The 65,659-nt window shown below is 39.0% G+C and overlaps 1 long non-coding RNA gene across 1 annotated transcript; it reads right to left on the bottom strand.

The window, feature by feature from the left end:
- Positions 1-28,688: 28,688 nt before the first annotated feature.
- LOC122991068 lies at positions 28,689-65,093 on the bottom strand. The gene is made up of 3 exons (XR_006405522.1): positions 64,005-65,093; positions 57,187-57,282; positions 28,689-28,783 (listed from the first exon to the last, which is right to left on the bottom strand). It is a non-coding gene; the product is annotated as an uncharacterized LOC122991068 (long non-coding RNA).
- Between the last annotated feature and the right edge of the window lie 566 nt (positions 65,094-65,659).

The raw sequence follows: 65,659 nt of genomic DNA, 5'->3' as shown, positions 1-65,659 counted from the left end.
AAACAAGTCTTTCAAAGTCCAAAAAAGAAATCTCAAAATGGTGGGCTATGCCTGAATGGTTGATTCCCACTAATCCCTTGACTGAACTCCCCCCTCCCATGGAGTCAATGTATGGTTCTGCATGCACAGATTCTGCACCGTAAGGTCACATTTGTTTAGCTGGCTGGATCACCACCACAGCGGACTAATCCTGCAGAATTAGTCCATTCAGCGACCACCTCTTGACCAGGAGGCATTGGCCATTAAAATGGTTACAAAAGGAATGCCTGAGTCCTTTACAAAGGATTTTTTTTTCTCCATAAGGTAAAGGTAACCCACAGAGTGAGTTACAGTTTCTACAACTCAGTTTGAAGCCCCGTGTGGCAGATTTCATTCTGCACATTGATTGTGCTTATTAAACATTTAGAGAGCCTAATTGGAGCATGTGAAGGCTACATTCAGTCCTGTGATAATGAGTTTTTCCCAAAACGTTGTAACGAGCTTTGATTTTATTTTGTAAATCAGAATTTTCAGTGGCTACTGGCAACCTTGCTCGGTGTGATCAAGAGTAGTGAGACTACAAAGGGTAGTTCCACAGCTTTAAACACATTTAGTGCATTAAGGTCAGTCTCTGTCTCTATTCAGGACAAGGAAATACAAAATCCAAAGTCCTCTGGCACCATGACATACCCTTCTTTTCTTTTCCATGATAAATGTTATTGAGATGCCACATTAGATTACTCCTCTTTTTCAAACTGAGACCTAATTCAAGCAAGAGCCATCCTCCCCTGTTGAGTGGTCTTGACAGAAGCAATTGCCTAGTTCTAATCGAAAAATTTCTTCATTAGTACAAACCATTAAATACCAGACCAGGCACACAGTAGCACCAGATGTGTCCCAGCATTCCCAGAAACACTTGAGTTTATTTGTTTTTGGAGATTTAAAAAGAAGCATGAGGAATATGTGCTGAATTTCAATTCTAGGTTACCGAATGTGTAGATACATCCATTCATGTTGAAAATCATTCTGTTCCCTTGTGTTGGATTTCTTGAAGACTTTCTTGAAAAAAATTACATCACAAAAAAACTGACACTTATACAAAATGATTGCAGGAAAAAAAGTAGTTGGACTAACACTAACAGTGCATCCCAAGTCCATACTACCTGCAAGTACTATCAAAGAGGGATTTGATAAGATAACTTGAGTAGTTAGTACAAGACATTAATGTAATGTACTGTTTTGTAATAGAAACTGAATCGAGGTGCATCAGTCAAGCTCATTTAAGAACACTATGGACAAATTTGAAATTTTAATTCATATATTCACAAGTTGTTGCAATAGTACATCACTGTCTTCAGCTTTTTCAAACTGTAAGTAGCCCTTTAGTCTTTGCTGCATGCAGCAACAGTATCTATCAACAACATTTTGATAAATTAAGCATTTTTTGTGGGGCATACCTGGAGGGTTAAGGCGACAAACACGAACCGCAACATTCCCTGTGTTGGACGCCCCTGTTGCATCATTCCCAACCTCTCTCCCCTCATTTCCTGTCATCTCCTTTCTTTCAATAACTGCCAAAAAAAATAATTCAGAAAAATTAAGCAATTTATTACACGTTAAAACAGATCTAGGTCAGTTTAAATTGCCTTCCAAAATGATCTAGGCTATATGAGAATTTTCTCTTCTGACGCCCCTTTTGGAAGGATCATACTTTGTTAGTGATTTCCAAAAATAGTTTTTACCATTACCAAAATTATTCATATGATTTATTTTTTTTTAATTTGCCACTGCTATTGTTATTGCTTTGTTAGGCTTACCTCTCCTTGGAAAAGGTTAGGGTAGGATTGTGGTCTGAGTTAAAACAACTACTTAGTTAGGTTTGGGAATCTTTGTGGTTATGGTTTAAAGGAACAAAGATTGTCTTTCAGTAGGAAAACTGGAAGTGAACACTAGTGTTCTGTGTCAGAGTCATATGCTTTACTGACCCATCCATCCTCATCAAACTCTTCCCTATTAGGGTTTTGTGGCACTAACAAGATTGCTCAGAACTTTTTTTATTTTTTTTATGGCTTTATTTGATAGTGTAGAGTAGAGGAATGACAGGAAACGAGGCGAGACAGATGAGGAAGGACATGCAACAAAGGTCTCTGGCCAGATGCTCACCTGTGACATTCATAGTCAGCATCCTAACTCTGTACTCCACAGGGTGCCTTTTGTTTTTTTGTCAGTCTCACATCTTGGCATTTTTAAGTGCACTTAAGTGAACCATTACCATATGACTCCTTACCCCAAACCAGAAGCTAGTGTGCTGAGGTCAGTATCCGGCCAATCAACTGATATTGCACTAGAAATTATTGAGAGCGCACATCTTAGGTGAGTGATCATATTTTAAATTATGAATAGTGAACATTTTAATATTATGACATTTTTCTGCAAAAACATTCATGTTGCAGTGATGTATAGCTGTGAAATATTACACATAGCTGTAACAAAACAAGAACATTTCTTTTCCCCCAGTGAATGTCAGACCGCACAGTGTTTTGCAGTATAGTAAAGAACATCCTCCCTTAATGAAACATTCAACTATCTGCATCCCTACTTTATATTGCAGTAACAGTGTGCTGCAGTTTGTTTGGCCCATCTGTTATTTCTACTTGGTATGAAAGGCAGGTGGTCAGCTGCTAATGTGCCCCAGCTTTGGACCACTATTCATCTCAGCCCACTCATTCTCCACACAGTGATCAAAAGCAACTTGGCTGCTAAATATACAAGCTCATACATATGCATGACATGGCTAAACAGTCTCCGCTGACACCCATTAGTTGTACAGTCACACTGAGGAGGCCTATTTGGAGAATTTGCATGTGGACATTAGCAGATTAATCACGAGTGACAGTCGAGGGAAAGCTGCGGTCAGAAACCACACGGGAGCCAAGATGGACTCTGACCTACATGTACCTGGTAGATTGGTGGCCTGGTTACTTTATGAGATTCAAATGATGAAATTGACCCAGTTTCCTCCTGGCTGTGTCACATGAACCAAAAAAAAAAAAATTTAAAGAACATGTAAAAAGTCTATTCTCAAAAACTTACATTTTTAGATAATGAATTGTGAAAAAGACTCAGTAAGGTACTACTTTGTGTCCCTGTGATTTGAGGTCATCTCTCTCTGCGGGCAATTTTTTTTACAGATATAAATATTTTACGTGTTACAAGAAGGCATTTTTTTCTTTCTTTTTTTTTTTTTTTTTTCTTTTGGCACAATGCTTTCTTTGCCCTTGGGATATCAAAAACTAACCCAACTCCCTCCTGGTTTTATTTTCTACCATCTCTTTAGTGAAAACATAACTGCAGCCAATAAGGAAAGAAACCCTTGATATTGATTGTTTACTTTAACTCAAAGCACTGCATTGATTGTGTTATTTCAAGTACGATTCGCCATTAGGAGTGATGATTTTATTCATCAAATAATGGAAAAATAAGAACTGAACCTCTTGTTGCTGTGCACAAACATCTGAGAAGGTCTGGAGCAGAAAATAGTCCCACTGATTGAGTTAAACCGACTTGAGCAGAGCAAAATAACCACATATTAATTCTGAAATATGACTAATAATATATGTGGCATTAACGTTTTTCATTTATTAATGATCTTGACAGGTCAGCATATTTGCTAATTAGCTCACCTTTCAACTGTCAAATTTGTCTCACAGCCAGGTAAACCAGGATCACAGACTTGAACATAAAACATAATAAATACATTAAACATATGACAAAACATTTAAAGACATATGCTAAAAACCGCCCAGTGAGTTCACATGTAACATGTCACAAAAACAATGTACATCGACATAAAACGAGCCATACATAAATACATACATATATATCCAGCCATCATCATCAAACCCAATCATCTATGGTTAGTAGATCACCATCATAACCCACCAATATTATGGATACCCATGCTAGTATGATTTGAACATTCAGCACCATTCAACTTAACAACAAGAGCTCCAGACTCTGTAATATCAGCTTCCTCTTGTTTTATTTCTTCCTGTTTCCACTAAGCATCAGGCTAATCTCATGTATCTCATTCTGATATTTCATCCTCTGCTAATTGCTGCTGGAAATTGTATCTGTAAATGGATCCACTTTCAATACACAAAAATATCTTAATGCCACAGGGGGAAAATCCTTAAATAGTGATTTACAAATTTTTAAATACAGGCCTACACATGAATGGTGACAAATATGCTGCAAGTGTGCATACAAATACAAACACTTACTGTAGCTACATAAATGCATTGGTCCTATAGATTGTGTGTGCAACTGTGTGCAGAACATTGTACATCATTCATATCTATGGCTGTCATGGAAAATAATTTATCAGTGCCTATTTACAGTACAGATGGACTCTGGCTTCAGCGTCCAATTTACCTGTTGCTGTGAGAGTCCCCAAGAGAACGAGGCTAAAATTAGACACAGCATATCACCCAGCACCATAGGTATCAATCACGCAGCTGTCTCGGTGAGAGAGCGAGAGGGAAATACAGAGTGAGATAGAAGGAGAGAGTGAGGGTGACTGAGCGACGAGGGCTGTAGCTCCTCTTAATGTCGAGCCCTGCGGCCAGATACTGGATACTGATACTGCTCTGTATAAGGCTGTAGGAGGTACTGCTAGAGTAGAAGCAAGTCTGTATCATAATTTTAAGCTTAAACCAATTATGGCTTTAATTAAAAAATGTAGTATTGCTCTCCTGATCTTGTGGATTGGATCAGTTCTGCTCCTTAAACAGATTTTTGTTTGAATATTATGTTGGATTTCCACACATATCACCCCGGATTTCAATTTTGCAAGGTACAATTGTCATTCAATCTACAAAAGGATGAAATTTACTGTATGAAGCTAGAACTAATTTCCTGTAATGGTGTGTACAGACCGAGCAAGTTTTCACCTCGCTATAGTTGTATACATTTGCCTCAAACAGCCAATTTACCATATTTACAGATGTTATCAGGCAACAGACGCACCAATGGCTGTGTGGCGTGTGCCTGTGTGTGTTTGAATAACAGCTCAGACTCACTGTGACCTCAAAAACTGCAGAGAACTGCAGGTCTATCCTCTAATTTCTCTCTCTTTTCCTTTTGTCTCTGTAGGTTCATGAAGTGGTGTCATGCAGATTTGAATAAGGGTGATTTTTTTGGTAAAGTTGAAATAATTTTTGTGATATGATATAATATGATTTATTTATGGATTACAGACACAAAAACAAATGCTGAACTGAAAGCAATTGGTCCAACATGGTCCAGAGATGTTAAAAGACAGAAGATACATAAAGAAGCACAAGACACGCAATATAAAACTAAATAAAATGCTGAAATACAAAAACACATCACCACAATTTAAATAAAATAATAACAAAACAATGACAATTTGATAGTTTAAGTAAAAATGTAATTGAAGGTTTCATTATAAATCTGTGATCCTATTCCATAAATAATACTACTACATGGCCACGTTATATACTAGAACACTGGCCTTGGTATTATAGCCATGCTGAGTATTGACCATTGTTATCTGTGAACACAAGCACTGAGGAGCTTACCCATTGATAATATTGTACAATATATATGATTTATTGTACATTTGTGTTCTGTCTGAACGTCTTCAGATTTGTGGCATGACAAGGGTCAAAGTTCAAGATATTAAAATTGGCACAAACTATAAAGATGGGCAAACAATGGCCTCAGTCCCAGCCCAGTATCCCTAGAAATTATGCCCATAATGGATGATGCTGCACCTTACAGCCAACACCAACATTCAGTGCCAATGCAGAAAGTTCAATAGTGTGCCCTTTATGTAGTTTGGCAGAAATCATGGGTTTGAAGGCCAGGGCGGTGGATGGGCGTGTAGCATGTTTGACTTTCATGCAGGAGACTGGAATTTAATATAAAATGATTGTTTTCCTTTTTATTAACCACAATCTTTCTCCAACCTTAACAATACCACAATCATAGTGTATTTGCCCAAACCATGGCTTTTGCTCAGTCCAAAATCATCTGTATAAGTATTGTTCCAAATTCAAAAGCAGTTTCTCTACATTCAACTGACTTGTTCATGTAACCGATGGCAACAAAGAGAAATGATGCTGATGAAGGCATGGGAACAAATGCAGCTTTCATACAACATTGTTATTTGTAGCAGTAATAGTTTCTTCATGTGCAGGGAATACCAGAAGTGCAGGATAAAAACCACAGAGTGCTGACTTCTGGGCTGAGAAGTCAGATTCAAAGATTGTGTCAAACAAAAGGCCTTTATTCCGCCTTTGAACCGCACAGGCATAAACACTGGAAAATGCATACTAGACAAGTAAAAACATGTGAAAAATAGTCTAAAAAGAAGTTGTTTTGAGTCGAATTTCTCTTGGAAAAGAGGCAGCTTGCCTGGAGTTAGTGATTAGGAAAAGACCCTGACATTGTATGAAATGCAGGTGTGTTTCTTTGACACAAGTAATCCTGGGTTTTATTGGTTCTGCACTCCCCCTCAAAGGCCCATGGCCACTTGAAATTCTTTACTGCAAAAACTCTGAAGCTTCTGAAGCCTCTTTAGCAGGCAGAAGGAGGAGCCGGGCCTCCATTTAGCCTTATTTCCTGTCTTTAAAAAGGATGAATGACCAGCTTTAGGCCATTGAGAGTGCCCTCACCTATAGCACTCCGTTTGATCTCAGCATCATGGTCACAAACAGGTTGAAAGAGAGAGGGCCCTTAATGTCAAGGCCATTCTTAATGAGTCTCAGTGGACAGGACCAACCACAGGCCCCTAACAAAATGTAATCCACTGCTTTAGCACAATGACTTCCTGTATGTCCCCATGTCTGCTTTTATTTCTCATTAGTTAGCATTACGGTCCACTGGTTTAGAAAATATTTATTGATCTGAATGACATGCTACATATTTAAAACTCCCATCTTAGCATTATTAATGGGTTTTATAAGATTCTAGGGTTCTGGAGTTTAATTTGCTATAATCGGGTTACTGTTTATTAACAATGAGTAATCTTAATAACCTTATTGTTTTGTTGTTATTGTTATGGCTGATGTGAATTCATCTGGTGGTGCTAATGCTGCTTGCTACTGATGCTTCAATGGGAATTAAAGCCTTATCGGTTTATAGTCCCTCACTGCAGTTTGATTGACAAAATGCACTGCGATAAGCAGAGGATGAATTGAAATGACTTTGGACTGACTCCATTTATGCACTGCATGGAAAATCACAGAAGATTTGTGCAATTTAACTAATCGTGTCTCCAACGTTGTCATTTGCATATGTTAATAAAGCAAATTCCAAAGCGGGGAAGAGAGAAAGACAGGGAATTAGTTTGAAATCTCAAGGCTTGTGCACATTAAATCTGCAAACTGCAGATTTCAGCGATGCAGCTTTGTTAGGGGAAGAAGCACAACAAGCGACATCTACTCCGGGTTCGCTGTTCAGCGGCGGCTCTGCTTTGTATGAGTCTCTCCTGAAATCTTCCTCTGTGTGAGGTAGCCCCTTTGTGTCACCGTATTCCCTCGGCTCCGTTCCACCCCTTTGTTTGCTTTGGTGCAGTTTCCGTGGCGACTGAGCCCAGGGCCCCCAATCAGAGGCCCATACCACTGACAGGCAGGGGTGGGGGTGGTGAGGTGGGTGTTAGTGCTGAGGGAGGGTGTTGAGGCAGAGGCAGACTACACTCACACTGACACACACTTAATATACATGCATGAACATGCACGCACACACACACACACACACATTCGCCATCACATTTGCGCCCACATGCACCCACACACACCTACAGGCCATCAATTATCAATGGTAATAGCTGGCTCTCGACTCATCCACCATAAATCTACCAGTAGTGGATACGTCAATGACAAAATGCCCTTGTGATAACACAGCGAGTTGTTTTTGCACCCTAACGTAGCATGTGACAACTCAGAAATTCTTCTTCCCCCGAGCTCCTTCTTCCCTTCCTCCACAACACCACAACACTATACAATACCCATTCAGGTGAGGCCTTTGTCTACCTGTAGTCTTCGCTTTGTTTGTTTTTCCCTCCTATCCCATTCTCCAAAAAAAATAAAAGTTTTATCATAGAAATTCAGAGGGCTAACTCTTTAAATGTTAACTACCACCTGCCATTGCTGCAGGCCCTCCAGACCTCAGGAGTTTTTACCCAGGCAGGTTTACTCATTTCAAATGCTTGAGTTGACCTGTTGTTATTCAAGCACCTGAGGGGGAAAACCCTCTAATACCATTTAATCACCAGTGTTGTCCAGCGAAATGCCCTCATTCTTTTTTTCTGGGGGAGTAAATTTTGACTCTGGACTTCAAAGGGATCTTGAAAGTTGATCGTGTTGTGCAACATCACTCCATTATCCCTCCCGCCCCCCCCCCCCCCCACCCCCTGTCTCTTCCTCCCCTCTCCTCTTCTCCATTACCTGGAATCTGGGCAAGGTGCTCATATTGCGCCCTGCTGATTGACTTGCAGCCATGTTGTCACGTCTCCTAACCTTTTGTCAAGGTTTAATCATCTGTTGCTGGTTCTCTGCTCCCCCCCCTTCCTCCTCCCCGCCGTCTGTCGAAGCCAAGAAACTGCTGTAGGTGCAGCTTGCTGGAGAGGCTGCAATTTATTTCAATGAAGCTTTTTGAAAGCATGTGTGGGGCTGATTGTGTTTATGTGTGTGTGTGTGTGTGTGGGGTGGGGGGGGGGGGGTTGTATGTGTGTGTATGGCTCCATATGCATTGGTGGGCTGTGTGTTGGTGTGTCTTTGTCCACAGCTTGCTAGCATGCTCTTTATGTTGTGCAGCAGGTGACTGGAATACTGATTGCCTTAGGGTCTCCCTGCAGCAACAACACTTCTCTTTCTCTCTCTGCAGCTCAGATGGATGAAATCTCTAAATTCTCTAAATGAAAAACCTGTGAATCTGTTTGAAAATATCTGCTTTTGCAGAATAACATCTTAAAAGCCAACATCAGTGGAATGCCCCCTTAAGAGAATATTTTGGCTGTGTCCCTCTCAGCATGAAGACAAAGCTCAGATTGATCTCAGTGAGGTTCCAGCCATTTTCATCACACTCTGATTGGTGACTCAAATTTTATAAAAGAGCTAGATGTGAAAATAATATATGAGCGCATGGGAAGAATCATGAGTGATGAATCAGGGCAGAATTTATAAGCCCATGAGATCATGCTTATGAGTGAAAAGTTTTATCGGACAAAATTGTCATCTGGTATGATGACCGTTAGTTTTTACCTCATTTTTTTCAGAGATGATTACTTTAAATGACCAATTTGGATTGGGCAAAGCTTACAGATAGTCAGAGAGACAGGACTAAGGGAGAGATTAACAACTGCAATATGAGCTTTCAAATGGAGACCTCAATTAGGACTATCTGACTTTAAATCACATATTCGAAAAACAGTATTACAAATGATTTGACTTTCAGTTGAAACATTATGATGAGAGCATGATTACAAGGGTGGAAATACTTCAATATTCTGCTGTATTTCAAAAGATTTTCTTCACACCAAACTCTATGACCTGCAGAATACCTTCCTATACTAATAGTTTTCTTTGCCAAATATGTTTTGTTGGAAATGTAATTGTGCTTGGGATTACATTCACTGACAGTCACTTTCACTGACTTGAATCATGTGACAGGTTATGCTGATCTTTTTCAGTATTTAGCGAAAACCATAGTCTTTGCCTAACATTACAGGAATAGTTTGACAATATGGGGAACATGCTCATTTTTTTGCTTTTTTGCCAAGAGTTAGATGAGAAGATAAACAACCAACAGCCAGTTAGCTTAGCTAGCTTTTGTACAAATTAAACAAGATATAGCAGGTTAATTAATCAGCTTTAGAGGTGCGAGTACCATAGAATAATCACCTCTTGGCAGCTTAATTTTTTAATATACAGACATCAGAATGACATTATTCTTCTCATCTAACTCTTGTCAAGAAAGGGAATACGCATTTTTCCCCAAATGGCGAACTATTACCTGTGAGTTGACTAAAAATAACCACAAAAATGTTAATCAAGGAAAGTGGAAAAACAAAGGAAATACAGTGTAGTGTGAAGGTTTTAAAAAAATGTATAAAACATTTGCTTATGCTATAGGTGTAATTAAAAAATTACTTTAGGAGACAGACATGTTTTTATAATGACAAAGCTTTCATAACTTTTATAATAGTGATGACAGAGGAAGGTTGCACTCAGTGACAAGGACTCACTTTATTTACAGATTACAAAGAGACAAAATATTTTTGGCCATCCAGCACTCATAACGTTTTGTCTTTTTGTCCTCTATAATAATATAAATTAAGGATAGTGCAGTGAGTGTGGTGGGAACTCTACATGTAAGTTTATCTTTACTATAATAATGATTATTTTACTTATATGTAGCACTTTGGATATCATATCTGTCAAAAGTAGGATATATGACCTGTGTATACAAATCATCTCTGGTTTGATTAGAATGAAAGTGAACTCACTGCATCAGTCATTCGAGCATCAGCTCTGGCCACAGCCATCATATATATGATATCCTCTGTATTATCAGTTTTGTTTTGTGTCTCCAGTTTGCAAGGAGAACACCATGTGAGCAAAACAAACAGATGTCTCAGTTGTTATTGGTCTTTTTTTTTTCTTATTTTAAAGGATAAAAGACAAACTTATGTTAATTCAAAATGTAACTTCTGATTATTCATGGTATTTATTCGGTTCCTGTTTTCAATTCCCTCTCGTCCTATATTCAGAGGGGTTATCTAAATGCTAATGTCTCAATGCATCAAACTGAAGGCACAGTCGGCTCCACAAACAGAGAACCCCTTTTGTTATCACAGAGGTGGCACTGGGGGAGGAGGGGGGGATAAAAGAAGTGAGAGTTTTATTGAAGGGTTTAGAACATAAAATAGATGTCACCCACAATCCCATGTTCCATTTCCTGAACGTACACTGGAAATGGCACAAAGGACATGTCATTTAGATTTCCGATAGGGTAAGTCTGGTCCTTGCACTCCTGCACACCATGTTGAAATGTTCAATTTGTGTCATGAGCCTTCCAGTATCCCCATGCCGCTGTGGATTAGGCATCAGAGATAGCATTGTATCCTCTGTCACAAGGACGGCAAAGATGTGTAATATAGAGTGTGTGTGTGAGTGTGTGTGTTTGTGAGCGTGTGTGCTGGGGCTGATTGAGTTAAAAGCCATTTTTATTTTTTTATTTTTTTTATTTTAATTTTTTAATGTATTGCACATACATTACATGTTCATTTTCTTTCCTTTGCATCCCTTTCCTTCTTGGTAAAATCTGAGGTTGGACACACCTGTGGAACTCTTTTTTTACAGTTAAATACTAACATTTACTTTTTCTTTCCATCCTTCTCTTCCTCACCTTTACTGTCATTTCCTTTCTTTTCCTCCACATATCTTTATTTGTGAATGGAAAAAAACCTGTAAATCATCTGGATACAAGAAAACACACTTCTTTCCTTTCATCTTCTGTTCAACCTTAGCTAAATTTCAGTTTAAGCACACCTGTAAATCACCTGGATACATATGGACACCAAAATGTCCTTTCCTTTTCTATATCCTTGTCTTTCATCCTCCCTCCCAGTCTTTTTCTTTCCTGCAGTCCAGTTCCTCTAGATTTCCTATATCCCATATCCTGGGTTGCAATGTCCTTTTATATCCCTCATACTATATCAGGGTTGGAAACACTGTCCCCTAGAGATTAAGTTGACATACAAGTAAACTGTTTTCCCGATCGACGTAATCGCTGCTGGAATATGTTCTCAGGCAATGTTATTTGTCCTGCATGTGGTTACTTTCAGGCAACAAAAGCACTTTGGTTAAGGTTAGTGAAGGATCATTGTTTCGTTTAAATGTTAATAAACATGTTGTGCTTCAAATCATCGTGTACTTTTTTTCTGTATTAAACTAAGACCACAATCTCTCCCTAACTTTAAGCAGGTGCTCCCAGTGCTTAAACATAACTAGAAAAAGTTTAATGATGCTGAAGTTTCTACTCGCAGATATTGAACTGCAAGAAATTTGCAAGATATTTTGGTGGAGAGAAAAAACAGAACTATGTTGTTTCTGAACATTGACTCATACAATCAGTATCAACATTTTTGCAACTTGCCAAATACGTTAGTTAACAACATTTTCTCATTATGTTGAGAGAAAACATAATTCAGCCAGCATTATGTTTCTTGCAAAACGTATTTGCTGTTGCAATTTAGTTGTATGAACGTGATTTATAGGAGACAGGGTTGTCCTTTCCTTTCATTCTCATCATTGCTCAAACCGAAGATCATCTGAGAGCTGATAAACACCTTCCTTTCCTTTCCAACATCCCTCTCTTCCTTTCCTTTCCCTCCTTTCCCTTTCCTTCCCTTCCCTTCCCTTCCTTTTTCCTTTTCCTTTCCTTTCTAAATCTGAGGTGGGACACAACTGAAAGTCACCTGGTTACACATAAAGATTAACCTTCCCTTTCTGTCTTAGCTCAGTCTGCTAAAAGGCAAAACCTGAAAATCACCTGGATACAAAGAAACGTCAACCTATCCTTTCCTTTTCCTTCTTTACCTTGTTCAAACTAAGAGTGCAAATAAACACTTTCCTTTCCTTCCTCTCATGGCTCAATCCGAGGATGGCCAAGCCTGGAAATCACCTGGCTACAGATAAATACCCCTGAGGAATTTGTGCAGCCTCTGAAGTCAGCAAGGCAAGCGAGTGAAAGCCCTCCTCTGTGCCCTCCCACCCACCCTGGGGAGTTATAACACTTCTCTAATGGAATCTGACCTTCACTGCATTCCAGTTTTTGTTGAGTATTAGCAACAGCGGCGATAGACCTGACTTACTTTTCCAGTCTTGTTATAGATTCAGCCTCATATAAAGAGAAAGAAAAGAAAGATTATTCATTTTTGTTTTCAAACTAACTTGTCGAGATGTCTTGTTGGTGTCTTATGACAGGTGAGGAAGGTCGTGAGTGTTTGCTGAACCTGACGTTATGATGGTATCAATTTATATGCATGTATGTGTTTGCATGTTTGATTTAAGATGCCCTTTGGTTTGTTGTATCCTTCACTTAAATTACACCATGTGCAATATTTGGATAATATTTGCCTGTTTGGACAAATTGGACTGTAGTGACAAGAAGCACAAACAGAGTCTGTTAGTGGTGCTGGCCATGTAGCTGGACCCTCCAAGTACCCCGGTGTTTGGTGTATATTCAGCAAAGCAGGCAGTCTTTGGCAACTATATGATAGGTCCTCAGCTCTTTGGCAACAACAGATAACAGCTGATGGCATTTCCAAACATACCGTTTTGACATCTCACTAGCATTCATTAGATATGGATGATGATGTGTGCTCATTATTTGCTGCAGGGTTGGGGCATTGAAAGTTATCCTTGACCTGTAATTTATTTATTTTTTCTTCTTCAAAGGTAATTTGGAATTGCTGTAAATTCTCATTTTAGCTTGTGCAGTGGGCGCAGTTTACCAGAACCCTGAAATCTACAAACAGGTCATAAGTTTAAGGAAAAACCTGAAAAGAATAGTGGAGAAACATGATAAATGCAAAAGCCTCCATACAGGACACAAAAGACTAAAAGATAATGTGAATCATTTTGCTAAGGCCTTCACAGTTAGCACATCTCAATCCAGCTGAACATCTATGGAAGACTTTGGAGCGACATGTTAGACAGCGTTCTTCACCTCCATTGTCAAAACACCAAATAGAGGAATATCTTTGTGAAGGATGGTGTTCATTCCTCCTGTAGAGGTCAGAGACCATGGATGATCAAGGTCAGGGAGCATTGAAGTTGTTCTTGAGGAGCGTGGTCAAACAACATCTAACAAAACTAAATGTCAGCTTTTCATGAGCTTAGAAAAACAGCCCTGTTTTCTTCTTTGTGGCAGTGCGTAGTTCAGATAATCCACTGGGTTAATAAATTGTTTATTTAGTTCATGAAGTAGGATGAATTTTCTCCTTAATCCTTCAATCTGCCTGAAAAATTCAAAATCACTTAATTTGGAGATTTCACTGCACAGCAACTTCAAGGTGTAAGAGGATGTTGGGAAGAAATTCATTTTTTTACCAAGAGAAGAGCTAATGATAAAAGCAAAACCTCTAAAGGAGAACTATTCGTGTATTTTGGAAGAGTAGGTATATCTGGCGTAATTTTCTCTGGGAGGTAAACAATAATCTAGTTTGTGTCATCATGATATTTGCAAATTTCCTATGAGGTTGCATGCTCCATACAGAAAACAAGAGCAGTATGGTGCATGCAAGTGTATAAGTCACAGGATTAATATCATAATGAATACTAATAATAAGAGCAGCCTCTTTCTGTAAAAGAAGTCACCAGCTGAGGTTTTTCATGGCAGATTATAGTGGTTTATGGCGTGCAGTGGTTCATTATACTCCATTACTATGCTGTTTCTAAGGTGTCATTAAGGTATTGTTTTGCCATTTTTACCCATAATGCCAGTGTGATCACTGCAGCTCCAACAGCCATGAGACAGCACACAATATGATCACAACACACTGATACAATACTCCATTGATGCATGCCTCTCACACTGCTGAAGCTGCACATTTTACTAGGAAAAGAATCCCTGCAGTGTGGGCATATTTTATCCCCCTGAATGTTTAAGTCATGAGACAGAATTCAGTTCAGACAAGTTGTGCAGGCGTCTTTTTTCTCTTTGTGTCCTTCTCCCTTGCCTCTTCCCTTTTTCTCACACTACATTCTTTCTCTGCCTCTTTCTCTCTCTCTCTTGTGTCTCTCCCTCCTCCACATATCAACTGAAGGAATCAAAACATTCCATAAACAATTCAATTTAAATGCATGACAAAACACTAACAGAAATATAACTCTAGTTATATAAGCACTTCAGTGACTGTGACAGATTCATGGGAATAGGCAGCAGTTAGTAGGTTCTATCTTTGCCAAATGCATATTCGGTGAGTTTTAGAAGTCAGGAACATTTCTCAGCTGCTCAAGCAGAAATAATGTCATTGGTTGATTTACTTCAGAACTATATTTAATTGGGTGAGTTTAAGATTGAAGCTCTGTGGAAAAGGCAAGAGAAAAAATGTAGTGGAGGTACAGTTTTAGATAGAGGCTATTCCCAGTTCTCAGTTCCCTTTTCAAAAATACAAAAAAAAAAGTAAGCATCTAAACACAAAATCCTATACGAGTTCTCCAGATATTTAGTGTTACACTCCCACAGAGTTGGGAGATGTGTGAGAGACAGATAAAGAAAAAAAGAAAAGTCAAAATCAATACCGCAGATGCATCTTGGCTTTTAGTGCCTCTTATGGCTCAAGCTCTAAAATCACTTAAATCCTACACATCCATAATGCTACTTGATAGCGGTGTTTGTGAGAACCTTCCACCAACAGTTTGTAATGTAGGTTTTTTTTATAAATTTGTAATCTCTGAGGCCAAACTGAGATACCAGGGTCATGTCACTTAATGTTATGTAATATCATTTTCTCAAACTTATACTCACTTCTTATTGGTTGCCACTAAATTTCACAATTTTTCAAGTCTGTCTTAAAACAATAGTCAGGTACCCATATGAACATTGAAAGATGTTTTGCTCACTGGAGATTAAAAGATCCCTTCTAAATGGGCTTATGAAACTTGCTTACAAAATCCACAGTGAAAAAATGTCTATAAACGTTAATCTGAAGCTAATATGAGGCTTCAGAAGTTAGTTAAATCAAATGGATGTCTACCAAAGTTCCCTCTTTGTGTTAACCTGTTGAGCTGCAGTGGAAGGATCGTGACAAAAAGAGGGAATTTTTTACTAAAAAGTAGGGGAGGAGCCGAACCTGAATACGATATTTGGAAAAGCACAAATAGTAGGTTTTTACGAATATTTATTTCCTTCAAATATTACAAAAATTTGTTTTGGGGAAGAAAACAGTGCACAGGTTGGGACTCGGTTACATCGCTGTCTCCATCTCTCTCCTCTGCTCCGCTCTGCTGTCTGTCTCTGCGTCAAAGATGTATAAATAGCTGCAGGTCTGTGGGTCTGATGGAGCTGAGCTTTGGTTGAGTGGTCAGTGCAGTTGTCTGTGGTCTGGGAGACGGAGGTTTGAGACCTGGTGTGGGAATCCTCAAAATAGTTTATTGAAGAACACTTATTTTAACACTTTAATACCTTAAAATTAAAAGTGTAATAAAAACAAAAATGGACTGTTTCGCCCATTTCCACTTTTATTCGAATACAAATACAAATAATTTTGCTGCCTCAACAAATACAGATACAAATACAAATAATGGGCTCAATAATGCACATCCCTACTAAAAAGACTGAAACTGTGGAAGATATCCACTTTATTTGACTAACTCAGATGACTGAGGCCTCATATTATCTTCAGATAAACTTTTAAATACATTTTTGCTCAAAATGAGGACTGTGGCTTTTGTCCTCCACCACTTACATTGTAAGCACATTAGAAGGGAATCTTTTAATGGTTCAGTATGAACAGGAGGAATGATTACAGCAAGCAAAGCCTGTTTCAATGTTCATATGAACACTTGAATATTGTTTTAAGGTGGACTTGAAAAAATGTGAACCTGCCCTTTAAGGATTAGTTGTAAGGCTACCTAGTCAGCCTTACGTCCATACTAATCTAATCTAAGGTAAGCTTGGCAGTTACCTTCCAGGTTCATGAATGCAGTGGTCATGCATGACTGAAAAAGAGTGGTAATTGCAGGTTTTCATTGCCATCTTGCCATTAAAGTTTGCCTGTTAGTCAAGCTGGTCCTTGTTGAGATTAGCTGATGATATTATGTCTGCCTGTGAACTCTTCTTCTGAAAAACTGACTTAAATGCTGTATCTTCATGTTTTTTTTAGTGATTTTTAGCTTTGACATCTGTTCCACTACAAGAACTCTGGTTGTCTATGATCTTAATTTTGTCAGAAACAAAAAGTGGAATACATATCTTGTAAATGATAATATACTGTGAACTCTACTGTGAACTCAACAATAGTATCATAACCCATAAATAATTCAGCTCTTCCAGCAGTTTGAAATATATTGCTTCATACTACACATAGTACCTGATCACCTCCTTGGTAATTGTACCACAAGCTACGCATCCTCCCAGAGCAGAGGTACCTCTGCTGCTTAATGGAGCATAGAGAGGCACCCATGAATAAAACACAGTCAGGCGGAAGGAATCGCACTTGCTGGAAGGTGTTCACACGGATTGTGCACAGGAATGTGACACAAAATGATGAATCGGAAGCTCCAGAGCTTGTTCATGGCCTTCACTTCACTGTAATGCTGAAACCCCTTCCTCCCTACAATATGCAGTGGGAGGAAGAATTTCTGCATTACAAAGAAAGATGAGAAAAAGATACTACAGCTGGCTTTTGTTTTCCAGTTGTTCTGCGAGTTCATGGCAGACATCTTGAACCATCCCAGGTTTCTGTGGAAGATTAGACAAGGGGAAACACACACACACACACACACACACACACACACACACACACACACGCTAGTTTCCAATTTCACGCTTTTATTTATATAAGTGCTAACATTAAACTAAATTAAGTCTGAAAAGTGACAGTACGTCACCAGCTATGTTTATTAACCTTTTCACATGCACAAACAGCTTTTTTTCCTTGGTGGTTTAACACAATTCAGCCTAAATTACAGTGAACCTTTATAATATTTATTTACAGTTTACATCTTAGAGAATAGCAGTGGTATAAAACAAATGGTAGATGTTTTATACCACTGATACTGCAGGCTGAACACCTGCCTTTGCTTGAGTCTCATTTCTAAAGTGAATAACAAACTCTAAGGACTTATTTGTTTGAATGTGGCATGCACTTCCAATTATTAATGACATCTAGCTCTTGTTCCTATGGAGTTTGAAAGCTAATTGTGAGTCCCTGTGGACAAAAGGTTCTGCCAAATGAATGTGATGTTATGTTTAAGAATGTAGTATTTTAAGGACCTAATCAACATACATTAAGGTTTTTATCTATTTGTGTATGATATTTAAAGTTTTTTTGGCTTTTACTGATCATAGAATGGAGGACATTGTACAAAGATTTTGCCATGACACCACTGCTTATAACATATAAATGAAAGACAAGGCAGCTGCAGCAGGTTATCCCCCTGAGAATTCATCTGTCCCATTTCTTGTTATTCTGGTTTTCGGTGGCCAGTGATCCACCACTTAGCCCTGGACAATTGCTGAGCCCGTAGATATTTAATTAGAGCTCATTAAAAGGCCGTCATGAAAGAAATGTGGCTCCTTGCCACTGCCTCTTAGATACAGGGAGTCTATTTGGCTGAAGTCTACGGCAGGTCTTCATTTCTCTGCTTAATCCACCACGTCTAGCAGACCACTGACTGCTCCTCTTTGTTTGGGCCACATTCAGGTTTGGATTGAAACTCGGGGAAGGAGTGCAGGAGGAGGGGAGGGTCCTTATGAGAAACGTGGGGACACAACAATACCGCTGCTATTCCTGGACCCGATTGTTTGCTTTTCTGAAGTGTCTGCTGGATAAGGGGGCGGTCAGCTTTTTTGACATAAAAGGGATGATTCTCGAGTTCAGCAGACATACACAACAATTAAGCCTCCAGGTTCGACTGGTCTTCATCCCCCGTCTGCAGAAGGAGGTAGACAATGGAGCAATCACAAGGCAATGAGGCACACAAATCGGTGTCAAGATCTGCAAAGTGATGACAAATATCGAACCCCTTTATGGCTGTTTTGATTAGTGTTATTGTTGCTTATTGCATATAGAACAGTGGTTCATTTTGGAGTGTCAGAAAGACAGTCAACAGACTGCCGAGTATATTTACCTCCCACCCCCCCCCCCGCCCCCCGTTTTTTCACAGCCCTTGCCACCCAAAACCCCTCTTCGTGCTCAACAGGCCATGACAGTGCTCACAGAGTCAATCCGAGCGTGACACTATTGTAGCTGAATGTGTCCTCATGAGTTTTTCCTGGGATGTGTGCTGAGCTCAAATGGTTTGTGTGTCAGTGGCCCAGGAGTCAAGCTCATCCTGGAAACAGGATCACAACAGGGCCCAAAGGTCGATGTTGGAGCGATAGATAGGATTATTCCCACACCTCTGGTAATCGATCAGATGGATCGACACAAAAGGCAAATACCCATGTTCCTGCTGGTTGGGAGAAAATCTCTCTATATATATATATTTTAAATTCTGTCAAGTTTTATGTGCTCCTTGAGAGATGGATCAGTTTTGAATACTGATTAAGTTGATGCTGGAAATGAAAATTAAATTATGCGTTGTTATTACTCTGAAAAATTGATTATTTAGACTCTCAGACAACTAGTAAAGATATATTAGATTTTGTCAAAGAAAGCTTGTTTTTCATGGCTATTTTTAGGTTTTACTCAAATTGCTTTCGATATTTATCCTTAAACAGTTTTGCAATTACCTGCATCAAATTACATACAGTAACAGTAACCAGTAATGGCCTAATCCCTAAATGACTGTTCATAATTAAATTGGCTGGTCGGTCACAAACCATTTAACCCCAAATGAATGTTTGCATGTTTGTCTCAGGGCACAAACAATGTACTTCCCTAATTAATTTGAAAGGACAAAAAATATTTATATGCAGTATAGATTTTTTTTTTCCTTAACATATATGGGTAGATAGCAAATTCCATTTTGAAGGTCAATCCATAGTTTTTACATTTTTCTGTCCATTAGGGCTGCATGATTAATTGGATTTTTAATTATGTTGCCATTTCAATTAATGCTGTCAGTGTGATGATTGGCAAAAGCCCAGCACGCCCATGGTTTTATTAGCAGTGATGGAATTGTCAAACACGACACGTTATGTTTTATTCATAATTTGCGACTTCCACACCACTTGCTGTTAATATTTCTGCTGTCAGAAGCAATGACTTCTTTTGACATTTGTTACTGAGAACGAAGAGAACCAAGGGCGGCAAATGAATATGATAATTCACATAAAAGCTCACTCACAGAACTCCCACTCAACATGACATAGTTTACGTTTTTTTTTTCACATAATATTAAGAGCAAAAAATGGTGACAGATTTTTTTTAGTGTGGGTTGTTCACATTTGTGATGTTTGATATATTTCTGCCCATCTGGGTAAGTATTATACATAAACTATATACACAACAAACATCCTCTTCAACAGAAATGGATTTAACAGGCAGTATAAGTTCCTCTCCTCCCTTCTTAACTGATGGTAAAGAAAGGCAAAGACAATTATGTTTTGCATGATGACAATGTTTGCATGAAAAAACCCCAAAAACCAGATGTTATGTATTTCACCATGTATCTATAATGTGCAAGGTAGGCTGGAAATATGTATATATTTGCAAGTCTCAAATGGTTTAGAGACAAAATTATCTACAGAGGGATACAAACTATGAATTCAACCTTTTCCCCAATGATCCCTGACTGATTCTCAATTGTTTCAAGAATGTGATACATCAATTGTCATTATATATCAAGAAACACTTCATGTCAGTCCTGCTGAAATGATTCCCCAAATATCCAAGTTTATTCTTCAGTATTCCTAAAATATTTCTAACCTAGCTACTGTTACAAAAAAAAAACACCAATAAATTATATTTGCACCCCACAAATAAAGCTCCAAATGAAGAATATAGAGTTCTTCAGAGGTCTTCCTCCTGCTTGGTGACCGAGGTGTGACTGAGCACTCTGCCCTCTATTTATGTCACTCGGCCAACTTTGGAAGGCGCCTGTTGCTTGTGGCGCGGCGGCCAAAACTGAATGTCAGCGGCTTGTTTACTTTAGTCCTCTTTTATTGCTGACTCTCTCGACTTAGTGCCAAACGGTGGCCCTTTGCTACATCACTCGCCTGCTTCCTTTGCATAACATATTTCACACATTGGTGTTCCCATTATGACCCGCCAAAGCCCCAGTGTCATCCCATTGGAGAGTTTAAACACACAGACCATTAGGCTTGTCTGTATTGACACAAGCACATTTTGCACATCTACTCTGAGTGGCCTCGTGGTGTGAGAGTCTGTCCGGTGACAGAAAGATCACAGGTTTGATCCCTGTCGCAGTTGTGTTACAAGAAACATTTTGGCAAAACCAAAACTGTACTGCACATGGAAGGGTAGCAGAGATGTGGGGTTATTACGAGTGTTTTTTTTTCCTTCATGAAAACATTTTGCTCATTGTGACTGACCTGAATTCAAGCCTACAGGAGGTGAGCTTATATTCAGATGGATAGATTTTGGGTGGAGTAACACTAAGATAACTGAGAGTATGGTGCAGTTTGGTCATTGTGTGTTACATCAGCTAAAATGTCTAAACTGTTTTAAGCACCCAGGTAGAGACTAACTATCTCTTCCCTTTAGTCTGACTTTGTGCTCATGCTGATCCAAACTAACTACAGTCTATTGTCCAGTCTCAAAAACAAAACTGTAATACAAGAAGAAAAGCCACTTGGATTATTTACACACCAAATGTAATTTAGAGATTTCGATCACACTACTTGCTGTAAGACAAATGGTTGTCACATCTCAAGAAAAAAAAAAAAAAAAGCATACTTACACTCCATAAAAGACACACTGCGAGCTTGACGCCGCTATCATTGAAGAGCGCTGCAAGTGATGCAGCGTTATCATAACCTGCTCACAGCTGCTTTACAAGGAAGACAAATGAGGTATGCTAAAGCTTATATTGCAGTCTGCCAAGTGAACAGATGACTAATGTTAATGTTCACTGTCTGTGACAACGACGTATCACTGTGAATTCCCTCGACTCATGAGCTCTCTCTGAGCACCGCAGTCAGGTAGACGGCGGACAGGGTTAGGGCTTTATGCACGGCTTTACGGCTTTATAGCGAGTATCTGCTCATTGTTCAGCTGTCCATCTGCAACTTCCCTGTTCTGGTTCACTCTCAGCGCTCTCATAGTGTGGTTTTCGGCCACAGCAGTAGCTGTTTTTCAGAGAAAAAGCTGTGAAAACCCAAAGCACACTACCTGCTCAGCATCGAACGGCAAACACTGCTGGGTGTGTAAATAAGTAACTGTTTGCTAAAAAGTTCAACAACAACAAAAGTTATGCCTTCAGTGTTGTGTTCAAACTTTTTTCGGCTGCCCCCAAATGGCCAAAAAAAATCAGTTGAGGCAGTAAAGTGTTACTAATGGCAGTAATGGCCTCTAGAAGCTGGATCCAAATAAATTCAGACTATGAAGTGGCAAAAGGAAAAACATGTCTTCATCCATAGGTCGAGTGTGGCATTTAATAGATACATTTCCAGGCACTCAAGAAGATTGTAAAAATGAAAAGCCTTTATTTAATACACGTTGATACATCATGAAAATACACCAACATGTTTTGGTCCACTCATGTTCATCATAGTGTCTAGAGGACAGAAGAAGAGCTCCTGATCTTTTTCTATTTATATAGTTTTCCCCAATAGCCACATTCACGACCTGGTAAATGTGTATTAGTGGCACTTGTAAAAGTATTGTGTCATGTAATAATATACCAGGACAAACACTTGAAACAGCACAATAGTATCATAATATGAAGTATAGCAGCTTCTTTCTCCAGTGAAGTGGTCCAGTTTTTATTGACTATCATCAAAGTGTGAATCTGTGTAACCTTGTAAGTGTAGAGCAGAGCTGCTGGAAAGAAGTGCGTCTGCTTAGTAGACGGAAATGAAGGCTAAAACTGAAACAAACATTAATTAAATTTTTCTCTACATGCAGGTGGAGAGAGAGTGGACTAGAGGGAAGCAACCAAAAGGGATTTCATCTTTTAATCATTGAAGACGCCAGGCCTGCAAGGATATAGGCTATTCGATGAGTTTTTAAAGGCCACGTTATCTAAGTATAATGAGCGAGTTAAAACTGGACACAGGTTTGTTTGGGAAAAGTTTTTTTACTGTATTGTAGGCTTGTTCTTGGAAATGGCTGTTCATTAACTTATAATCACTGTAAAGCTATTCTACTGAGACAAATGATCAGGAGTTCAAACTTTTATTGCCACACAAGCGAAATAAATTGCTTTGACATTTAGGGTAATAATCTGACACATTTTCATGTAAAAATGTTGGTTTTTCTTCTCACTGTGACTGATTGGTCTAACACAACAGTAAATTGAATCTGCAGCAAGCTCACTAAAGCCTTTAGTGTCAGACTACAATCACTGCATCATTTAAGGTTGGAGGAAATTGCACGCTGTATCAACAGAATGACCAAATACCAATCTGCTTACTGTGTGCGTTGAGCTGAAAGTTGCCTAAAGCTCTGGTTAGACAAATAAAACCTTTGCACCAATCAAGATCCAATCTGAGTAAATTACAAGTAAATCTTATGTTGCTAAGTCTACATAAAGACTTTCCTTAAACAGTTCGTCTTTTCAGAATAACTGCTATTAGCCCTGCAGCACACAGGAAAATAAGGCAGTAAGGAGGATATAGATCAGAAAATGCACTAAATATGATCCGTTATTTAACTTTAATTAGGCTCTATATTAAATTTGTGAACCACAAATTTATTTTTCATTCAATAATATCTTATCGGTCATTAATAAATGGGTGATTAATCCTTAAATAAGCTTTAAAACAGCAGAGAGAGTGTATTAGGCGTAGTAGATATTACATTGTTTGTTTATAGAGAAAAAACGACATTCACAATCATATTATATTACAGTCCAATGTTACCTAAAACAGGAGAACACAACAGCCATCATGGTTTCAAAGAACATTGTTGAATGTGAAGAATGCAACAATATTTTTTAATGATTATTTTTGAATTTTTCAATAAATACAGGTCAAATTTAACCCAGAACACCCTCTCTGCGCAAAAATATCTGCTGCACAAAAGTTTAAAATATTTCTATTTTTGTATTTTCTGGGTCACTTTTGGAAAAGTCATAAAATTTCAGGTTTAAAAATAGTGTTAAGGGTATTTTTACTGCTCTCAACTGTAAAAATTGGTCAAATTTGTAAAGTTAAAGGAATAGCTCGGCATTTTGGGAAATATGTTTATTCGCTTTCTTACTGAGATTTAGACAAGAAGATTGATAATAATTTCATATCTTCAATTCAATATGAAACAGTCGATTATCTTGGCTTAGAATACACATTGAGTCTCCGTTGGTTACCTGGCAGTCACTGGAAGTCACTGCTCCCCTGTAAAACCGCAACTTGTCATTTTTACACTATTAGTGAGTTTTAGAGTTGCTGGTAGCTTCGTAGCTAATGTACAGAAATGACACTGGTATCAATCTTCTCATCTAACTCTCAGCAAGAAAACAAATATTTCTTTAATGGTGAACAGTTACCAGGCTTGGTGGAGTTGTGCAGACTGGTTTCTCAATATAATAAAGGATGAATCTGCTGGTGCACAAGATTTTTTATTTATATTCCAGCAAGAGCAATGTTTGTTTGAAACACACAGCAGATAAATCGAAGAATAATTGGAGACTTTCATGTCTCAAAAGACAAACAAAAGTTCTATTTACAAAAAAAAACTAAACATCTATTTTTGTAAAGAGCAGATTTGAGGAGAAAGACATCCTAGAGTTGGACACATTCTTTGACTGACACAGGGTTTCTGGGAGGTGCAGTGCAAAAAGACCACAACATGTCAGCTGAGTAAGACGTCGCCAGAATGAAAAGAGACTTTCTAGAGTGCTGTTTTAAAACTTCAGACTAGAAATGAAAGTCAAAGAGAACATTTCTGACTGCTGTAATGCACAGCTACGGAACGATGACTTCCAGGTAAAGACATTTACTACAGAGAAAAAAAAGAGTCTTTAGGAGTGCTGCTTGTAAAATTCAGCATTTTAAATTGCCTCCTGTTGATTTGATCCAAAATCCCTCTCTGCCCCTCTGCTGTTGTCTCCCCCCTTCACTGAATAACTTGCATTCCCCAGTCGCTGCATTGCCGCGTATTATGTAGCATGAGCACAGGCAAAGGCCTGGCAGTGCATGAATAGGGTCAGTTAGATTTCAAACCTCTCCCGATGAAAAGAGCCCTGGCTGCGGTTGGAGACACTGGAGCTGCTCCCGGCAGCTCCACAAAGGCTAGCTTTCAAAAAAGAAAGGAGATGAGGGAAGGGTTCGAAGGGTTTTTTTTTTTTTTCTTCTTCTTCTTTCTTTTACTTCATCTTCCATACAACCAAGGATAGAGGAGTTGTTGGAGAGTGGGAGAAAGAGAGAGAGTAGTGCGAAGAAAGAGGATGTGAGTGCCAGAGAGAACCACAAAGAGAAAGAGAGGATCAGCATATTGCTAGAGAGGGACAGAAAAGATTTGAAGGTGATGTTAGAATTAACGTACATAAAGGGAGTAGTAATTAGAGAAAAGGGGTAAAGGTTTAAGAGATACAGAGGAACATTATATGGCCAAAAGTATGTGGACATGTGTGTCTTTGTGGCAACGGTTTGAGGAAGGTCTTTTTCTTGTTTCAACATGACAAAACCCCCATGCAAAAAGAGATGAACTTGACAGGTCTGTACAGAGCTCTGCCCCATCTAACACCTTGGGGGGGAGAAACAGAATGTGATCTGCGAACTAGTTCCTGTTGTCCAACGAGACCGTCCTCACAAGAAAGATGAAAGTGTTCGTCGTTTGTTCAAATGCCTAAAATAATGCGTAGGTTTACATTTGCGTGACCTCTAGCAGCCGTGTGAATTGTGACTCCTGCCAGTCAGAAAACAAAGGCAGAAGTAGTCTTGTTATTAGCACCCCAATGTTTTGTGGTGAGGATGTCGGGGTGGATGGATAGGTCAACAAATCGTGTGTGGCTTGGACGCAGGAGGCTGTCGCTCATCTCCAGTCAACGCTGTTTTCTTTCAATAATCATCTCTAACCTTAAAGATATATAAGATCTTATAAGATAAGTCTGTCTTAACACCATATTCAGACCGCTGAAGCCTCATATTACCTTCAAATAAACATTTACATACATTTTTGCACAAAATGAGGACTGCATTTTGTCCCCCATCACTTACATTGTAAGTACATTTGGAGGGGATCTTTTAATGGCCAGTATTAGCTAAAGGAATTATTACAGAAAGCAAAAACTCTTTTAGTGTTCATTTGGGCACCTGAATGTTGTTTTACGACAGACTTAACAAAATTGTGAACCTATCCTTTAACCAAGTAGTTTTGCCTGATCCTAACCAGGCTTAATAAAAGCTGTAGAAGATCACAAAACAGTATTATGAATAGTTTTGTAAGAGTAATTTATAAGGATTTTGGAGGGCAGTTACAAACAATTACGTCCTCTCAAAAAGGGACATCAGATCAAAAAAAGCTAACGTGTCATTTTCAAAGGCAACGACAAACTGTATATTTTATTTAACTTAATGATCCAACAGCAAACTGCCCGACCTCACTAATGGTCTTGTGGCTGAATTGGAGGTTTTTATAGCAACAGATTAACATCCATGGCTTTGGAATGAGATGTTCAGCTATTATATATGGGCGTCATGTTTGTGTCTGTCCACACACTTTCGCCCATGAAGAGTAAATTAAAACCACAAAGAGAGGATTCATTAGGGAGCAGGAATACCAAAGACAGGAGGGCGAAAAAGAGGAAGCGACTAACAAAAAGAGGAGATACTGTAAATGAGGAGATCTGAGTGGCAGAGAGAGAGGCACAAAGAGGGCTTTTGCAAGACAGCGGGAGATATGCAAGGAAGGAAATGAGGATTCAAAGAGAAAGAGTAATGAGTATTGAGTCAGGTATTGTTGTGAGAGTGGGAGTACTAAAAAGAAAAGAGAGAAACTAAAAGAGACGAAGAGATGTGAAGGGAAGATGGGAGATGTGGTAAATTGAGCTGGAGAGAAGGGGAAGAGAGAGAGAGAGACAGTGAGATGACAATAGCGAGTAAAAAGGAAAAGGGCCAGCGTAAGAGAAGGAGGGAGCAGGGGTGACGACATGTAAAAGGGAAGACGAGGGAGAGAGAGAGAGAGGGAGAGAGAGAGAGAGAGAGGGAACCAAATGAGAGGGTTGAGAGAGTGAGAGCGAGGGGAGAGGCTCCACTGCATGTCTGAGAAACCCTGCTGTAAAATGCCAGCTCACACAAAAGAACAGGTGTTTGGCGGTTTAAGGTTTCAGGCAGAGGGAACTGATGGGATAACAGGGATGTTGACATTCACGGATGACAAAGGAGGGCCTGTTCATGGACGTTATGTTGTTTTAAGGGAAAATATGCATAAAAGATTAAGGCATTATGAGCCATATGACGATGACAACTATGAAATGTTATTCACTGGATATCTCGGGCTAGATCTTTATTACAGTCTGACAAATCCTGACATATAAGGGCCTTATATAAGCATACAGAAAGTACAAAAAAGGCTGATGCGTGTCTCATTCAGTAACTGTGTTATTTGCATCCATCAGCTCGAGCCCAAAAGTGCTGCAGAAACAATGCAAGTGGGTTTTCTGGCTTCACATTGAACTGCCTTTTAGAGGTATTGCTTTCTGTCTAGGTGATAGTTGAATAATCTTGGGTCCAGAGGGAAATTCAATACCTTGAATAGTACAGCCCCCGAGGGGAACAAATTACTGTTTTAAGTGTCACATGCTGACAGGTGAGAGGCCCGGCCTTCACAGCTCATTTATTGCAGCTCTTTGTCAAATGTTATTGTCCGTTTTGCGAGCCCAGGGCACCGTGTGTTCTTGCTTTTGCTGCTGATGTGTGCAATAATGTTTGTTTGTGTATTCCTTGCATAACGATGATACTGTTACAGTATAACCATATAGTACATAAGGATAATAATCATAAATAAGAATAACATAAACACATCAGGGGTGGGATTAAGTGCTTCACTTGGGATGGGACAATGCATCCAACACTCTTAGTTGCAAGTTTACTCTCTGTTTTTAACTTTTGCAAACTCACCGCAGGTTCCATTACCGAGGTGAATGTCAACCTCAATAACAAAATACATCCATCTGTCGAAGAAATGAAGAGAACGAACCGCCGGATGATTTTTCTCATTAAAAACATCTTCAAGTTGTGTCTTTTTCATTGACGCCTTTATGTTTGTTGTCTCCATCTGCTCGCAGTGACCTGAAACGGAGCTTAATGTCAGCGAGCTGAGAAAGGCTAAGCTGAGAAATATGAACTTTGAAATATGATTCTTGTCATTTCTGGTAATGATATATGCCAGAGTGTATCATTGTCTATGTTAAGGTAAGGCATTAGCCTGAAGTCGCTTGATGCATCAGAATCAGAATCAATTTAATTGCCCTTTACAAAATGGGAAGAGATTTGCTCCAAATGTTAGTCCATAACTATCCACGAGATAATCAAGAATGTGAAAAATTAGTGACACACACTCCTTCCATCCCACTGACATCTATATGTATAAAGATAGATGACATAATATAGAGGTAAATTACTGTGTAGTGATATTGAATTTGATAGCAATCCGACTTTCTTACATATCGATCGTACTTATGAGACAAGATGTGGAATAATGACTGTAAGCTTCTGATTTTTTGTTGTTGTTTTGCTCGTTTCTGAAATATAATGTTTTGGAAAAGAACTGACAGCGCACACAATGTCATAAAATGCAATAAAGCCAAACAAACAGCGTAAATATACAATAAAAGACACCCAATGGATACTAGATTCAATTTAATAAACATACCATATATCAACCAATATCAAGCAAAGACAAATCCGGTTACTTCACTGACGTCGTCATCGTCTGACATCGTGTGCTTGTCTTTGTGTCAGTTCGCCTGGTTCCTGCCTAGTTGAAAACATTAAAAAATGAGTGGTTTTATTACCGTATACTTAATTTTCTACAATATACTACAATTAATTCTAAAGCTGAAAGAATTCCTGAATCAAAAAAAGAAAGAAAAACTAGGAACAACTCTGACAGTTGATTAATCATTTAAAAGATTTATTACAGATTATCTAATATCAATTTAGTAAGGAAATTGCTAATCTTTGAGTTTTGGAGTTTTGACAAAACACATTATTTAAAGACATTATCTTCATCTCAAAGAATTTCAACGGGCTTTTGTTCACTATTGTCTGACATTTCATAGATTAAATTAATCATATTCTGTTGAAAAAGTTTTCTGAGACCAAGAAGACGATAGACAGTACTGATTCTATTCATCATACAAAAGTTACGTCTAGTCCTTGAATATGCATAGTACAAGTTCTACTTTTTCAAACATAACATCCAGAAAAACATCTCACAGTAATAAGGCACATGGTTAATGGTTATTTTAGTCTTGAGCATGACTTGGTTCAGTCTGGTCTCTGGCTGACCTTGGATCCAACCCACTTTGGGCCTGATCTGGCCTGGATCAGGTAGTTCTACTTCTAACTTCAACTCAACTAAGGTGGCTGTAGTCCCAGCTACCTGAGCAGGAGGCACAGCCAGTTTACCCCATGGACTTCAGCCCTGCAGTCTAAATTTCTACCAAATCATGTGGCCTGGCCTAGATACACATGAAATGTAACGGCCTGAGGCTCCTATTTTGTACCATTCTCTTGCCTAACCATATTTCAGGCTTATTCTCACAAGGGCAAGATATGTCCCTCCCAGGCACAAAGCAAAGTGGTGTAGACGGAGGGTACCCAGCAGAGTCGGCTGTCAGGTGCGACAAATTAATGGCAAATCTAACTCGGCGCTGCTGCCAGGCAGGCAGGGGTGGCAGCTGTTCGACGAGAGACTCACTCTCACTGCAACACACATTAATGTGGCATGGAAACTTGTTTCAGGCATCACTGAGACGATGTTTACGAGCTCTGATTTCTCCTGAAAGGTGAAGCATGGACGCAGGGGGAGCAGAGACCAGCTGTCGGTGATGCCCGATGGATTTGAGTCAGCAAAGAGTCTCGGCTGTTAATGATTGCTCTCAAGGATGGTTTCACACCTCAAAAGGTGACAATCCATGGTTACAACATATGGCCTCAAGTAAAAAATATAAACTCTGAAGTTGTTTTTTTTTTAATATGACAATCTTGTCAGGTATTTTTGAGTCAAAGCAACCACGACTTTGATTTGAAATATCTTTTTTGGTGATAACAATCTAAAATGCCTTCAAATGTCATGGTTTTCCCCCTACTCTTGCCATTTATATCCCTTTGCTCTCTGACTTTCATTCATCCAACCACAGTTTACAGAGACAAACCACTGAAACAGTGAGCGTTGTCGTCATAAGTTCACTGAGTTTGAAATCGTACCCGGGCGCCCGCCCCCTTCCTCTGTCTCTGCGCCACTGCCACTGAAATGTGTTTGTCTGATTGCTTCTGAAAGCCTGCACTGACCTGAAAACAACTTCCAAAATTATAAATAACCCCCCCTCCCCTCCTTTAATCCAGTGGATGCATGATGGGAAAGTGGCCCCCTCGTTCACACATCCAATCAAAGTCTTTAGAAAGATCAAAGGTGTCTCTGGACACTAATGCAAATCTCTAAAGATTAACACCGGATGAAACCACTGTGGAATTTTCAGCAACTCCGAGTTAAACCCTGAAACCTACTGACAAGAAAAAGAGAAGTCAATAGCAGCAACAGAGCTCAACTTGAAATGATAGACCCTTTCCAGTGCTAAACTAAATAGCCACTATCCCTTTACTTAATGCTGTTTCATGTTTCAAAGGCATTTAGCTGCACTTCCATTCGGCATTTTCATTCATTTCATGTCTGCGCTTCCTGAAACATTTGCTCATTTTCTGTATTCCAACATTATTCGCTTTTATAAACTACTGTTTTATGTATAACTTCGCTTTTGTCTTGAACTTTAATAAAACATCAGTCGTCACGTAAAAAAAAAAAAAAACTTTTATGATGCTCTTATTAATCCGGTAGTTTGTGATGAATAATAAAGAGCAGAACCACTGAACATAATGAGATGCATCAAGTCAACATTGACTTTCAGATGGCTAAAAATGACTGAAAAAACAATTTTAATTTCTCTAAAGTTGCCACGACTGTAATAGAATCTATTAAACATTAATTATAATGTGTAACACTCACATAATTGTAGGAGCCGTGACTGGATTTATTGTGAATGTACAATGAATTATAAGTGGGTAATGTTGTGATGGTTTATATTTTGGTTATTTTGGTTGTTTACTTGTTATTGCAAAATCAGGATAACTGATGTAATCAGGTCACATGGATATGGGCAGTGATATTCATATAATTAATATAAGCACCTGTTCACCTGCATGGTGGCTGGTAAGGAAGAGAGGGAAGGAGTTGGTCGCCGTATTTTTTTGTTTATCACTGTTTTTGCTCACATATTTTTGTTATCTCAGCCCGTCTTTTTGGTAACGCACAAATAAGACCCTCCCTCAGCCTCTCAGCAACTTTTTTACTTTGTTTCCAGTAGTCGCTACAATAATGTTAATGAAAAGATCAGTAAACTGTGACCATTTGGATCTAAATTCACATTATTGAGACTTTGACAGACAGATAATCTACTGTTATAAATTGGTTATATTCTGTTTACAGATATAACTAACATAAAACCTCATAACTCTAGTTTTACATTCAGATAGTGTCAGTTTTTGTGTGCAGACTTCACAGTTTTAAACATTTTACATGAACAAAAGTAATCAAATCACCAGGTTCTGAAAGCCTCATGTGTTCCTTGTTCTTAGGAAACCATGATTTCTCTTTTCATTGTTGAAAATTGGACCTTTGTTCTCATCTTTCTTCATCACACCTCTGCTTTTGTAAGTGTCGTTTCTAATTCTGGGTTCTTTTTTCTTCTGTCCAACCCTCTACAGGGTTCTGAATCCATTCAAAACACAGCAGGATGTGACGTAGCTATATTTAGAAACAAAATCCTCGGCTAATGGATTTCAGGACTGCATTCAAAAAGTTATACCTCTGATGTAGCACTTGATCAATCTATTGCTGAATTCTATCCAGCCTCCTTTCAAACCTCATTATGTTATACAAAATGCAACATCTGAACTCTTCAGAGGTGTAAGTGTGCCTGTTTGTGCACATTTGAAGCTCAGTAAATGCATGCAGCAGTGATTCCCCTGCAGTGTCCTGACCGGTGCAATTTCCAAAAGGCCCGGGTGAGAGAGTTGTGCACTCACTCATCCGTTAAGTGAACACCCAATCGCGGGTCTGAACTGGTGCACTAGCTAAGTTACAAGTTGTGACAAGCTCAGATGGCTCCCTGACTCTCAGGCCACGGTATTTATTAAAGTCTATTCAGCTCTGTGTCTTGCAAAAATAAACAGAGTGCCAGGCTGCTGGAGAAAGTGCTGACAGTGAGCATACTTTATCCAGGTTGGAATAGAATGGGGCTGAGGCTTATAGCCCCTAGGATACCGAGCCAGCGGGGGGAAGAGCGAAGCACTACTGACTCTGCAGACGGAGCCCTAGCGGTCCGACTACGTGAGCAGACCTTCTCCTTTCCAGTTGACTTCAGGGGCAGTCATTTGCAGAATGAAATGGTTGTGTTGCTGGAGAGAGAAAGAGCGAGAGGGAATGTGGGGGGGGGGGGGGATTATGAGATAGAAAAAGGGAGAGAGAGTTGAAGAGCACCGTGCTCTCCTGCCAAAGAGGGTAATGAGGAGAGGAGCCACAGAGAGCGGAGAGTTACTGAGCGGTTCATTGACATGCTAAAAGTCAAAGGTGAAGTAAAAATCTCTTGTTAAGCCTGTGGCTCGCCTTTTTAAGCACAGTGGTGTAATGATGTGAACCCTTGCATCAAACCTCACTGCTACTGCTTGTCCTCCACCATGACTCGGGTAAATCCAGGAGGGAATATTGAGTATCACGAAGAAAGCTGAAAACAAACAGCTAGTCCCTTTAGCCTCAAAGTTCAAATTCAAAGAGCTTTCAGAGAGCAACAGCAACTGATATTTGCAAGATTAAACAAGGCCAAGGTGCATTGTGGGCCTTCATATCACATACATTGCTAAATTGATATCTTGATAATATTCACAAAATACAGGATAATATACAAAAGCATAGGCATGTGTTTGCATTTCTTTTCATGCTAATGTGCTATTTCATTATTGTCCTTCCTTTCACAATCAACCATTGACATGAGTCGCCATGCCGAATTGCATCACACACGGAGAAACGAGTGGTTCACTTCGGTTCATGTTAACCAAATTGTAGGTCATGAACTGAGTTCCCAGTCTAATAATCTTAACTGCAGGGAATCGACATTTTTGGCATGTGTTTCTCTGTATCTGTGTTTGCATTTGCTGAAGACTACAGTATGTGTGTATACATACTGAAATGAAGCCACCCACTTCCCTTTTCCACAACAAGATCGAACAACAACATCGAGATTAAAGGTCGACTCCATCTGCATTTTTTTCCGGGTTGTTCAAATGGAAATACCGCTAGCAAAAAGCAGTGACGTGAGTTAGAGCGCCAATACCCCGACCCCCCCACACACACACACACACACAAGCAGTTCACTGACAGTGTCATCCTAACATACTCACTCGCTGTACGTTAGAACACGAAAAATTGTCCAAATATAAAACGAGCAACGCCGTAGCGCTGAGCGTGTGAGATGTTTATAAATGCGCAGGACAGAGCAGAGGGACAGACAGCTGCCGAGGCGGGAGCTCTGGAGAAGAGAGCAGAGAGCAGAGCCGGAGCTTCAGGACGAATAACACCCGCAAGTCACTCTGGATTCTGCTCTGATCTGGAGCCATTTACTGGCGAGGGTAGAGCTCAGAGTTTATTTTTAAATTTTGAGCAGCAGCAAATGTGAGTGCTCGGTCCATCTCTGTAGCTAGCGGCTAGGCAGGCTAGGGGGGGTTATATGTAGAAACATCATCATGCAGAATCCTACATCAAATCGCTACATATGTACCAGAATTTCTGACCAGATTTGAATATGTGTGGGACACTACTGGGAAGCTAGTTAAAAAACAAAAACTCAAAAAAAAAAATAAATAGATAAAATGGTGGATCCACCCTTGAAGTTTTTAAGATGATAAAATTGGATAAACTTTTCAGCCAGCAACTAAAGAAGTTAAAAGGATGGGGTCAGGGCAGGGGGGTTAAGAGTGAGAAACACGGGACTGTCTCACTAGAAACAGGTTTGTGTCCTGTGTCAGACATTTGGTAGGTTTAGGTTACTAAAACACTTGTTAATCTTGCAGTAATTAAGTTTGTTGTCGCTCGGGGAAACAGAAAGAAGCCGTAAACACAACTTAAACATATCATTTTTATAAGATGATGTGGCAAACTTGTTAGCAAACTTATTACTCACTGAGCAGACACAGAGCACGTTATCATTCATTTGGAGTCTTGTCTCAGTTCACCTGATAAATGTAAGTCCAACATTCGCTCAGCTTTGGTCTCCTGAGTGAAATATCTAACTAAATGCTCTATTAGTCACAAATTTGTCTGCAGTTTGGTGCTGGGCAGGTAGCTTACCATCTTTTTTTAGAGCTTTTTCTCTGAAAAAATGATGCTGATGAGAGCAGTGAGAGTAAACCACAACTATAGGCTAAAGTTGCAGACGAGAAAACCCAAAACAATGAGCTGAAAGAGGCTAAAACACTGAAGATGATATTCATCTTCCTATCACTATTTTTTTTTAAAAATATTGATTATAGAAACTTTAAGCAAATACTTTGAGCTTCCTAAAAAGAACAATAGCAATGTTTATCATGCTTTAGTTGTCATGACTGGATTTGGAAGGAGAAGCAAACAAAAAAGATTAACAGTGAATGTTGTGCAACTATGTTCAGTATGAAAACAATTTCTGCTGGCAAAGAACTGTGTGCAGATATGTTGACTATAAAAGAGCCCTTGTTATGTTAATAATAAAAAGAATTTGGGCAGCATTGCATTTCCTGTTAAATGTATTGGCTAATAGAAATTGGAATGTGAACATAACTTTAAGGTGCAGGGTGATGTTGTTGCTATCAAACACATGCAGTTATGTCAGTTTTAAATGTATAAATCTGTCCATTATGATTTAGTCATCACTTGTCTTTTCATAGACTCTGCATCACCTCCTCTGCCCACCAGAGACTTTCACTATAGGTCAAAATATGCTCAAGGGTGCTGCTTGAAGCAAACACTTCTGCTGCATCTGCTTTGTCGTGTTCATTCTGGCATGTGGTACTTCACGCTTGGCATCCGGCGTGTTTGGGGCTGTGGTGAACACCAAACTGATGTACGCATTTCTTCACTCGCTCCACTGGCTGGGTTGCCTCATCTGGCAGATTTAACCAACAAACATCTGCCTCGCTCTACCCCTGAAAATGAATGACAGCCAGCAAATGTGCTGCTTTGTCTGCAAACCACCTTAAGATTCACTGTTGCTGGTTCAAATCCAAAACCGGAATCTAAATTAGGTGCTGGAACTGGAGCTTGGCCGCTGCTGGTTTCATTTCGGAAATTATTAAATTGCCTTTGAGCTTAAATTAAATTGCAGTTGAGCTGTTGTTCAAAACACCAGAAACATTGACTTGCAAATAAGTTATTTGATTCACTGCTGGGTTTGGTTTGGTGAAGATTTTAGGCTGTGAAGAGTGATTTACATTAAGGAATAATCAAAAAATGTGGATCCTTGCTCAGACAAAAAAGAAAATAGAAAAAACTTTCAGCATTTTCACAAACCAAAAAGTATCAAATTCAGTTGTAATTAAATTTTAGATGAAACTGAGAAGTTAGAAGCTGCAGTGTTGATCTGTTGCAGAGTGTGTGGGTGGGAGACCCTGAGGGAAGAGGATTTACACGGGGGAAACCAGAATCATCGGAATTCAATTTCAAGATCAGGGGGTGATGACCCCACTTTTAGGGAGAGCCTCAGGAGAAGGGCTTAGAGATTGGCTGCCCACACTCGACTCCCACCAGCTTTCCTCCCAACACACACACACGTGTGTGTACTCATCATCCTGTGGTATCTGTGGAGGGTTAATCACTTCCTGAGACCTTGGGCTGTGGGGCTGACTCGGGCCAAGATTGTGCTCCAGCATTTAAAACAACATCTCTGTCTATTCATCTCAATCTATTTGTATTTGTCTGTGTCTGTCTTCCTGTCTTCCTCCTTTTTAATCCTCAAGCCAAGACTCCCAGTTCTGCGTTTATGTAACTGAAAGGCCAGTCTTTCACATTTTATGTTTTGTATTCACAGGAAAGGAGGAAACTTCAGCCAAAAGATAACTGCCATTGCTGAAAGCACAGATAGGGAGTTAGATGACCCAGCTAGGCTCAATGCCCCACTGTATTCCTGTACTGTGTTGTATTCTTTCTCTCTCTCACTTTCCTCCTCTCCCTAGTGGCCTCCTCCACTCAGGTTGTGAATACTGATGCAGGCTGTGTGGGCATGATGGGAAATGTCAATTGGAGAAAACTGGCGAGCCTGCTTGTGGCGGCTGAGGCCATTCCTCTGCAGACCTCGCTGTTTGCACTGCCCTCAAGAGGATCAAGGCGACTCTGCAAAGCAGCGTCCAGCCACAAGAGCAAAGGTTACAGCCAGACAGGAAGTGAATGACTTCCCTTTGACATTGCAGCTCAAAAATGCTTAAAATAAACTGATCAGGTGAAGCTGGGTCAAAATTCCTCATGAAGACAAAACAGCAAAGTATGCAAAACAGACTTATAAACCTTGGACTGGATTGTACAAAAAGGGGTAGAACTTAAAATTAGCAACGTATTGCAAAGGTGGAACCTCTGGCTCTTGATTTGATAGTTTTAAGGAAAAATTACTGAGTCCATATGTGACATGCAATAATGTTTGTCTTGTTGTTTTGTGTGTGTTTTGAGCCTCTTGTGTTGGCTTATAACACTAACTTCTGTTGTCTTTTGAATATGTTGTTCCATCAGCTGTTGTAGCTTGTCATAAATGTCATGTATGGTTTTATATAATTGATTTATAACTTTCTCATAATCAGAATAAGAACACAAGGTGATAGAAATTTGTGAAATTTACATTTGTAATTGGCATGGCTCTCAAGCAAGTAGAAACACGTGATAGGCTACACACACTAAAAACATGAATTAAATTGGATTTTATTGGATTTTTAAAGCAGCTGAAACAAATTATTTTTTAATGATATTTGTCTTGGCCAGAGATAGTTTGCAATATATAGACATTTTTTATAGGTTGTTTTTGCGTTTATGCTGTATCCTGCTGAGACTGTCCTCCTGAGTAAAATGACAGCATCAGTTGTTTGTTAAATGTCACCTGTTTTTTTTGGCTAAGAACATATGTGTACATTTAACTGACAAATACCTTTAGCAGCTATGTAAATTATAACTCTACTGTCTAGTGCAATGGTGGAATTAGCATGATGTTCTTGCACAGACGAGACAAGATTTCATTCTCTAGAGAAGAGATCAAACTGGATGGATAACACAAGACACCACTGTTGGCCTCCCATTTTCCCACCAATGGTTAACCTTAGTTTTTTTTTAACCATGACCATCTTTCCCTACAGATATTTTTGTGCTTAAACCTAACCAAATATTTACGATAGCAGTAGCGGATGAGAAAATGCTAATGTGAATCTTTCGTAACAGTTTTGTCGAGAAATAATTGCAATAAATCTTGTACTATGTAAATTGTTTTGGATGGCAGTCACAGATTACATATTTTGAAGTGCAGTTTGGAGTATTTGTTGATGTTGAGTCATTTGGCTAAATCTGGAACATTTATATCATCATGTCACTATCTGTGTACTGTCTCTGATAAATGTAGAAACAAATGAAAGTAACGTAAAGAAATATTTGGAACAATCTAGATTATACAGAAGTGACAGAGGAACCTTTTAAATGACCGTGTTTGAAGTAAATGTTTCTGAGGGCATTTCAATGTGCGCGTCTTTACATTCACTGCAGTAAACAATCAAAACCAGGTCACAGTTTGACCACATATTTAGGGTAATTTTAAAAGAGGAAGAACATCAGTTACACTATCGTTTATGCGCGGCTGAAGAAAGTACTTTGGCAAAACCACAAACAAACACACTGCAAAAGAGCGAATGGATTTCATTGTGAAATCCAAAACATGAGCCTGTCACCGGCTGTACGGACTTGGGAGCGATTGAAGCTTATTCATTCATAAATCTTGAAAGGAAAGCATGCACACACAACATATGGAAGTGTTTTTCCTGAACCAGGTCCACATGGTAGCACTATTATCCACGGCAGCATGACATGCTTAGAGCTGGGAGAGGCAGGAGGCTTTGGGTCTCTGCGCTCAACAGAAATGATTTTTTAGACACTGGTATCTGATGGAGGGAGAGGAACCCAGCACCACAGCTATCTCAAGAGCCCCTCCACATATGGAGGCAATTATATAAAATGGTGTTCTCCGGCAATTCCCCTCAGTTGAAAAGAAATCACTGAAATTCTTCTCCCGGTCTCTCTCCTCTGTCCGTTCTCCTACTATTAGCCCAGACATGCAGCGGTACACCGTCCTCATGTCTGCAGAGCCTCTTCTTGATCATTATTTCTTTCTCTGCAGCAGTGCCCAGCTCATGATTAGAGGTTCTCAAGGTCTTATTTCAAATTTTAAGACAAAAAACTTGTACCCTGGTGGTACAGTATATCTGCAAGGCTTCGACTTTCAAATACCCTTGTCTACCACTGCCGAATTAATTATCCTGCCCTCCATTTAAAATTTATTATTCACATGAAGCCATGACAAGGTATCAGTTCACTTAGATTAGTATTTCATTATACTGTATTTGATTTCAGACATTGAATGTTTACAGTAGGTAAGTGATGGGTCTATCGATATTGCAATAACTGCATTTTTTATGTAGAATTTACAGTGGCCCTGAGATAAAAACACAACATTTCACAAAATGGAAAAGGTAGGGACAACAACTGTTTGTGACTGGACCGAACCCAAGTAAACTCATGGTACAATCAAAGTTGGTCAGTGATACTATACAGAGGTAAACTCTATAGTATCACTGACCAATCTTGATTCCATAAACTCTGAATTAACTTGGGTTCAGTCCATTCACAAACAAGAATCGTTGTCCCTACCTTTTCTGTTGTGTTGAACCTATAGTTCATTTGCTCTGTTCTGAATCAGTGGATGAGTTGGTAAACTTGGTGTATTTTCCCCCTTGGTTCAGTTTCTTTTCACACAGAAACAAATTCAAGCGAACTAAAATACATCACTACGAGCCATGTGAGAAGGTTTACCCCACTCATTGGTTAGTTGTGTCTGTGGTGGGAAGGAAGACACAGGAAGAAGGTCTCATCTGCTAAATGTCAAAAATGCAATGCTCAAACTTGTAGGGTAAGCCTTATAGTTGGGTCAAATTGAGGTTGGATCACATTCCCATTTCCCCAACAAAGCACTCCAGAGTTTCTTTGGGACTGGACCAAGACCACATCCTCAAAGGGTCTCAGTGCAATTGTTGTTCTGTCCAAACAAATTGCATCAAGGAGGAAAACAAACCAGAGTCCGATCCAACCAGACTAAATAACACAGGTTTGAAAACACCCTAAGACACTGTTATGTTTTGTCCAATATTGTGCTTTGTACCTCAGGGCCACTGTAAGACCTGGTGTATGTGTAGAATTGATAATAGCTAAATATAAACAAGAAAACAGAAACGCATGTTCTTCTTCCGTTTACTGTTACACTGGGACCATAGCATTATCACCATCTACTGCCAAAAAGGAGATTAGCTGTCCATTCCATAGCCCTCAACTTCCACAGTGGCAGTTTGGTCATTTATTTTGCCTTTGCAGAGTCTCTGTGAGGAAGTACTGCATCAGCCTACCGTGCATTATGTGAAAGGATATTGCTGTTTTATCATTAACATGAATTATTTATTGCTACTATAATGATCAGCCAGCATGCCATGCAGCTCCTAAATTCTTCTGTTATGTAATTCAAGGTGTGTTTTCTGTAAATTCTATGAAAATCTTTTTTATCAATAAAATATAATGGTTTAATCTATACTAGATCAGTGGTACCAGTATAAGAATCCATTCTACTGGACCAGATTTCTTAGTTTTAAAAGACTACACAGTCATATTGAGAAGCCTCCTGTGTTTTAATTTGGATGCTGTGTGGCTGAACTATCACCGTCAGAGGAAAATACTGAATCAAAGAAGACGGGATTGAAAATAAAATGGAGTCATGACTTCATCCTTGCTGCAGTGTGACCCTGTGACTTGCCTCAAAAGCGATGGAGGCAGAACATAATACATCTGATTGAAATTACAGGTGTGAGACTCACTCTCAGTCACCTCACAGTAAGACTTCACTTTCATCATGCTGCTCATACTGTATAAGAAGAGGGAGAAAAAAAGCTGTGTGGAGAAGATGTCACCGCCTCACAGGTCAACAAACAGTTGAACTACATTCTGCAGCAGTTTAGTGGAGGTTCAATGAATCCGTGTTAACTCTTGGTATAGATCGACTATGATGGAAATGGAATAGACGTGTGTGGAATACTTCATTTTTCAAATATAGTCCATTACAGATCCCAGATTTTTAAATTTTGTTTGGCTAAAAATACAATCTGATGCATATTTGGCCAAATTAATGTAATTAATCTAATACAATCTATCTATACATGTATGTTTTCAACCCTGCAAGTTCCACCTCACATTTTCTTATGTTAACAATGGACTGAATAACTATTAAGCACTCTGAGCACTTTAAACCGACAGAGAATAACCACTCAACTCTGCAGCTCTGTGCAGCATTTTAGCCTCTTTTAGCTCATTGTTTTGGTTGTACAGCCCATAAAGTTTGTTTTCATCAACCTCATTTATTTACTTCAGTTAAATCTAGTGACCAGCTGGTGAAGAAAGACGATCACGCTAAAGATAGAGGTGTTTTTGTCAGAAGTTGGTGGAGAAAAACAAAACACAACAAGAAACAGAGGAGTAGAAACACAATTCCAAATGAATGATAATGTTGCTGGATGTGTAAATATATGACATTAGGCTAACACAGCTAACACAGCTATACCAACTTTAAAGGGTTATTGAGCTGTATGTTTTTCAGCTTGCTTTTGCCCCAAACTGCCAAAAAACAGTAAAGTAATGCAACTTTAAATATACTGTTCTCTACTACTGAGATGAGCTGACTTTACCTTCCACTTCATTTTCTACCTCCCTGAAGCTTTAGGAGCTAATATTGCCAAGGATTTTTGAAAATTGTCTGAATAGATTCAATGGAGTAAAGAAAATTTGACCTCATGTAAGGAAGATAGTCATTTTAAAATTAATTTCAAGGTTATTGTTGGTATTAATTTTAAGAATACAACCTGTGCATCTTCTCTCCATGCTGTCGTGACTATTTTGAGCCGCACAAAGCCAGACAACCGCAGTTCCTCTGGACATTAATATTCACCAGTATCTGCTTCAAAGAAAATCCCTTTACAAATCCAGGAATGTATCTCATGTGGATTTCAGGCTTTGACATTTCACCAATGTGAATGTCCCCCTGGCTTAACGGCTTGAAAAGTGCATCTTCAGCGCTTCATAGTATGTATTATTCCCCCTTATTTGCCAAGTGAAGTCTGTATAGGTTATATATAATTCATTTTTGTTCTCCAGCTAAGGCAAGGTCAGATCTATTTGGATAGCATTTCAACAGCAACTAATATAAATATGTATTATTGAGGCGAGCTTTTCAGAATTCCGCTTTTCCTTTTTTACTGTACACACATGTCAATCATATAGTATGGTGGTTAAAAAAACAAGCAATATTCGCTGACTGCATAATGAGTTTCACCTCTAGAACTAAGCAGCATTGGTGCTAGAATCATGTTTGTTTATTATGCATTTGTAGATGTTTTTCCTCTGACAGAAATATATTTAATGCACTTAGTAAATGAAGTGATTCTGAGTCTGAATTGTTGAAATAACCATTTAACTCCACTGCAAATTAGATACCAAGGTCACGAATGAATAACAGGTTCGGGTGTGATTAAAATTAAGAAATAATTGGATGCATGTTGACTCCTGGGTCAACCCATTTGCTATTATAAGAGGTGTATTTACATTTGCTCTTTGCTTCAGTGATATCAAACAGTCAAGGCCCCTCTGGGTGAACCCACTCCACCACCACTATAATCTATAATCTGCTTTTCCAGTGTCTGACACATTTTCTATCCTAAGGACTTCCTGTTAGAAAAAAAAAATCTCAACAAAGGCAATGAAACCCCCAGCCCCATCATTGTATTTACCCTTTTCTTCTTTTTTTTTTTGCAAGACCTAAGCCTATGTCCCACTTTGGCTACCCTACAGGGCTAGTGTGAAAAAAGAAAAAAACTCCCATCGATCACTGGGCACACGTGTCAAGATTGCCCTAATAAAATCGAGGTGTAAATAATGTAGGGAGCAGATATGGCGCGCAGCACCATTTGCTGTGTGGAGATATAGGCTATAAAAACACAGCAGCACTGTTTGTCTCAATGTGAGTTGCTTTACTTTCCTGATTGCCACCGCGCCATCATTTCAGCAAAATTCCACTCTGAAAGCCAGATTTTCAATGTGTTGAGACGAGATGTTTCGTTCGCATTCGAGTTCGACAGTTTTTGCCCAATATTTTCATATTAGGTAAAGGAGACTTACAGTATGTGAGACTTGTGCATGCTTTTAATGCTGCTTTGTCCACAATAATAAATAATAAACACATTTCAATCGAATCTACACAGATGCAAGTGCAGAGTAAAATAGATTTCACTTAGCCATGCAATTTCAGAAAGTCTAGGTATTCATCATTGCATGTTTTCTTTAAAAGCCTGTTTATTCGGTGATGAGTTAGTAGGAAAATACCTTGATGTACTGTAAGTAGAAAAATCAGTAATGCATTTTCTTGCCGTACTGTTTACATTCTTTTCACAACTATGATCCTCTCAGCACTAATATAGTCACTGAGGTATTAAACTTCTGCAGAGCTCAAGGCCTCTGCAACCTTTGACACAAATACTGCCTGACCCCAGAAGCCAATGAAAATCACAAACACTCTCAGAAAAAAAGCCTGTTACTTTCCATCTCATTGTTTCTAACCAGTGAACCTGATGGGATGGACATTGTGATATGCAGAGTAGGTGCTTTGATATATGTCTCCCTGTCAAAATTCATACCCTTCAGAATGCTGTCTGCACTGCGCTGCGTGAGTGTTTTCTCCGAGCACAATGGAGATGTCACACAGGGATATGTGGAAAGCTACGGCCCCCGTTCTCTGCCCCTGGAGCCCCTGGAGAACACAGGAGGAAACCCCTCACTGATAAAAAACAATACCTCCCCTTCCCCTCCACTACTGTGAAGTGCGCTCTTGTGGGTGCCTACTGTATGTGATGATAATGAGAGCAGGAAGGAAGGCAATGACTTTGTAAGTGACTAGGAACTGATATACGAGGGCCTGGTTAATTGGTGACTTTTATGAGGTGATGCATATCGTGTTGCCCTGTTACATGAGGTCTGACTGAGTTCCAGTCGCCCCCGTTCACATGATGTATTTATGACTAAACGTAATTTTCTCTATGACATATTTATGATAGTAACTTTAGTTACTTAGTTCATGTACACATGGGTCTGCAGAGTCCAGTTCCTGTGGGAGCTGTGCTTTGCCTTTCAGCGTTTAGGACAGAAAGACAGAGGGGCCATCATAAATCACACAGCATGACAGCATGACATTCAAATAATTACATTAATGTATAATGCAATTAATTCAGGAGGTGAATGCCAAACTGGGATTTCTACCAATTTGGTAGTTGTCAACCAAAAACGTACTCCTGTCATAAAAGTAAAATGTGAAATTAATAAAGAGATAAAGCATATTTATTGTTTAATACAACATATTTTTTGTATTTTTGGCCATTGTTTTTATTTGTTCTATCATAAAACTGTATTCACCCAGTTCATTGCTGATATCTGCATGTTGACATCTCTACAACAAGGTCCAACAGAAACATGAGCCCACAGTTCAGCCAAATTAACTAAACCACTGTATTTGGAAGTAAAACTTAACCCACCCACAATGTTGGAAATAATTCCTCATTGCACAGGACGACTTGGTGCACAACTTTGGCAAATATGGTACATCAAAGTTGAACCAGGACACTGGTCTGAAAACTGTGATTTCTGGGTAATAATTTTACCGTTCAGTTTTTCCTCCGAATAACTTTGGCTGACGTGGAGGCTATTTTTAAGATCTATATGATTGTGTGACTACTTGTGTTTGTTGACTGGTCTGTCTGACTTCCTGTTAGCCATGTTCTTAGATGATCATATTCTCAGATCTCAATGTTTAATGTTGTTATTACTGCCAATAGGACAAGTCATGCAAATTAAATGATCACATAGGTCGTTTGTACCTGCATTCCAGAACAACCCATTGGAGCATAAAATGCCGCTTTCCAAAAATGTTACTAATCACTGTTATGTTTTCTGGTGTTACAACACTTTGGTTAAAGTATGGTTAGGTTTAGGCACAAAATCCACTTGGTTAGGGTTAGAGAAAAATCATGGTTCGTGTTAAAACGCTCACTTGAAACGTGGTCACTACTTCCTTAAAGTTAGGCAGTTCGTCATCATGGCAATGGTAAACACAACGTTATGGTTTTTTTTAAAAATATCCTGACTCACGGTTGGAAACAGGAAGTGTATAGCGGTCTCCTGAAGCTACGGCTGCTAGATGGCGTCTGTCACTCAAACGTAACTATAGGTCATATATTTTGGCAACTAAATTTACAAACTATAGGGTCGTTTTTACTTAAGATAGTGAAATTTTCACATTTAGAGGGTGTAATCTTGCATATTTGAGAAGAAATTATGATATTTTCTTCATTCTTCTTTCAGTGAGCAAGAAAACTTTGACAAACTGAAGCTAAAACAGACAGAAAGTTCTACGTTAGTATCATAAAATACTGCTGTGAGACCATTGACTCTGGATTACCAACCCGGAAAAAATGGCAGCTGCCCAGAGCCCCAGATCTTCGTGGGTCCTGAAAAGCTCTAGACTTACTAAGTATTAACTGGTTTTGCTAATTTAATTGAAGTCGGTCATGGCTATAAGACAGAAAATCCTCCCTTAGTTCTCGGTTTTCCATCATTGACAAAAAAAAATACTGTATGTGTGGGCAAAATCAAAATGGGCGACGGAACAGTTGGCTACAGTTTATGTAGAAGCATGAATCATACAACATGTTCCTGTCGATCTTCCTCTACAGTACACAGCTAAGGCACAGAGTCTCATCAACACAACTCAAATTAAAAAAGACTGACACTATTTTCAGACACGATGCCATGAATCAGAGAGCAAATAGAACCGGCACAACCAAACGAGCCTCTCTTGTGCTCTCTATTTCTTTGCCAAAGAAAATAAACGTCCCATAAAAATTCAAAGCATCACTGGAGGAGCTGCTCTCTATCATCATTTGGGGAAGAGGTAGTAGCAGCCAACAAGAGCTGTATGATGCCTTTGAGTCTGTTGCTCTCCTGCAACCTCAGGGCCAAAGAAAACTCCCAGGTAACAGCCTGTGGATTGTACCTTCACCTGGCTGAGGATATAACATGTACATTCATGAAGCTGAACAGCTCATACCTGACTGCTCAGACAAGGCACTCTTTCACCCCACTGCTTGTTTCCTCGACCAGAAAACTCCCACTGGAGAGATCGTTAGATGAGTCAAGGTCATTTTTAGGAGGACCATGAAAAGTCAGTTGGTTTGTATAATTTATAGTTTCATGCTACTCTGCTTTGGCTCCTCTGCTTCTAATTGTTGCTGAATACAATAAATCAATCATATAAAAAAAAGTTATGTTAGTATACTTCTTTAAAATCCAATGTAAGAGAGATTTACTGTAGTTTTGTTGTTAGTAGAGTTTTTTCTATGTGAAATATTGCCAATTCCCAGCCGTTATACAAGTGCATGACTGGCAACCTGCACAGGAATTTTTCAAGAATCAATGACCCTGAGCTGAAGTGAGTGAAAAGAGTGAATAATATAGAAATGTGAATAAATATACTTTCTGTTGCTTGCCTGCACCTACAGGTATACTTAACTCACAACTCGCAATAAATGTTTTTTTTTTGGTCAACTGGAGACGGTGGAAACAAGCTGTAAACACAACACTGAATCACCTGAAAAAAGCTGATATGGCGAACACGTTAGGAAACAATCTATTTACACATCGGGAGAAAGTAGCAACATCAGAATTAATTTGAAGTTGTGTTTCTGGCCACCTGATGAATTAAAGTCCAACACACCCTAGTTTCAGCTCTGTTTCCTCTTCCTCTCTCTTAGCTACTGTATGCTCCTCTACATTCACCAGCTAAACTCTAACATTGTCTGCCATATGGTGTTGGACATTTGGTTTTCATAGGTTTTTTTTTTTGCTTAAAACAGTGAGTGAATCAAAAGAGTAAGGTCCATAAAACTAATAACAATGCTTTGTGAAGAGATTATGCATAGTCATTAGGTCCATTATTAATATAATAGTAATTATTATGGAAGGTTTAAATAAATTATTGGTATTTATGTTAAAGCTAAATATACTAAAACTATACAAAAACAATCCTTAACTGTAGCTACCAAATTAGTACTTAGACTGGCAGTGTGCTCAATTTATACTCCTACACTGCTAAAAAGTGAACCAATTTATTCACAACTAGTAATATATTGGGCTGAAAGTAAACTTAGTACAGTTTACTTTTTTCCATGAATTTCTCTGTTAATGGATCCTGAATCAACCCCCTGTGAAATCAATAACACTCAGCAGGATATCATTAAAAATTAATTTGTTCTCAGATTTTTTTCTGAATGCACCATAAACAAGCCACTTTAAAAAAAAATAAAAAAACTCACAGTGACTCATCTGATGTTGCCCGGTCGAGATGTTGTATAGAGCTCAGAGTCTAAAAACACTTCCTTGGCAACCTTAGAGCACAAGGTTTGCCCAATACGACCGTGAATATTTTAGGAATCACCGCTGCTGGAAAATAACACCGAGACATAAAGATGTCTCTTTCAGAATGTTATTTTGCTGCATGCTGGGAAATATGGAAAGTCGGTCGACAGGGTGCCAGCGAGAGAAAATCTCAAAGCAACAGGATTGAAGGCAGCATGTAATCACAAATTTGATGTGTATAAAACCTTGTGGAGTTGATCGTGTTGGTGTAAGAAGCAGAAAAATCTAACTCAACACAAATTGGGTAACATGCAGAATCATAAACAATTCGCCATGTGAAGGTAAACACGAAAGTTCACGACTTTACCATCACAATGCATTGTAAGACGGCTTTGTGAGGGCAAACTACGTGACCTCTGCACAATGAGATGTGACACAACAGCGCCGTCAATCATAAGGTGAAATGTTTGACTGCAGTCCATTGGTGGTCTGCTGGGTAGGCATTGGGGTAACAGGCTCCTGCGTGGACGCCAAAGACGTTTGTGTCGAGCAGGCGCCAGCTGGTCGTGACTACTGTAATCTCTGCCATTGATTAAATGGGTTCCCAAGTCTTAGGGGGTATCCGCCTCCTGATGAACTAAGACCACAGTGGAGAGGCCTGGCAAATGGATGAAGGCTAACACGTCCAGGCTGCTTTCTAATGTTGTCTGGTGGGGCTGTTGGTGTGAAAGACATTGGCGCTGGCAGCCCCAGTGAGATATTACCTGCTGTGTGGGTCTATAGGACAGGGGGATTTCTAAAGACAGCAGCTGGATGGGTAGTATGAAAAGAGGTTTAGAGAAATACTGACAAAGCATAAGAACGGACAGGGAGCAACTGCTGGGTGCCGCCTTTCTGCAGAGCCATTAAGGAATATTTCAAATTCCTTTGAATACCTAGACTGGTATTGACAGATGAGCAAAGAAAAGAGAGAAAAGCGAGCAGATCTCTTATCCATCGTCAATGCAAGAATGAAATGACAAATCAAATATCTAAGTCTAAAAACAAATGTAGAGCAGTGATTCTTAACCTGCAAGATGGGACCACCGCAAGGGGTCACACGGTAAATCTGAGGGATTGTGAGGGAAAGTAAAAATAAAATACATTTCTGCTACACAGAATAATAGCTTTTTTTCTGACTTTTCTCAAATCTTTATTTTGAAAAGAGAGAGTTTATTCTCTAAACATAATAAAAATGAATCAGTTGGATTAAGGAATATCACTCTTTGGCTGATAGACATATGCAGCTTATGAAAAGGGGTCACATTGCTTGCTATAAAAGGTTGGGAACCATATAGAGGATGTCCTCAAAGCAAAATGAAGTTGGAAGTAGTGGCACTAAAGGATAGGTTCACATTTTCTCAAGTATAGCTTAAAACAATACTCACATGCCATGTGTACACTAAAATAGCTCGCTGTAATCATTCCTCTTCTCCTTACTGAGAACTTTTTCTATGTACATATGGGGACGTGAGTATACTTTTCCTCTCTCTCACCTCTGAAAAAACTAAACTACAGGGCTACAACACTGAACAGTCAAACAATTTCTCTGAAAGTCTAACAGTAAAGTCTACCGAATTGCAAAAATCATTACACTTTAAGGGGCATTTTGTAATCTATAACCTCTATCAAATGTTAATAACAATGACAGAACATTTCGACTCCTAGACAAGTCTCTTTTCCAGCCCCCACACTCCTTGCATACCCTTGAGCTATAATGGCCTGTAATTGATGCACATTATAAAGTCATATTTTCACAACAGAGGGGTAAGCTAATTACAAGCTGAAGTCCAACATAAACGTCTAGTGAAAAGGTAATATGTCACCATGAAAAATAGAGTAATAATAACACTGCCATGTGTTTTGACTTTCTTTTTTTTGTTGTTTGTAGCTAAAATGTTTGTCATTTCACTGAGCCTGTGCAAGTGCAGAAAGGTTATGAGTTTGCTTTAGGTCTTTCTCTGATCGCCAGAAATAATCTAGCGGGCAAAGTAATTGTTAAAGGTGCAGTGTGTAGAATCAAGTGGCATCTCGTGGAATGGACTTGGCAGAAATGGAATATAATATTCATAAGCATGTTTAAATCAGTGTATAATCACCTGAAAGTAAGAATCGTTGTGTTTTGTCATTGAATGAGCTTACCTTTAGAATGAGCCCTTTATTTCTACATGGGGAATGGGTTCTCTTCCACGGAGGCCGCCATGTTGCACCGCCATGTTTCTACAGTAGCCCAGAACAAACAAACCAAACACTGGCTCTAGAGAGGGCCTTTTGCATTTCCCACAAGTTTTGTGGCCACCATAGGTTCTACACACTTGGAGGAGGGGGGGGGGGGGGGGGGGGGGGGGGTATTCAGTTTATTGCAATCTGCAACTTCACCACTAGATGCCACTGAATCCTACACACTGCACCTTTAAGCCGTCTGTATTGATCGAAATCCCTATCAAACCCCGTAGAGATAAATTGTTGTTTTCCTTTTCTTTTTTTTTTTTTTGCTCTGCAGCAATAAAAACATTGCTTATTGTCCCCTTAAAAAATTGCAGTACACTACACTACAGTATGGTTTGATGTCCTAATTCACACAGCTATGGCACTGAGCGGCCATACAATTTCTTCTGAAGAGTACACCGGTGAGAGCCAATACATCACACCAGCCTGCTGACTTGAAATTCGAGTGATGGCGAGGGCTGATGTGCCTGGGGAGGAGGGGAAGGAGGGGGGGGGGACAGTTTTCCTCAGGGCTTACCTGAACCGTCAGATGCAGCGGACGACAGGCTTCTCCATCTAACAGCCTCTCGCTCTAATAACTGCAAGTCCCATCTCAGTGAAAGCCCGCCGCGTGACTGATCAATGTCGACAGGTAGTTTCAAGGCCGATGCTCATATTGCCCAGAACAGGGAGCAGCACATTTTCCTGAGGGCTCAGCTGTATCTGCCTGTTACATTATATAATAAACTTTTTTTTTGTGTAGCACTTTTCCAAACGCAATTTCAAAGTGCTTTATAGACAATAAAGCCAGGGGGGGTATTAGGTAAAATACAGATGTATGCGCTTTTGGATATATTAATGCAGATCAAATCTTTTAAAACTGCCACAGCACTTTTCAAATCATAAAACTAAACATTTCAACTGTAACTTTAGCTTGAAGTTATGGTTATTATCAAAGATTATGACAGCAGCTACATATTAAAATATAACTCTGGATGTATTTGGTGTCTAAACAAACTCATAACTTAAACCTGAGCAAGTACAACCAAAAAGCAAACATCTTCAGCCTGTGCAAGATGAGTAAAAATAATCCTCTGGTCATGCACTTTTCCTGGTTCCCACTTTCTTTGCTATGAAAATTATGGGCAGACACTCAGGCTGCCAACTTCAATACCCATCTCAATAAGCAACACGTCATACGGTCAGGCAGAAAACACCCACCATTGGCTGGCCACAGTTTCCATGGAGACCACAGTCTCCTTTCCCTCCTGAGAAAGCGTAAACAGTGAGTGAACATGAGACGATTCATATAAATTGTTTCCTAATCTTGTTATTTCTCATTTCCATGCTGTAATGGATATTGGATTACAAGTATGGTGGGAGTGCAGGGAGGAAGGGCTGCAAAAAACGAGAAGTTTTCATAATTTGACATGATTTCACTGGAGTGCATGGTATGCTGCAGTATGGTCTGTCATATACTGCTGATTTGTAGTGAAGTGCTTACATATACAGTAGTTTAGTGAACACATGAGGCTTATACAGAAAACAGATCATAACTGTTATGAATTAATTATAGGTTAAGAGTAACCTCATTATTATATTTTTGAAGCCAGCGATATTTTTTTAGAGCAGCTGTCAGTTTCTCATTATACTCAGATTATGCTTTGAAGAGACACTTAGAGTATATCATCTAAAATGTGGTGATTAAATATATACCAAACCTGTCTCCCTTGAAATGACAATCATATACTACAACTTTGCAACAGAAAATACATTTTGAAAGTAACATAACACTGCCAAATTTATTTTTCTATCAATATAATGTAGAAATGTTTTTACTGAACATATCTGTAAAGTTGAAAAATGCTCATACGCAGAACGCAGATATTTGATTTGTTTTCCCACAATATCCATTCACGGCAACTACAGTGTGATTAACATTTTTATGGTTATGTTTAGGCACTCACAGTTTGGTTAAGGCTAAGGAAAGATCGTGGTCTTGGTTAAATATTGAAAAAGTCAACAGTGACTTGAAGCGTGAGACTAAACATAGCACTTCTTTCACCTGAAAAAATGTGTTTGAACACAAACAGCCAATTACATTTCCTTGAAAATGTAATGGGCAAAGCAAATAAGTAGGATATAAACATCATTTTTTATACAGTATCTACATCAAAGCCTCTAATTCTGAAAGTCAAATCATTCTTTTTTTCCCCTCAGTGAACTCCTTTTTATAGGTCCTATGTAATATCATATAAATCACCTTGGTTTGCAGGGGGTTGAGGATGAGATATGGATTCCCAACACTCCTACTTCTGTCAAGCAAGCTTGACCTATTTGGACCACAGTAATCTCTGACTCTTTTGTGTCGCTTTTGATGACACTTTACCTACAAACCCTTTTTTTCTGAACTGAAACACAAGACAGAGGGGTTAGCCGCTTCACGGCTCCTGCATTTGCTGGTCTGCTGGATTTCAAAAGGAAGAGCTATCTTTGCACTCCAGAAGCAAAACGTCCCCAGGTCAGGGCTCTATATCATGTCTAGATATGAAAAGACTGTCAGTGGGGTAGGGGCCCATGAAATAAACACCTCTTGACCACTGGCACCCTTTGCATTCATTATGATTCTGTGACATGCACACTGGCTCTGTCATATGAGAAAGCACATACAGTATTAATTAATGGAATTACAACACGCTGTAAGCTGGACACATCCTCCTAATGCTAAAGCTAATTTTCAAAGTGCTGGGCTAAGCTTGTTTTCTGCTTATACAGGTGGTGAAATGATGCCACTTATAGACTACAGTACCATTCATCATGCTTTGCACTCCCGTGTTAGGGAGAGGGGTTTTCCTGCTGGGAGAAAGCAGAGGTTATATTGGTGGTTCATGGTGTGCATTCACATAACACCGAAAGCCACTACAGCTCAGTGAACTAGAAACTACTGTATTTTACTGCTCCCACTGCATGCTCACATTTCCATTTGTTTCCTGATGTTCTGTTGGTGCAGATTAAGCTGCATGGTATGACTATGTTAATCCTCAGCATTACATCATCTTGTTTGTGTTGAGAGTAATGTGTCTGACTTGATGAAGTGAATCCAATCTTTTGTGCTTCTGCAGAATAAAAACAGCAGCGATGGATTTTACAAATCCAATTAGTAGTTTCTGCCTGGCTCTCACTGCTGATTGTAAGAGCTCGCTTTTGTATATTAATGGCACAAAGTAATTAGTGAAGTGAAGACAGTCCATTACAATCATTATTGTTATCATCTAATCAGGGATATTACTTATAGAGGGAAGAGGCTAACTGTTCCTCAAGGACATGTGTGGATCACTAATAAGATCAGGGGCGGATCAGCTTGTCCTATCTGACTTTTGGTACTTTCAACAAAATCCAATGGAACAGGGAAGTTAAATTTAATTCTCCTCACTTTTTGTGTATAGAAATATATAAGATAAGATTCAAGATTCAGTAACATATTGGACCATTTAAATGAAATGTAGGGGGAGTTGTCACTGCAGATAAATAAAGAAAACCTTTTTCTTTTTCATAATTTTGTCCAAATCAAAATAAACACTAAAAATACACATACAGAGATCTTAATTCAATTGATTCAAGTTGTCAGAAAGTTCTTAAATTGTGCTTGTATAGGCCACATCACTCATCTGGTGCTCCAAGTCAGAATTTCCTCTACAATTTATCTGCAAGTCCCTCTTCACCAGGGTCCAGTAATAGCATCAAATTAGCAAACAGATAAGCAGGAGAGGAGATACAACAGCACCTAAAATGCATAAGCTCACCCACACAATCACACCTCCTCCACTTTGTTTACAGTTTTTTTTTTTTTTGCTCCACTCCATCCCTTCACAGTTTAATCCCACTGCCTGTCTCATTGATTTATGTTTATTACGTTAGTGGCAACTGGGTTGCAGAGTGGAAGAGGTCTGGGATTAACGAGACCAGTGATAAGAGTGCAACAGAACCTGCGTCTCTGTATTTAATAGCTCCTGCAATGGGGTGCTACAGCTTGTGGAGCCCTTGGGATTTCATTACACAAAGACAAATGGATGATCCACAGCTGAATTTTGGGAGTGGGGAGGGCAAGATGGGAGTGAGGGGGGGGAGGTGGGCAGGCAATTAGCCTAATCAGTGGTAGCATGTCTCAAGTGGCGTGGAAGCATTCAATGAAGCGACCTAGTGAGAGGCGGCACACAACAAAGGAAATGGCACATTTGTCCTCCTCTGGTAACTGCAAACTATGGCAAAAGATCAGAGCGGGGAAAGTGAATTTTTCATCGGTGCGACCACAATGGCTGGTGGAGGCCACAATACAACAGAGGCTGTCTCTTTTTTCCCAGCCACATGTGAGTTTTGGCAAGGAGACAGAAGCAAGACTGGGTCAAAACCTAGTAAATGGCTGTAACCGTGTATGGTCAATGTGTAAAACTGTGGTCAATTTTTTTACAGGGATAGTCAGTGGTAGTGTCTATAATGTGAATTCCTGGATATTAAATGTTCATCAGCAAGTTTCTGTAGTGGTTCCAATAATATTTGTGGTTAAAGTGTACTGAAGTAGCATATCACATGACATGGTTAAGCAACATTTGAGTAAAGAAAAAGGTTACAAATGCAGTTGCAAGAACAGTGCTTTCCACTCGTATCGTGGGGTGTTTGATTTAAACAAGAACTTATTCTAATTTTTATTATAACTATTCTAATTAACTGTAAAAATATGGTCTCAATCATATGTTTACATAGGATTAGCATGCCAGGCTAACAGTCCATCAGCAGCCTCTTAAAACAAACCACAGATTCAGCAAATCTGATGGAATTAGAGAGACTGTTCCAAAGTTTAAGAACTACAGTACAATCACAAAAGCATGGTCACCTCTGGATTTAAAATGGGTACAGGGAACAACAATTCTGCCATATATTCAGGGGCCAGGCCATGCAAGGACTTGTACGTACAGTAATCAGTAAAATTTTGAAGTCACTTCTGTGTTTTACTGGAAGCTAATGAAGAGAAGCAAGAATTGGGGTGATGTGGGACCGCCGACTAGTTTTTGTTAACAGCATCGCTGCTGCATTTTGCACGATTTTGCAGATGCCAGGCTCATCCTGTACTCATGAGGAGGTTTCAGAAATATGGTAATTGCTCCCTCAAAGCGTACTATGGCATTAAAATGAAAACAACTCAAACAGCATTGAATTACTAATCAGAGCTTTATGGGGGGAATGTAAACTCTATGGCTGGCAGGGCAAATTGGAAACATTTCTACTTTTAGATTTTAAACATTTGTCATAAAAATAGTCTAATAAAGGAACTGTGATTTATTTTTTAACCACACAATTACAAGCAGGCAGTAGTAAGGGATACAAAGACCGTCAGAATTACCATTTATGAGCATTTTTGGAGAGGTTTTAGAGAGAAAAACAGTCTACAGGCTTGTAGGAATGCACAATCCATATCTTGCTAAATTACATATAATCCACATGTATGAGAAAACTTTGCCAGAAGTTCTGTGAGGGAACTGCTCTGACTTCATAGGTCTCCTTTTCATATTTTGTACACACTTACCAGCAAGTGTTGCTCTCAGCTGTTGAATCTCTTTAGAATTAAAATGTTGATTTTTCAAGGTTTTTTTTCCCCATGTTCTTTGATAACACTAAAGACCAAACCAATATTGTGCATAGCGGAGAAGAAAAGAAAAACCTCTCTGTTGTGTAAGAGCCATGGTCGAAGCACATCTCACTGTGTTATATTTGAGCTCAGCCTTTGAAGTCATAAGTCTGCTAATGCTTCCTGTTGGACCAGAGCTTCAAGAGCTTGTTTTAATTGCTCCCAGAGAAAGAGGTTAATGGTTAAGGAGTAACAGATTCTATGTAAAGGGGATTACAGTTATCAGAATACAAAATATTGGCAGCTGTATTCTGTTAGGGACTGTAAGAAATTCTTTCTCTTACTCATCTCTTATGTCCTGGGCTAGCATGTGCTGTTTTAAGTCTGTATCCTTTGGGATCTGCAGGCCAAGAATTTGACTAAAAGTAATCAGATTGTGTTACTGAGTTTGTTTTCAGCACCCCATTAGTTTAGCATCGCTAATTTTACCCATATGTAAGAATACAAGGGCTTGTAACCAGTTTGAATGACCAGAGCAGCTGAAAAAATCTAAACTGGATAAGATGCAACACATACTGACAATAACAACCATCAAGTAACCTCAAACAAGGCACCTTTTTCCCAGTTTCTCAATGACCAGGAATGGATCTTCTTGTTCAGATGATGAATGAATATAAACTAAAAATCTACATGTGTCTGTTACAAGAATGAAAAAGTGCATACAGTATATGTTCAGCAAACAATGTCTGGAATTAATAAAAGTTAAAATAATCATGCTGCCTTTATTTGGCAGGTTCAAAAAATGTGTTACTTTTTTATTGTACATGCAACTTATGTACTTATTGAACATTCAAAACAAATCAATATTACAATCAAAGCATCAGCAGTGGTAAAAGATTCTACCATTAAAAGGTTTTATGGAAATACATAGAATGGCAAGCATAAAATCAATAAGTGCACACATGCACTCACCACAGGGAGTCATTAGGAGCATCTGAACTGAATTCCCTCACACACATCAAGCGTGCTGAAACACAATAGACTTTAAATCCTGTTTTTGAACAGCTGACTTGACATGGGGCGGCTTATTGCCATTGTGTTGACACAAATTTACTTCAACAGTAGAGCTGAGGGGAGATCAAATGTAGTCCCCTCCTAATCATACGTTATCCTGCTAGCTTAATGACCTGTGTAACGTGACATTACGACCATGAGTATTGACAACGAGGAGCACTCTTAATCTCATTTTTCACTCAGACACAAGCATGGACACCAATAGGATGCAGCTGGTGTTGAGGAATTGCCCTTCGAGCAGAATCCAATATGAGTAACATTATGAATAACATTATTATGTTTTATGTTGTGCACAGAGCACTACAAAAAGCCGAGTCAATTTTCAGTTGACTCCAACTTGAGGACTCCATCTTCAATCTGGCTCATGATGGATTTGATCTTAAAGTTAAGGCCTGTCATTCCACTCATGGTTTAGACTAGAATTCAGCTGTAAACTGAAGGAATGCATTACATGTTGTAATGCATTCCTCCAAAATGTGATTCTTTCACATAATTTAACTATTTTCCCATTCAGATCCAGCAGATTACTAAACTTCTAGATGTCTAAAAACATAAATCTCCTGCACAAACAAAGCCAGTGATGGGATGAATGTCTTACAGTAGAGAATAGTCATAATGCTATTACAGATTGGTATAGAATGGAAATTTGATGATGAAAAAGTGTCCTAAACACTCTATTTGAATGCTGTTTTCTATCCTTTCCTGTGCACAATTTTTCCAGCTGACAAGGAATTGCATAATACGCAGAGAAAGCATGACCAGACAGTTGCATCTTGTTAGTGCTGCTCCAAACATGTGAACTTCCCCACCATGCCAGATGTTAATTAGATAATCAATCTCCACTAAGCTGTAGTGGTCTAAGGCCTTGGTGGAGTAATTTTTTTTTTTTTTATCATTGGCACTATGTCAGCAGCAGCTATCCTGTCCTCATTTCCTCCCTTCAGTAAGCTGCAAAGTTCAGGGAGTTACAGTGGAGGATTTATCTGTGTGAATCTCTCAGGCTCGCAATAGGAAAGGAAAAAAAAAAAACCCAGTAAAGGCTCAGAGATGGACAGATACAAATGGGTGGCAGCACCTTTCCCAGTGATTTATATATCTTTACAGGACAGTTCACTGGGGGAATGCACCTCTTCTGATATCTGCTACCTTTGACCCTCAGCCAAGGTTTTACAAGTTATCTTGTCAGGAACCCTGGGAGACTTTTATCCTGCCCTCCGCAGCCTAAACTCTAATGGCAGATGTTTATGAAACAGGCTTGCTTCCCCCCACTCAGCTGCCCTGATGGAATTCAGGTGGCAGGAGCTAACAACATATGGAAAGCCCATTAGAGACTGCATTAGAAACGACCTTTTAAGCCCTGTGTGTGCGCTATATTTCATCATTTGGACATTACCTGCATAGAAGCATTGGACTCGGTTTGAGCCTGACTGGATTAGCATGTCTATTGATGTCTGAATTCGAAGGAAAACTCAGACGTGTTGTCTGTCCCCTGTTGAAGAGATAAAAAGAAACACATTATGTTTGTAATTGTGTGAGAAATGGGTTAAGTTCTGAAGTCATAGAGAGCAGAGTTTAGGTTGAAGGAAGGGCTTGTGTCCATATACATACTTTTTTTTATTAGTCTTTATTAAACAAGGACCATGCACAAAAACATCAATCTCAAAATGATAAGAGATGATTTATGCCAGATTTAGCTATTAGCTAATTTCCATCTGCGTTCCCTGGGCAGGTATACACAGAACAATCACCAGACACCAAAAAACATTCATTTACATGCAACACTATTACATAGTCTCTATCACACTAACAATTATACAGACAAATTTACAAGCACACACAACCAGCACATTCATCCAGTACAACAATTACATTACAATTCATTTCAACTAAAAACAGCATTTTAAATTGCAGATACAGGCTTTTGTGAGTTTTAAGTTTGGGGATGATTCGTTACGTCCAAGCTACACAGTTTCTGGGAAGAGGTGGTCAGATTTTTGGAAAGGGTCAATATAAATTCAACCAAAAAGTACCTTTTACTTTTATAGAAATTGCTTTTATTCTATTTTTTCTAAAATAAATCAAACTTGAAAGAAGCAATAGTGTTTTTTTCTGTAGCACTTGAGTTTGAGAGAAACAATGACCCTGCTGAATTAATATTACATTTTCTAGATAGCTGTGCAACATTCAGCAGAAAACAAAACTGAACAAAGCATCTGTACTTCTATAAACCAGCAGACCTCTTTTAACACAAATCAGATTACCCCTGCATGTGCTTTCATTTTTGGACTCTTATACAGAGACTCATTTGCATCTGCAGGCCAAACATGAATGTCAAACTGAACTCTCTGGCTCATTAATAATAAAATGGAACATCTAGATCCCAAAGCTTGTGTGGCATTTTTGGCAATTAACGGACTGACTGTTGTAATTTCAAATGCTGCCCTTAGGGGTCCAATATGCATATGATAAATATTTAAATGAAACTGCAGTCAACAATCAGCCTGGGAGAGCCAGATTTAGGCAGAAGCTATTTAGCCAGTGTCAGTCACTATGAATCTTTAACTGTGAACCTGGTTACCCTGTAGCCAAGCAAGATTCATAAATGTGTAGAAGTACTCTCATCAGCATATTCTAGTGCAATAGAATATATGCAGGATAGGAGTTTTAAATTAATTGTGGCCTTGGTTTCACTGGAAAGTGTAACTGCACTTTATTACATTGTATTTAATCTTTATTTGTCCATAGTGTTTTTTCCTTTAGCAGGTTCACCTTCACAGAGTTACACACCTTCATTCTGTGAGTAACCAAATGCTTACTGTACTTACTGCTGTATTGCAGCTGCTGAGGGTAACGTACTGTGTCAACAGCCTCTTGAGCAAGGCGTGTTTAAGGATTTAAACAAGCAGCATTTTGTGTCCCACAGTGCATGTTATATTTTACTATAGATATATATATAATGTAATGGTTTATATGATTAATTGATGGTAATTCGCTCATTATGTTGCTGTAAATTCACACCAGCATGTTTATTGAACCTGTGAATTCTGTTTTACCACCTTTACCATAATAATGTTTATATTATTCATATTGGTGCTTATTGTCTGTTTAGTTTTTCTGTTTATACTGTAGTTTCTCTGTGTAATTGTCTTTACTTTCTTTGCTAATGTGATTACTATTAACCATGCAGAACAAACTTCTGCACAAACTTCTTATTATTTACTGAATGTTCTTTAGGCATACTTTGCAAGTGTACAGGTCCTGAAACATGGAAACGAAAATGAAACATTTCACCAGTAAATTGCATGGAGCAGGCGTTTAGCAACTATCACACCAAAGGACACCAAAGTAATAAGACAGCAGATCTAACAGCCAGATTTCATTTCATTTTGGGGTTGACTGGGGACTGATGCTTTTCTCTATTGCAGCCTCTCTTTAGAAAGATCATTCTTAGATGTAAACCTTTCTTATAGTGCAATTTTAAATAAACAGCAGACTGACTTTCTCTCAACAAAACATCAAAGTCCTCATATATGCATGTGTGTGTTTATACCTCCCTCCCAGTGGAGCTATTCCTCCAGGCTGCTGCTGCTGCTGCAAATAAGACGATGTTCTTAAGTCAACCTGCCTGGTTGAACAACGGTTAGAATTTAAAACACTACTTACATCTGTTGTCTGACATTCAGCATATAGTGATAGCAATATGCCTGCAGGCCATACCCAACAGTGCAGTTGGCTTTATTTTACAGAATTGGAACTCCCCCATTTGGAATTTCTAAGCACTATAAATGCTTAGTAGCATGCTAAAAGGTACTTATAAACATATTTGAGGAAACAGTGTTTTAAAGGGGATATAACATGCTTTGCATGATTTTCTGTTATTTCTATACTGTTAAGATGCCCGGTTCCAAAACTAGAGGTGAACGTATGTAAAAATGCTCCCAAAATGCTCCCTAAAAGTCATGGCGGACCGTTCCATAGCCTTTATTGCTATGGCTGTTCCACAGGTTGTTCACGTTGTCCACTTGCATATTTTGGATGGGATTCGGGCCAAAAATGTACAGATATATTTGAGAAGTTTCCATTTCAAGTAAAGAACGAGAAAAATAAGTCAAATCCTACTACTGTCTGTTTACGTAACCTCTAGAGCCGCGGGGCAGCTTCAGGGACCTAACCAATCAGAACAGAGTGGGCTCTTCGGGAGGGGAGCCTTAAAGAGACAAGAGCTGAAACATACTGTTTTAGACAGAGGCAAAGATTTTTTTTTAATCTGTAAATCATGCATAGATATACCAGTAGACCCCAGAATATAAATATAGACCTGGAAATGTGCACGATACGCCCCCTGAGACATGCATTAACAATTAAAAAATACTTAAAAACATAGGGTCATAATTTAATATAGTTAACAGAGTCACATGTGTTGAAACAGTTACAGTTATGAATACACTTAATGTTACAATGTAAAATTGTTGTAAGGAATCATTTGATTAATTATTCATACATTTACTAAAAGGACATTTTTCCATCTCCAGCAACTATGAATTACTTTTCAGGCTTGTGTTGTTGAAAAAATCTGTTTTCATACAACAATGTCAGTGAACATGAACATTTACAAATAATTCATATTTCTACTGCTGTCAAGTATTAAAATTAAACATTTATTACAACATGTATTCTCTAATGGTCTTCCATATATTAATTCAAACTCATTTCACACTTTGTGAAAGTGTTCGTATCCTCTCTCTCTTCTGGTCAGTAAGTAGCACCTTTTTTTCCAGGATAAATGTTATTGTAAACCTTGTTGCCTAGCAAATGTAACTCCTGGTTCTTCAAAGGGCTTCATACTATTAATATTACATTCAATAAAGTAGTGTTGACCGTAATATTAACATATATCGCTATTTCTACTGGAGAGACATTGATGTTGACAATGATAAGCATCAGCTTAGCTTAGCATAAAGACTGGAAGAAAAGGCAGCTAGCCTGATTTTCTCCAAAGTTCAAAAACAGATGTACCAGCACCGCTAAAGTTCATTAAGTGACAAATTGTATCTACAATTTGTTGTTATTTGGTGTAACAAGTTGAGCTTTAATGGGGAGTATTATGCTGTAACTATTTCTTTGCAGAGAAATAGGTACAGGGTTTATGGGAGATGTGGTCTCATCATGGTTCTTTAAGTTCCAAAAATTAAAAAAAGATGAGAACTAAAATATTTCCAGCTATTTCTGTGATGTGCAGTATACTTATTATCATAGTGATTACATATGAATCTTTCATTAGGAAGTAGTTTAAAAAAAATGCATTTTTTTCCTCGACTTGCAATTATTGCAAATACCTTCAATTTTACTGCAAAAAAATCACATAAAACTTTGCAAATTGCATCACAATTTTTGAGTAAAGCGGCTGCAAAATCAAGCATTTTTGATTCCAACTATCACAAAAACACTCACAAAGCAAAGACAATGGTAGTTATATCAATATAGTGGTATCAATATTCTCAACTAACACTCAGCAATTAATTTACCAGAATAGTGAACTACTCCTTTCATCTAAACAGGTATATGACAATCCTCTAACACCATGTATGTAATTTTAGATTGAAAATTGGTGTCTTGCAATTATTTTCTCTGGAAAAGGTTATACAATGGATAAAATAAGATGGGAATGAAGCCTGTTTTAAACAGTCAAGTTAACTGCTCATGCACTTGTTGAGATCACAGATACAAAGCAAAGATCACACATCAACAGTAATTCTCATGGATTAAATCATCCACCTTTTTTTACTCCATTTGTTTTGCTTTTTGCTTATTTGATTCAGAGAAATGAAAATAAACAAAACCAGGAATCAGATATCACCGCAGTGCAACAGTATTTCCCAAATGTGACACCATCTGTTTGGCTAGCTCCCTGTAAATGATCATTTCACTGGACTGTCAACAAACTAAGAAAATATCTTGTTTCCTCTGCTTAGACACACCAAGGGGTGAGTGGTGAGCTTGTTATCTGTGGCACAACAACTTCAATCTATTCGAACTGTGTCTTGTGTGTTCCTGTACTCCTGGCTGTTGAAAAAAACATGATGATATTGCTTAAGAAAGACGCAGGCTCGTCCTCCCTGGGGTTACTGGTGTCTAGATATTATCCATGTTTCCCTCTCTGTCAATGCAGCTTCCATTGTTTACCAGGAGAGCGTAACACAAAGCACAGTATGAGGCAGTGTACCCGTTCAAAAGATGGGCGAGGAAGTCAGTACCAACTGTGCAGTGAATGCCATTATCTATGGTCTGCATATTGAGAGGCACCAAGGGCATCAACAAGAGCGTGTTGTGTGTTTTGCCATGCTGTGAGCTGCCTTTCAACGCATTTCCAAGGGCAGCGTTGGAAATGCTCTATAGGGGCCCAGAGATAGAAAACAATATTCTCAATAGGCCATCAGCTCATGTTCTTTTCTCAGTAGTGAGAGAGAGTGATAGAGAAAGAGAGAGAGAAAGACAGAGAGAGAGAGAGAGAGAGAGAGAGAGAGAGAGAGAGAGAGAGAGAGAGAGAGTGAAACTGCCATGACCTTTAAAATTCACAGAGGAGAGGAGCTCCCCTTGGGGCTCTCAAGAGCGTTACAGCCTGAGGACAATATCCAATTCCAGTGTAGTTTAACCGTGTCAAGGGAGGCCTTGAGTGCGTAATATCTGGTATTACTCCCACTGAACTTGAACAAAGAGGTGTTTTGTGTCATAAACAAACTCAATGCTTTGTGTCACAAACAAACTCAATGATAGTGTTTACAAAAAAAAAGATAAGAGATAGACCAAAGTTATTTTAAAAATGAATCAGTAGTAACAATGAAACTGGATTTACAAATGTATAGCCTATGTGTCAAATTAGTTTTTTGTTTTTTTTTCCCTGAAATGTTACCAGGTCTTGAGGTGGGCAATTGGCAGTACAGATTTTCCAAAAAAAATCAATCCCTGCTCCCATTCACATGACCCCATGCAGAGAATGTTCTTTCCCATTTAGACTGCATGTGTGAAAGGGGCTCTAGTAACATTTCAAGGAAAATGGAAAGGAAATGGCTGTGTTGTGAATGAAAGCAGTAACATTGCAGGGACAAGCATCTGAGCGTCCATCTGATGAGAGACACTTTCACGTGGCGCGAGCGACTGATCACAAGACATGACGTGTGGATGACATACTGCGAGTTGGTTTTGGCTCATCTGTTTTCAACATGGCGGCTGTGTCACAAACCTTCTCATATTACAGCTAAACAGTATACTAAAATATGTTTCTGGAAACATTTGAGGCAAGAAATAGGCAATGCAGTAACAGAATTTTGATTCATATTTGATCAGGACTGCCTACTTTGACAGTTTGATCTGAGTTTCTTGAGTTTCGCCCTCTTCTTCTGTTGAGTTTTGTGGTGGTTGGCATCCATAAGTGTTGCATTACCGCCATCTGCTGGACTTCCCTTGCCCATCTATTCCGGCATTGCCATATTATGTGTAAAAAGGCGCAAGACGGAAATGTTCCTGAATATTAACTACATGTGTGAATAGTGAAAATCACTAGCAGTGCCTGAAAGGTTATCCCAGTAATTTACCGGGAATTATGTGTGAAAGAGGCTTAAGTATGTTGAGTCTACAAGTGTAAAAGTAAAAATTTACACGGTGTCTACTATTGTGTTTATCAGTAGAATAAGACAGGATCAGGTAGGATGGTTACTGATTTTATTAGCGGTAGTAAGGCACCTGCCCCGTCATGGCATACAGCCAATTCCAACAACACAAGTCACTTCCTGCCTTTTTCCTATAGCGCATTAGCCCACAACACTACCTAGTGCTTATGTCTTCCTATAACCACCCTCCGCTTCACGTCGGGTGGTTCCTCGCCCACACGTCGTGCCTTAAAACCATTTAACACACACCTACTCATTGATTATCCCTTACTTAATGCAGAAATGTATTGCACTATGGATTCCTGGGCTCCCTTGACTCTTTTTCTGAAAACATGGTGCATCTACATCTACATCCACATTCACTGTGGGCGTGAAGTGTTGGCAGCAATAGCTGATGCTAGGTTATCACCTGTGTCTGGCACAGTATAAAAGATCTGCTGTCCTTCTGAGCCCAGCAATGAAGTAATAGTTCTTGTCTCCTTGCCTCTGGCCATGCATTTCCACTTGCACCAATAACAAGAAAGGCATTCTCAAACATCCTCACCTGCAATTCTTGAAAGGAATTGCTGGCTCTCCCGTTCATGGCAGAAAAAGGTCTGAAAATGGTGCATTCACGGCCATCGTCACTTAAAACTTTTGCTAGTCCATCTCATTGCCAGTTTGTAGTGTTTATCAGTGGAATAAGACAGGATCAGATAGGACGGTTACTGATTTTAGTAACAATAGCAAGGCACATGCTCCATCATGGCATACAGGCAACTGGAACAACACAAGTCACTTCCTGCCTTTTTCCTTATAGTGAATTAGGCCACAGCACTGCCCTGTGGTTAAATGTAGAATACAGCAATTACTCGCTGAACACATCTACCGCCAGAGCTCCAGTACGACGTTCAGTCGTATGGTTTATGCTCTTTCCTGACTATCAAAAAGAAAAAAATATATATGCAAGTTGGTGGAAACAACTTTCTAACAATGTCAGTTTAGCTGCCATGTAACTGAGACAGTAGGGGTTGCTATAGTAACAGGGTGTTAAACTGAAACCAACAGCTAAACAACCAGTTTAATCTACATAAGTTGATCAGAAGATCTTTTTTTCTCAAACATCAAGTATAGTGTTTTGTTTTACAGCCAGCAGTTTTCACCTTTTTTATCTTTCTTGTATTAAATGGATCAATGTCAATGTGCTCAGTGTCAGAAAAACTCCATCAGACAGGCCATTAGAAAGGTTGAGCTCACTTTCCACTCTGTGCAGTACATCTAATTCAATGTTTCAACACATTTAAAATATGTGACATTTGACAGACAAAATGATGGATAGCATTAAGCGGTAACACAAGTGTTTTTGTAAGTCTGCACCAATCATTTATGCTGTCCTTCAGCATAGTTTGTTTCCTCCCTGCAGAAGAGGCTGTTAGCTGCCATTCATTCTTGTGCAATATGAAAAACAGTTTCCACAAAGTGAGATGATTCATCACAGGAAACATTAAGCTGTAATTTGCGTCAGGTCAGAGTTCCTGTTTTGTTGTTATTTGATTATGAGACCGTTGACTGTTTTCATATGAGTGCTGCATTAAATCCTTGTTCACTTACTGTCAATCAAAAAGCACACACAGTAAGACCAGAAAATAAGCCCTTAAAAACATGCTGTTGCCTTACATACCTGACTTTATAACAAAATTAACATGCAAAACTATGACTGTTTAAAATGCAGTGAGCATACAAATGGACAGCAGAGATGTGCCACGCTGCATGGGTGTTTTGGGCTTTTGTATATGTTTTGTTATGTGGCTTTTTAGGGGGTGAAAACATGTCACAATTGGAATCCATTGTAAGTGAATCTATTTCAAGGTGACTACAATTGCTGTAGTCTATGAAGGTCCAACCTGTCCACCTCTAACAGCCCCCATTTTAAGCCCAAAGCAGCTGGGTGTTTGTTTGGATGAAGCATCACATTGTGAGGGCTTATGAGAGATAAAATAATCATAATAATCTAATGATAACCCTAATGTGTATGGTTGACGTATGTATTGTTATTAACATAATGCTGAAAAAAAAGAGAAGGGCAGCATTACTGTGTGCAATTCTGCTTTGACTAGAAAGTAAGATGAAGAAAGAAGAATATGGGCCTACAGATGGCTGGAAAGAGACCATAATCTCAGCACAGTCTCAATGAAGACTGCTGCAATATGTAAAATACTG

This window comes from Thunnus albacares, chromosome 10 (assembly GCF_914725855.1).
Source record: "Thunnus albacares chromosome 10, fThuAlb1.1, whole genome shotgun sequence".
NCBI classification, from domain to species: Eukaryota; Metazoa; Chordata; class Actinopteri; order Scombriformes; family Scombridae; genus Thunnus; species Thunnus albacares.
This window is presented reverse-complemented; position numbering and strand designations above follow the sequence as displayed.